The following is a 72089-nucleotide window of genomic DNA, read 5'->3' on the forward strand; positions in this document are numbered from 1 at the left end:
CTGAGATTACTACCCCAGAGGTCCTGCTTTTCAGCTCCCTGTCCAACTCCCTGAATTCTCTCTTCAGGGCCTCCTCCCTTTTTCTACCAGTGTCATTGGTACGAACGTGTACCAAGACTTCTGGCTGGTCACCCTCCCCCTTCAGAATACTCTGCACCCGATCCGAGACATCCCGTACCCTGGCACCTGGGAGGCAACACACCATGCAGGTATCTCTATCAGGCTGACAGAACCTCCTGTCTGTTCCCCTCACTATGGAATCCCCTCTGACTACTGCATTCCTCATCTTCTTCTCTCCCTTCCGCACCACAGAACCAGGCTCAGTGCCAGAGACCCGATCACTGTAGTCATCCTCTGTCACGGTCACCCCCCTCAACAGCATCCAAAACGGACCCAGTATATAACCAGGAAATGCTGGAAAAACACGGCAGGTTGGTCAGGATCTGTGGAGAGAGAAACAGGTTTCACGTTCCATGTCAGTGACCTCTCCCGGAATTGATTCAAACACTGCCTGCTCTGTTGTGGGTTTCAAGTAATTTCTGTTTTGTTTTAGTTCTTCCAGCATCTGATTGAAGAAAAAATGGGAGTGCAGTGTAATTTCCTCCGGAAGGGGGATAAAGGAGGAGGAATGTGATAGGAGAGGGGAGTGGACCATTAGAGAAATCAGGTTGGAGCTACCCGGAGAGGTATGGTGAAGGTTAGAGAGACGGGGACACGATATTTTGGAGCCGGAAGTGTGGCAACACATGCAGGCTGATCCCAGCAGAATCCTCGGGCAGACTGTGTTGGTCAGTGCTTATTAATAAAATTAAGGAAAATCAAAGAATCTGAATGTATTGCATCTCTGGATGCAGAGAAAGCCTTTGATAGGGTGGAGTTGCCTTATTTATTTCAGGTTTTGAAGAGGTTTAATTTTGGCCCGGGATTTATTTCCTGGACTAAATTGATTTACCATACCCCGGTGGCTGCGGTTACAACTAATAATCAAAAGTCTTCTTATTTTAGATTATATAGAGGAACCCGTCAGGGTTGTCCTCTCAGTCCTTTATTATTTAATTTGGTTTTAGAACCACTTGCTATCGCTCTTAGGGATTCTAATTCTGTGCAGGGTATTAAGAGAGGGGATAAATTACATAAGGTTTCGTTATACGCGGATGATTTATTAGATTACATTTCAAACCCTATGAAATCTATTCCTTTAATGCTATCTATATTTACGGAATTTACTATTACATAATAGTGAATTATTTCCTATTAATAATTATTCTGATTATTATGATCAAATACCTTTTAATATTGCTAAAAACCATTAAACTTACCGCAGTATCAAAATTATTAAAAATTTTAAGGACCTATATAAATATAATTTCTCCCTTCTAATTGAATATACTCAACAAGCGCTTTCTAAATGGTCGCCTATGTCAATGTCATTGAAGGGTCAAATTAATGCAATATGAATAATTATTTTATTTTATTTTATTATTGGGCAATCAATATTCATTATATTACTTTTTGGATTTATGATATAAATAACCAGGATCGCCCTCCATGGTTACATTTGGAGGAAAATTCGGTAACGGGGTTTTCTTTAACTTCTTTATTAGGAGCTCCCCTTCCTTTTTCGTTCTCCAGAATAGGTAGACAAGCTCTCAATCCTATCATTAAACATACTTCAAAAATCTGGTTTCAGTTTCGTAGATTTTTTGAATTAAATAATTTTTTTACTCTCTAGTAATATTTATTCTAATTTTTTTTAAACCATCAACTCTGGATAAGGCTTTTTTAATATGGAAAACTAAGGGAATAAAAACTTTTTTAGATTTGTTCTTACAGGATTGTTGAATGTCTTTTTCGCAGTTAATGGATAAATATGATATCTCAAACACACATTTTTTTTAGATACTTACAGGTTAGGAATTTTTTACGTGATTTTTTACCGAATTATCCCTTGGCCTATTCTTCAAATTTGGCTTATGCTACTTTTCAGCTTAAACCATTTCAAAAACGATTAATAGCTATTATTTATAAACAGTTAATGAATGCTCGCATGTCGCCTAATGATCAGGTTCAATGCATCTGGGAAGTAGAACTTCAACATTCTCTTTCAGGTGATCAATGGAGTGAAATTTATTATCTAGTTAATAATTCATCTATCTGTGCACGTCATTCCTTAATTCAGTTTTAGATAGTACATTGGGCCCACATGTCTAAAGATAAATTGGCGCATATATTTCCTAATATAAGCCCTATTTGTGACAGATGTAACGTAGAGGTGGCTACTCTAACTCACAAGTTTTGGTCCTGTGTAAGCTTAAATAGTTTTTGGAGGGATGTGTCTGGAAAACTATCTAAAGTTATAGATGTGGATGTTCAACCCAATTCACTTACGGCAATCTTTGGGATTATTCCAGAGGAAGTAGGTAGAGTATCTGCTTCCGCTCAACATGTGACAGCCTTTTCAACTTTACTGGCCAGGAGAGCTATCTTGTTATACTGGGAAGAATCTAACCTGCCTACTGTTTTCTATTGGCTCTCCTCCATTATGTCATGTCTAAGCTTGGAGAAAATTAGAAGCCGGATGTTCGACACATCTTCTAATTTTGTGCAAGTCTGGCGACCCTTTATTCGATATTTTCATGTGATTTACTTTATTTTTTATTTATTTTTCTTTATTCTCTTTGGGGAAAATCCTTATCCATGAAGGTTCGGAGGTGACTGGAAGGATATTTTTTCTTTCTTTTTTCTTCAACATTTATCCTCAAATGGACTGCCCAATCTTTCTTTTATTTTTTTTAAATTTCAATTTTGTTTAGTGGGCTTTTTCCTTTATATAAATAACATTTTCCAGTTTTTTTTAACGATTTGTGAAGAGGGTTTGTGGTTTTTTGATTATACTGTATATATAACAGTGCAATATTATACCTATTTGATTTTGACAATATATACTTTATTGCTGTTTATATGTCTTTTACATTACCTGTTTGCTAAACTTCTCCTCTGCTTTGTATATTTCTTTACTGAAAATCAACAAAAAGATTGAAGAATGAAGTGTTGGTCATTGACGCAATGGAGAAATGTAAATGGTGAAGCCCCTGTGTGTATTTGTGCATGGCGGAGACAGAGAGAGAGTCTGAGACTTGCTCTAGGCTCCCCAGGTAGATGCAGGGATGATGTTTCTGGTAACGGCGGTGTCAGGAGGAGGAGGCACAGGGAGGGGACAACCTTTCAGAGGTGAATAAATGTATTTACACAGCTCACAATCTAACAGGGCTCTGCACATTTACACAGTAACTATGTTGAGAGACGTGGAGAGAGTTTTGGATACAACGTGAATCAGTAGAAACAGCATGAGCACAGGGAAGTGGTATTGATCATGTCTAATGGGAGAGCAGGTGTGAGGGGCTGAATGGCCTCCTTGCTTCTGTTTCTGATGTTCTTCAGAGCAGTGTACAGACTGACCAGAGGGAGGGTAGAAGGGTCTGGGGAATAAATAGAGATGTAAAGCAGGAGGGTTCCTGACTTCCCCCCTGTACAGCCCTGCTCTGATGTGAGGTCCCACTCTTCCTAATGAGACTAATGGAGGTGACAGCACACACACCGGCCCTTCGACGTAACATGTCCCTGACAACCAAGGTGGCTTCCTCAGCACGTCCCATTTGACAGCACTTGGCCAGCATTCCTCTAAACGTTTTCAATCAAGAACTTGTCTAAATGTCTTAAAATGTTTCAGTTCTATCAGCGTCTACCATTTCCTCTGGCAGCTCATTCCATTTACCGACTGTTGTGAGTGAGGAAACAGACTCGATAGGTATCACAGACAAGGACTCTGGACACGCAGCCTTGGTAGTAAAGGATTTTACTTACAGAAGGCAAATGTGGGAAAATGGCTACAGGAAAGTACACACACACACACACACACAATATACAGTACGTACACAACGCTGGAAGAACTCAGCAGGTCAGGCAGCATCCGTGAGAAAAGAGTAGCCAACATTTTGGGCCGAAACCCTTCATCAGGAGTTGGATCGGCAAGCAGACAATTAATAACGAACATGGGAAAATCACTCACACACACACACACACACTCACACTCACACTCACTCAATACGATATCCGTCCCCCTTGACTTGTGCAGGCACGGCTCTTCTGCTCAGGGACAATACTCACACTCCAACCCTGTTCAATGCACAACTCACCGACAGCTGGGTGGTCCCTCGGAGACAGCAAAAATGACAGCGGCTCAAGCACACGTGGCTTCCTTTATAGTGCAGCAGGACTGGTGAGTCCAGCCCAGGTAGTTCACAGGGAAGCCAATGGCTCGGTGCCAGTCGAGTTAAGCTGATTACAAAGGCTAATTGCCCGAGGCCAAGTACAGGGCTAATTAAAGGAGCCAATGGCCAGGTGTGCATTGTTGGACGAGGAGGGGTCAAACTTTGATTGGCAAGTGGTGTGTCTTTCGACCAGGTAATCGGCAGGTGACAGTCACGACCCCTCCAATACACCAACCACCGTCTGTGTGGAAAATTTGCCCATCAGGTCCCCTGCTAATCTTTACCGTCTGAGTTTAAATCTGTATCCTCTAGTTTAGACTCCCCTCCCCTGGGGAAAGACTGTGACCATCGACCTCATCACTGTCCTGCAGGATTTCATCATTCACAATAATGTCAGCCCTCAGTCTCCTTTGCTTCAGGAAAACAGTCCAGGTCGATCCAGATTCTCCTGAAGCCCTTGAGCCCCGGTAACATTCCTGTGAATCTTGTCTGCACACATTCCAGCTGAATGTCATCCTTTCTACAGCTCGGTGACCAGAACTGCACCCAGTACTCTGAGTGTGGTCTCCCCAATGTCTTGTACAGCTGTAACACGACAAACCATCTCATGTACTTAATCCCCGATCGATGAAGGCCAGCGTACCAGACCCCTTCTTCACTACACTGTCTACCTGTGTCTCCTCTCCAGTAACTATGTACTTGTTCCCCTGGGTATCTCTATTCTACAACACTCCATACCCTCCATTCCCTGCCTGTTCATTTCCCTGTTTAAATGCCTGTTTGAACTGAAGAATTTCAGAGTTGTAAACTTTGATAATGGTCCTGGGACTGGCGTGAGGAGCGCAGCTCATCGGCTGTGGGACGGAAGCTGCGCTGAACAGGCTCCATTTAATCCCCAAAGACTGTACTGTGAGTCTGAAAAGGGTCCGAAGATGACTGGAAGAATTGGATCTGCCATGATTGAATGACTTAATTTATGCCGTAGCTCTGCTGATTTTAACGTGTTATCTGCATCCTTCGCACTTGGAAATAATCGCCACGTCCGCGAATTCCGCTATAGCTGCGTGCAGAGAGTCCCGTGATCCCCGACTCATAGAACCATAGAACATTACAGCACAGAAACTCGTCTTTTGGCCCTTCTTGGCTGTGCTGAACCATTTTTCTGCCTAGTCCCACTGACCTGCACCTGGACCATATCCCTCCATACCCCTCTCATCCATTTACCTGTCCAAGTTTTTCTTAAATGTTAAAAGTGAGCCCGCATTTACCACTTCATCTGGCAGCTCATTCCACACTCCCACCACTCTCTGTGTGAAGAAGCCCCCCAAAGTTCCCTTTAAACCTTCCCCCCTTCACCCTTAATCCATGACCTCTGTTTTATTTCTCCCCTAGCCTCAGTGGGAAAAGCCTTCTTTGCATTCACTCTATCTATACCCATCATAATTTTATACACCTCTATCAAGTCTCCCCTCATTCTTCTATGCTCCAGGGAATAAAGTCCTAACCTACTCAACCTTTCTCGGTAACTCAGTTTCTCAAGTCCCGTCAACATCCTTGTAAACCTTCTCTGCACTCTTTCAACCTTATTAATATCCTTCCCGTAATTCGGTGACCAAAACTGCACACAATACTCCAAATTCGGCCTCACCAATGCCTTATACAACCTCACCATAACATTCCAACTCTTATACTCAATACTTCGATTGATCAAGGCCAATGTACCAAAAGCTCTCTTTACTACCCTATCTACCTGCGACACCACTTTTAGGGAATTTTGTATCTGTATTCCTAGATCCCTCTGTTCTACTGCACTCCTCAGTGCCCTACCATTTACCTTGTATGTTCTGCCTTGGTTTTTCCTTCCAAAGTGCAATACCTCACACTTGTTTGCATTAAACTCCATCTGCCATGTGCAAAACCCAGTAGAGAATATGCAAATAAAAACAAAATAACACAATAATATTAAGTAACTAAGCTATAACTCTAGAGATCATGAGATAAAGAGACCCTGAAAGTGAGTCCATAGGTACTGGGAACATTTCAGTGACGGGGTAGTTCAAAAGCCTGATGGCTGAGGGTTAGTTAGATAGTGAAGGGGTACGGCAGAAATAGTGCATACGACATTGAGAACATGTTGGAACTGGAGAAGAAAGGGCGAGGAAATATGCTGCTCCTGTCAGAGGACAACATCAGCACAGGTATTGATGTATCCAGAATATGATTTGAGACCTGGGACCATTCATCATGAGCTTGATCCAATCTCCGGCCGTCCCGGTGGTGCGTCTCTGTAGCCAGTTCCAGATGAAAATATACTTTGTTCAAAGGAACAGGCTTGTCACTGCAAATTGAGAATAATGCTAATCGCTTACATCATTCACAGTAGGAAGCAGGGGTACCGTACAGTGAGTATAGGACTGTTGGTCAGGTCTGGCACTGCTTGGAGTAGGGTGAAAAACAGATGGGCAGGGGGCTATCACTGTATTCTACCATGCAGGCATCACTGGGCACAGGTCTGTCTCCCTATAAGAGTAGGGTACATTACATGTAACCTTCGTGCTGTCAGAGGGATGTGGGTCACAGAAAGAGGTACACACACTCCAAAAACTGCATCCTTGAACATAACTGAGAAGCTTAGCTTATTTTACGTGTAGTTATGCTGCCTGAAAAGGTTGCAGATCAAATTTGAATGGTTGCAGTAACTCAGGGTAGCATATGGTAACACAAGTATTGCGATAATAAATTTTATCTTGAGCTTTGAACCTTGACTTCTCTGCCTTTGAAGACTTTCACATCATCAGCGTCTTCATTTACAATATTAGACCATCAGAAATGGGAGAAGCAATTTTCCATTGGAGCTATATTAGTCATTTACTGTTCACAAGTGCCAATAAAACACTGATTTAGACAGTCTTTTCGAAGCTCTAAGGCACTCGTGAGACCACACGGAGTATTGTGTGCAGTTTTGGGCTCCTTATTTTAGAAAGGATATACTGACCGTGGAGAGGGTCCAGAAAATATTCACGAGAATGATTCCAGAAATGAAAGGGTTACCGTATGAGGAATGTCTGGCAGCTCTTGGGCTGTATTCCCTAGAGTTCAGGGGAATAAGGGGGGGATCGCACAGAAACATTCCAAATGTTAAAAGGCCTGAACAGATTAGATATGGCAAAGTTATTTCCCATGGTAGGGGATTCTAGGACAAGAGGGCACGACTTCAGGATTGAAGGACATCCTTTTAGAACTGAGATGCGGAGAAATTACTTTAATCAGAGTGTGGTAAATCTGTGGAAGTTGTTGCGGTGTAGAGGCCAAATCATTAGGTGTATTTAAGGCAGAGATAGATAGGTTCTTGATTATAACCATATAACAATTACAGCACAGAAACAGGCCATCTCGGCCCTTCTAGTCTGTGCCGAAAGCTTACTCTCACCTAATCCCACTGACCTGCACTCAGCCCATAACCCTCCATTCCTTTCCTGTCCATATAACTATCTAATTTCTTTTAAAAGACAATATCAAACCTGCCTCTACCGTTTCCACTGGAAGGTCGTTCCACACAGCTACCACTCTCTGAGTAAAGAAATTCCCCCTCATGTTACCCCTAAACTTTTGCCCCTTAACTCTCAACTCATGTCCTCTTGTTTGAATCTCCCCTACTCTCAATGGAAAAAGCCTATCCAAATCAACTCTATCTATCCCCCTCATAATTTTAAATACCTCTATCAAGACCCCCTCAGCCTTCTACGCTCCAAAGAATAAAGACCTAACTTGTTCAACCTTACTCTGTAACTTAGGTGCTGAAACCCAGATAACATTCTAGTAAACCTCCTCTGCACTCTCTCTATTTTGTTGACATCTTTCCTATAGTTCAGTGACCAGGACTGTACACAATACTCCAATTTGGCCTCACCATTGCCTTGTACAATTTTAACATTACATCCCAGCTCCTATACTCAATGCTCTGATTTATAAAGGTCAGCATACCAAAGGCTTTCTTCACAACCCTATCCACATGAGATTCCACATTTAGGGAACTATGCACCATTAGGCAGGGTATGGAGTGAAAACAGGGGAGTGGGGATGACTGTAAGAATTGGATCAGCACATGACTGAATGGCAGAGCAGACTTGATGGGCTGAATGGTCTACTTCTGCCCCTTTATCTTATGTTCTTATTGTGCATACATTTATCTAAATGTCTTTTAAATGGTGTAGTTACCTGCCGCTGTCACCTCCTGAGGCAGCTCGTTCGATACACCCACCACCTTCTCTGTGTAAACATTGCCCTCAGGGCCCCTTTCATTTTTTTCCCTCTTGCCTCACTTCCACAAACTTACTAACCACACACCTACACTCTCATCAAATTCATTAACATGAATAACAAACAGAATGGAGGCAGCAACGATGCCCGTGGTTCAGCACTGGTCACGGACATCCAGTGTGAAAAACAACCCTCCACTACCACCCTCTGCCTCCAACCACAAACCAGTTTTGTATCAGCTCACCCAGGACCTCATGCCACAGGGGCTGTTGGTGTGGGGTAAAGTTCAGTATTTGATATTCAAATTATCTCAGCAAAGCCCCAGCAACTTCTTCCTAGGCTTCCCCACAAGGTCTGAGGACGGACTTGATCAGCCCCCAGGAGTTCATCCAGCTTTATGTGTTTAAGGCTTCCAGCATCACCTCTTGTTTGTTGTGGTTCAGGACAATACTATTTATTCTCTTCCCAAAATTCACCAGCTTCCATTCCAGTAAACACAGACGAGGGGAACCAGACCTCACTCATCCCTCTTTGCTCCACACACAGACACTGAAGGGGAACTTTTTTCTCCCTATTTCTCTTCAGATCAATAGACAGACTGAACTGAGGGAGGATAGAAAGGGCCGGGGGTAAGAGGAGTGGAACAGGAGGGTGTTCCCAAGTAAACAGACATCTTGTGAGTGAGGATCCTGAACAGAGTTTGGAGGGGTTCGGGATCAGCATGTTCCTGTTGGAGTGAAGGTCAGCACTGATGGGATGAGGGAACCCTGGCTGACGAGGGTCATTCAGACTCTGATCAGGAAAATGATGGAGTTGTTTGTCAGGTGAAAGTAACTGGGATGGAGCGATTCCATTGTGAAAATGAAGGAATGTAGGAGTACACTGAAGAGAGGAATCGGGAGGGCAAAAAGAAGACACAAGATTATTTAGCAGATTCTGTAAATCTGTTGGAAGAAAAAGAGTAATTAGTGATGCGTCCCTTGACGGATCAGTTTGAAACTGGGGGTTTCAGTGAGGAGAATAGTAATGTCCTGAAACATAACACCCTGTTTCAACTTTGACCCTCTCACTTTAAAGCTTTATCCTCTACTAGTGTCCTCAGAGAGATTACACTGCTGGGCCTGTCTCAAAGTTAGAAGAATAAGAGGTGGTGTGACTGGGACAGACACAGTCTCTCAGGGTATTGACAGAGCAGAGGCAGGAATGATGTTTCACCTGGCTCAGCCAGAACACAGTGAATCTTTGGAATTCTCTCCACAAGGTTTCTCGATTTCTGGGGCTCCGTGATAATGGGGATGGCACAGGAAAGTGGCTCTGAGGTCAAAGGTCAGATGTTCAGAGTGAAGGACAGGACAGACACAAAGGGCCAAAAAGCCACATCTGCTGCTATTTCTTAATACACACATCTACATTTGCGCCATTTACTATTTTGGCCTTCGGTCTGTTGGATTACACAGGGGAACCAATGCACTCTGTACAGAGCATCCTCTGTATCCCATGTTTGCTGTATTCAGTCCAAAGTTCAAAGTAAATTTATTATCAAACTACATATGTCACCATATGCAAACCTGAGATTCATTTTCTTGTGGGCATACTCAATAAATCCAACAACCACAATAGAATCAATGAAAGATTGCACAAACAGGGCAGACAACCAGTGTGCAAAAGACAACAAACTGCCAATACAAGGAGAAAGAAAAACAAGAAATGGTAATAAATAAATAAATGAATAAGCAATAAATATCAAGATCATGAGATGAGGTGTACTTGAAAGTGAGTCCATAGGTTGTGGGAACAGTTCAGTGATGGGGCGAGTGAATCTGAAGTTATCTGAACTGGATCATGTGGGTCCTGATGGCAGCAGTGGGAAGAGAGCATGGGCCGGGTGGTGGGGGTTAGGGTTAGGGTGAATCTGAACTGGATCATGTGGGTCCTGATGGCAGCAGTGGGAAGAGAGCATGGGCCGGGTGGTGGGGGTTAGGGTTAGGGTGAATCTGAACTGGATCATGTGGGTCCTGATGGCAGCAGTGGGAAGAGAGCATGGGCCGGGTGGTGGGGGTGTGCAGCTTTCCTGCAACAATGGTCTGTGTAGATGTGCTCAGTGCTGGGGTATTGGTGATTCCAGACCAGACTGTGATGCAGCCAGTCAATATGCTCTCCACCACTTACCTATATAAGTTTGTCAAGGTTTTACATGTTGTGCTGAATCTTCGCTAACCCCAGAGGAAACAGTAGACACGCTGTCTGCTTTCTTCATAATTGTACTGAATCGTTCCGGGCCCCGGTCAGTTCCTCTGAAATGATAACACCGAGGAATTTAAACTGGCCAACCCTCTCCACCTCCGATCCTCCAGTGTGGACTGGTTCTTGGAGCTCTAGTTTCCTCTTCCCGGTCAATAATCAGCTCCTCAGTCTTGCTGACATTAAGAGGTTGTTGTTCTGGTGCCACTCAGCCAGATTTTCAATCTCCTGCGATATGCTGATTCATCACCACCTTTGACTGGCCTGAGATAGTGGTGTCACCAGCAAACTTAACCCTGGCATTGGAGCTGTGCTCAGCCACAGTCAGGAGTGTAAATCGAGTTGAGCAGGGTCCAAGAACACAGCCTCGTGGTGCATCTGTGCTGATGGAGATTGTGGAGGAGATGTTGCCAATCTGACCAGACAAGGGTGGGCAAGTGCAGAAATTGAGGATCCATTTGCACAAGAAGTTATTGAGGCCAAGATCTTGAAGTTTAGTGATTAGTTTTGAGAGGATGACAGTATTGAATGCTGAGCTGGCTTTGATAAAGAGCATCCTGATGTGTCCAGGTGTGGCCTGTATCTGGCCACAACCTGCCATTCCCTGTCTGTTCATGTGTCTGTCTGAATGCCACTGAAATGTTGTTGTTGTATCTGTTTCCACCACCTCCCGACAACATAGGCACCTACACCGACCATTCTCTGTGTAAAAAATAAACTTGCCTCATCAATCTGCTTTAAACCTTCTCCTCTCACCTTATATTCACTCCCTGTAGTATCTGACTTTCCCACGCTGAGGATAAAGAGACTCTGACTGTCTATAATGCCTGTGTCAGCTCTTGCTGACTTTTGCCTCGACAGCTGCTGAGTCACCGTGTTCCCAGACTTCTGTACCTTGTGTAACGCCCTGGGTCACGTTTTTCCTGTTCTGCGGTAGGTATTTCATTCAGCAGCTCTGTGAGATCAGTCTGTTCTGCTCTCAGCCTGTTCGGCTCATTGTTCAAGATAAGGGATGATGAGGAATGTGTGTCATCCAGTCAGGATGGTGGAACTAGGGGAGGTTTTTCTGGTGAGGGACACTGAAGTTGGGCTTGGGGCTTTTGTTCAGGGGTAGATGAAGAAAGAAGATGCTGGAGGGAACAGGTCGTGAGATTCGATCTGGTGCGGGACCGTGATTCGATGGTCCGGTGCCGAGACCGATTGAGGATCGGTGAATATGGTGAAACGTTGAGCTCCAACTTGTGAACATTTGACTGACATTTGGAAAACAAAAAGAGAAGGGCTATTTTAATTAGTTTTTCTTTACTAACCCTTTAGTTAAGATAAGGTTCATAAATATATTTCCTTTATTTGAATGCAGTGTACTGTCGGTTACTCCGTGGCACTAATATCTAACAGGGCAGCAAATTACACAGCATCCACACAAACCGGGGTTTGGGTGGGAGAGCCGACTCAATCTCACAAATTTGACGGGACTGGACAGTATCTTCCTGAGATTTACTGTTATGAGTGATGAATAGACCTGATGGACAATGGGGTACAGAGTTAACCATCCCCCTCCCTGAGAACCATGAACTATTTCTGTTGCTATGCTCACTCATAGGAGAGTGAGAGACGAAACACAGGCAAAAATATCTGCAACAGATAAGAGAGAGGGAGGCTGCTGATTTATTGTATTGTGACTCTTCCTGGATTGTTTACCTTTCCGTTACAAGGACATTATTTTGCTCGTTAACATTCCTCAGGAGACTGCAGGAGTGGCCTGATTTGATGGACACAGTCATTCAGAGTTGATGGATAGCTGGGACCCCGTTAGTAGGGATAAAAGACAGGTCTGGAGAGACACCCCTCAGACACACCAGTGGACCCTGACTGAGGGTTGTGAACCCACAGAAAGGTGGGGGCATCGGAGACCGAATCAGTAGATCGGTTAGTAAAGCTCTCAGTGTAACGGCAGGACCGGTGGGGACTTGTGTGTGTGTCCACTCATGCCAGAGTGATGAGTCCACCACAGAAGAACGGTCTAGCTGAAGGACAGAGGGGTCATAGCCGAACGACCACAACGGTACAACGGAATCAAAAAGCCACAGAAAGGTTTGCCTGCTGCAGCTGTTACATCTCTCTCTCTCTCTCTCTCTCTCTCTCTCTCTCTCTCTCTCTCTCTCTCTCTCTCTCTCTCTCTCTCTCTCTCTCTCTCTCTCTCTCTCTCTCTCTCTCTCCAACGATTACCACACCACAACTATACCTACCTCAGTGCATGAACTGAACTGAACTTTATACTTTTCTATGACAATTCATTTACCCCTAGACATCGATAGAGCTTGTTGATTATTACTTATTATTATTCCTACACTTTTAGGTTTATTATTGCTAACTTGTGTTATATGTATACTTGCATTATTGGTATTGTTTTGCTTACTTTACTAATAAACACTTTTGAATATAGTACCACCAGACTCCAAAGGATACTTCTATCTTTGCTGGTCTGACACCCAGTTACGGGTTACGTAACATTACACAGCCAAGGAAATAAGAGGGTTTCGATTGTGATACCCTCAGTCTGTGATGCTCACTCCCTGGTAAGGAGACGGGGGCATGGACCAGCGTAATTCCCCACAACCCCTGCTGGACAGTCGGGAGTGGCTAGTGTGCATTTGGCATCTGTTGACACACTCTGTCCCAACTGGGCGAAAGCAGAGAGTGAGAGCAAATAACTGGAGCAATTCCACCTCCTGCTGGCCGGACAGGGTATAAAGAAAATTATATTTAAGATTCAGTCTGTATTATTTTCTGATTCAGCTCAGGGTATTCACATATACATTCACAGATAAAGCGGATGCTGCACACGTGTTCAAGGCCACAAGAAAACACCTCATTAGAACCAACACAAATGCAATACGAATAGAAATATCAAAAGTCTGCAGTAGTTGCAGAACAGAAACAAAATAATTCTTATCATTCAACACACACAAAATTTAGGAAGAAGGCCCTGTTCAGAACAAGCGAGACTGGACGTTTAGAGTTTAGTGGTGAAGTCAAGAAGGGAAATGGAAATCAGGAGTTGAATGTTTTCCACACTGTGACGTACAATGTCCAGTCCTGTGGTGATTCCTGCAGACACATCTTTGTCATCGGCACAGCATCAGTCTCCTCACAGCAGATTAACTCCACATCCCGTGTCCCATACCATTAACTGATTTAATAGTTGCAATACATTTACCTTTCACCATCGTATTTACACCTCTGACTATCTTCAGTCCTCAAACTAAACAAAATGAGCTTTTGGAGGAACACCGAGGGTCAGGCAGCATCTGTGCAGAGAAATGGACAATCGACATTTCGGTTTGAGATCCGTCACCTGGACTGTCTCAACCCGGAATATCTTCTGTCCATTTTTCTCCACAAATGCTGTCTGACCCTCTGAGTTCCTCAGCTGCTCTATTCTCCGTCCAGATTCCTGCAACCACAGTCTCTGTGTCTCTCTCTTCATGAGAACATAAGGAATCGGAGCAGGAGGCCATTCAGCCCATCGAGTCTGCCCCACCATTCAATAAGATCATGGCTAATCTGTCCATAAACTCAGCTCCATCTACCTGCCTTTCCCCCATGACCCTTAATTCCTTTACTGTGTAAAAACCTACCTAACTCTATCCTAAATATATTTAGTGAAGAAGCCTCAACTGCTTCCCTGGGCAGAGAATTCCACAGGTTCACCACTCTCTGGGAAAAACAGTTTCTCCTCATCTCTGTCCTAAATCTTCTCTCCTGAATCTTGAGGCATTGTCCTCTAGTTCTAGTCTCACCTACCAATGGAAACAACTTTCCTACTTCTATCTTACCTATCCCTTTTGAAATTTGGCATGTTTCTATAAGATTTTCTCTTATTCTTCTGAACTCCAGAGAATATAGTTCCAGGCAACTCAATCTCTCCTCATAGGTTAACCCCTTCATCCCCAGAATCAACCTGGTGAACCTCCTCTGCATTGGTTCCGAAGCCAGTATATCCTTCCTCAAGTATGGTGACTAGAACTGCACACAGTACTCCAGCTGCGGACTCACCAGTACCCTGTATAGTTGCAGCATGACCTCCCTGCTCTTGAATTCAATCCCTCTAGCAATGAAGGCCGACATTCCGTTTGCCTTCTTAATAACCTGTTGTACCTGCAAGCCAACATTTTGCGATTCATGAACAAGCACTCCCAAGTCCCTCTGCACAACAGCATGCTGCAATCCTTCACCATTTAAATAATAATCTGCTCTTCTATTATTCTTTCCAAAGTGGATGATCTCGCATTTACCAACGTTGTATTCCATCTGCCAGACCTTGGCCCACTCACATGACCTATCTATATCCCTCTGCAGATTCTCCACGTCCTCTGTACAATGTGTTTTTCCACTCAGTTTAGTGTCATTGGCAAATTTTGCTACGCTACACTCAGTCCCTTTTTCCAAATCATCAATGTAAATGGTAAACAGCTGTGGGCCTGGCACCGACCCCTGCAGCACCCCACTCACCACTGACTGCCAACCCGAGAAACACCCATTTATACCAACTCTCTGCCTTCTATTTGTTAACCAATCCACTATTCACGCCAATACACTTCCTCCGACTCCACGCATCCGTATCTTATTTATCAGCCTCTTGTGCGGCACCTTATCGAACGCGTTCTGGAAATCCAAGTATATGACATCCACCTGTTCCCCTCTATCCACTGCATTCATTATGTCCTCAAAGAACTCCAGTAAGTTTGTCAAACAGGACCTGCCCTTTCTGAATCCATGCTGTGTCTGTCTAATGGAACCACTCCTTTCTAAATGTTTCGCTATTTCTTCCTTAATGACAGCTTCAAGCATTTTCTCGACTAATGATGTTAAGCTAACTGACCTACAGTTGCCCATCTTTTGCCTACATCCTTCTTTAAAAAGTGGCATGACATTTGCTGTCTTCCAGTCCGCCAGGACCTGCCCAGAGTCTAGAGAGTTTTGATAAATGATTGCCAACGCGTCTACTATAACCTCCGCCAATTCCTTAAGCACCCTGGGATGCATCCCATCAGGACCAGGGGACTTACCAACCTTCAGACCCTCTGAATCATTATCTCCTTAGTGACAGTGATCTTATCGAGGTCCTCACCACCCACTTCGTTAGTAACATCCGTCTTTGGCATATTAGATGTGTCCTCCACCATGAAGAGTGACACAAAATAGTCGTTCAATGCCTCAGCCGTTTCCTCATCACCCAATACCAATTTCCCCTTCTCATCTTCCAAGGGACGCATGAGCTTTAAATTTGATACTATCTTTTATTTCCTCAGTTATCCAAGGCTGGCTCTCCCCACACTTACTGTTCTTACTTTTGATTGGAATATACTTTTGTTGAGCACTGTGAAAAAATCTATTTGGAAGAATTCCACTGTTCCTTAGCTGTCCTACCAAATAGCCTGTGCTCCCAAACCACACGAGCCAACTCCTCCCTCATCCCGTTGTAGTCTCCCTTGTTAAAGCATAATGCACTAGCTTTAGATCTAACTATTTCATCCTCCATCTGAATGCGAAATTCAATCATACTATCATCACTCTTTCCAAGAGGATCCCTGCCTACAAGATCGTTAATCTTACCTGTCTCATTGCACAGGACTAGATTTAAGAAAACATTTACCCTTGTAGGTTCGCTAACATGCTGCTCAAGAAAGCCATCACGGACGAATTTTATGAAGTCCTCTTCAAGACTTCCTTGACCAACCTGTTTCACCCAATCTTTGTGAAAGTTAAAACCTCCCATGAGCCGTTCAGTTCTTACAAGCCTCAGTTACTTCCTGATTAATCACCTCTGCCACTGCCAATAGACAACACCATGATTTTTTCCCTTCAACAATCTGCTCCGTAGATCTTATATTGTCTCTCACAATCGCCCTGATCTCATCCCTAATCAAGAGCGCCACCCCACCTCCTCTGCCTTCCTGCCTATCTGTCCGTGTTACCTGATACCCTTGGATTTTTAATTCCCAGGCATCTCCACCTTGCAACCAGGTTTCTGTAGTGGCCACTAAAACATATTTTCAGGACTTGTCCCTTCATTTCTGCCATAGACTGAACCAAGCTCTTCTCTCCGGCTTTATCTATGTTAGACTTGTTTAATGTGTTTCTGATCGCTGCTGTGGAAATGAACACGATTCCTGCTTCACTGAAAAGGAACATTCATTTCCGAGACTGCAGCGCCCCTGGTGGGCAGTCGCGGTATCGCAGGCGTTCAGCAGCTCCCCGAAAGTGAAAGGATCCTGAACCCGGAAGTACCGGGAGTTAACATGGCTTCGAAAGGACAGGTCGAGAGTTTAACCGAGGAGGCAATTTGTCCCATCTGCCTGGATTTCTTCACCGATCCGGTGTCACTGGAGTGTGGACACAACTACTGCCGCTCCTGTATCACACAGTGTTGGGAAAGGGAGGAGAGAAACTCCTGCCCGGAATGTAGAGCGGAGTTTGCGGACCGCACCCTCAGGGCCAGTCGGGCCTTAGCAAATCTGTCTGAGAAAGCTCGAAAACTAAACCTGAATCCGAAAGAGAAGGAAAATAAACTTCACTGCGAGAAACATGAGGAAGAACTGAAGCTGTTTTGTGAGACGGACAAGACACTGATCTGCCTGATCTGTGCGACTGCGCGGGATCACAAGTCTCACAACTTCATGCCGGTTAGCGAAGCCGTTGAAATCTACAAGGTAAAACTAACCAGGTTTTGATCAGCTGTTTACTTAGTTGAATATTTTGGTCTTTCTTTTTCAATACTTTTATTAATATCTACATAAAAGAATACAGGGTACAGTAAGATATATGATATATATCGATTACAATATACTGAAATCACATATTATGTGTAATTGCTCTATATCCATATGGATTAAATTTAAACATAAAATTGAAAAGAAATAATTTCATTATACAAAAAATCTAAACCGACTACCAGAAAAAACAGCTGTTTGCTTAAAAAAAAGAAAAGGAAAAAAGCCTTAACATATAGTGAAACATATTATTAGCCAACATCTGTACTTATTAGCAAATCAAAGATTTTGAAAGTAATTTAAAAAAGGTCCCCACAGTGTTAAAAAATCTTGTCCAGGTTCAGAAATTGAACAACGAATCTTCTCTAAATTTAAGCAAGACATAACATCATGTAACCAATGAGTATGAGTAGGCAGAGTGGCATCCTTCCACATAAGCAACAATACCCTCCCGGCTATTAGAGAAATAAAGGCCAAAATATACAAATCATGTGTCTCCAAAATAATATAATTTCCTCCAACAATACCAAATAAGGCAGTCATAGGATTACGTTTAAAATTTACTTTAAAAAGCACCGAAAAAGTTTGAAATACTTCCTTCAATATTTTTTAAGACTCGGACAAGCCCAAAACATATTGATTAGTGAGGCGTCTCCATTATTACATCTATCACAATAGGGAGATATATCCGAATAAAAATGAGACAGCTAATCTTTAGACTTATGGGCTCTATGAACCAGTTTAAATTGTAGAAGAGAATAATGGGCATATAACGATGAGGTATTAACCAATTTAAAAAATTTCATTCCAAGTGTCCTCAGAAATTGAAATCTGTAAATCTTGTTCCCAAAGGTTTTTAATTTTATCTAAAGGAATATTTTGGTCTAATTTCTTTACTCTCTGATTCCCAGGGTCAGATTAAATCTTCTTTAGACTCTCTCACGAAAAAGAAATCAAACTTCGAGGAAATGGAGCAACAACAGAAAGAGAAGATTTCTGGAGTTCGGGTGAGGCTCCTGAGCAGAATTTACAAATTCGCTGTGTAGTTTTGTTCCATTTAATGCAGAATAGCAGAGTATCGCAGCTCCAGTAACCTGGGATCGATCCTGACCCCTGGAGCCGTCTGTGTGGAGTTTGCATGTTCTCCCCGTAACCAGTACCTTCCTTTAGCCGACATTGCATGGTTGAACGGTAAATTGGTGACTGTAATTAACCTTGCGACGTTGGGTGGTCTGTGATTCAGGTCAGAGTTAGCGAGTCAGAGACGGAGTATATGTTTCAGGGAGACGTGGGGGAATGTGATGGAGGGGATTGTTCTGAGAACCAGCATAGACTTTAATGGGCTGAATGGTTACCTTCCATGTCAGAAGGAAATACAAAAAATAGCCTCAAATAGTAAACTAGCCTCTCCTTTCATTGACAGGAACAGTCACACAGCCTTCAGTCCCAGATCACATCCCATTTTGCTGAACTGCGCCGGGTTCTCACTGAGAAAGAGCAGCACACACTCCGAGATCTCAGGGAAGAAGAGGAGAGGATTCTGAATCAAATGGAAAAAAATCTTCAAGAGATTCAAGAGAATTTAAATTCTATCCAGGAGGAAATCTCAAAGTTACAGGAACAGATGGATCAACAGGAAAATATCACATTCCTCATGGTGAGAGATTTCAGTTTGTTTCTGTAAAAGTGCCCAGTCACAAAATGATGTAATTTATCACAAATACTGTAGTTGGAAACTGATTTCCACCATGTCAACGTCTTGACTGTTTAGAATTGTCATTGTCCCAAACCGGCCTCCCACAACATCTGTACATCACAGGACAGTCTGCAACCTTCTCAGGAATGAGTTACTCTGATCAGAGCACTGAGCTGGTGTTCGTTTCTGTGATTCCCACGTATAATATCCCCTGAGACTCAGAGTAACATCCAGTTACAGTCACAGGCTGTGAGTGTGGTTCTGATACTCTCCTCACCACATTTTTGTGGTATTAACAACCAACTGATGTTTTGTCTTTGACTTTTGGGCTGACACAAGCAGAAATATTTTCTCCATTCCACCCCATCAAATCCATTTGGAATGTAAAATTCCCTCATCTGATCCTCCCTGACATTGTATCCAGATAAAAATACACAACCTGTCCAGTCTCTCCTGTAAGTTCCATCCTCTCAGTTATGGTATAAATTTCATAAACATTCCTAATACTTTCTCCCGTGGTTCAGTCTCCCTCTTTCTCCGTGTGTGTCAGTGGGAGTAAGTGGGAATTTTCAGCAGCTTGTAATAACTTGTCTCAGATTCCTGCTGTTCGGATGCCGACGGTCATCTCAGTCAATTGAGATCTGTGTTTTATTTATTTCAGGAGGAAGCTCGTCGGAAGAGGAGGTAGGACATGGTCTTGACTGAAACTCTGTATGGATTTGTAAAATAGTTCAAATATCACTTATGTTCAGTTTATAACCAGCTGTGTAATATTTACAGGAGCAGTGATGATGCCCAGACATTGTCAGTGACAGACGGTGCCCTACTGGCTGGAAAATTCTATCACCCCTATTTGGTCGACACAGCATTGGGAGAAGCGTTTAATGGCATTAAGCGAGGTAAAACATACAGATTCATTTGTTCTTGTTTCAGACACAATTAATTAATAATTGGACACAAAATTTGGCTGTAATAATAGGGAAGTGAAGTGTATTCTGGCCCTAACCCCACCTGCAGGGAGGTATCACTGTCACATGGTCATCTGGAGATGTCAGACCCCTGAACACACCAACACTGGGTCAAAATATAACCAATTCACGGGACTATCAGATGAACCACTGCATCCTGATCCCATTCATACTGGGAAAATATGTCAATGCATGCGCTTGAATCCTGCCACAGTAGCTCTGGAATTAACGTTTCATTAATTACATTAAAGGGGTTAAAATCTGGTATCACTGTGGTGACGGGGATTGTCAGAATAACACACCAGTCCTTCGAGCCACTCACCCTGTCTGACCTGTCCGTGACCGCAGTCTGATTGACTCAGCTCTGCCCCCTGCTGGACTCGCGAGTCTCACTGTTGTGATCAAACCACCACATTGAGACTGAGCCCGGACACACCAATCAGCATTAACACTGGTGGACACAGCATAACTGGTCTGGCAAATCTCCATCACACACATTCACAAGAAGGTTCAGCAGATTGTAGTCAGAGCCTCAACATTGCACATTGTTAGTCCCCTCAGTAACCTGGAAACTATTCTCTTCAGACACAGTGAATGGTTTCAATTTGAACAATTCACACATTGTCCTTCTAACATATCCTTCTAACCATTGCCTATTGTTGTACCTGCCTAAAGTGATTTTATAATATTTTAATTATACCTTTGGCAGCAAATTCCACATATACCCATTTCCGTCAAAGTGAGAAAGTCTGTTTTGGGCTGTGATCTTTCTTCAGGACTAAAATTGTTGAGGGGAGATGCTGGAATAAAAAGGTGGGGAGAGGGGAGAGAGGCTAGCTGGAAGGTGATAGGTGAAGCTGGGGGGGTGGGAAAGTTAAAGGGCTGGAGAAGGAGGAATCTGATTGGAGAGGGAGGTTTGCTAGTGCTATTGGGGAGGGTTTAAACTAGATTTGCAGGAGGATGGGAACCAGAGTTCCAGAGCAGATAGTGGGGCGGGGGTGAAAATAAGTTATATTAAAAGTTCATGCAAAGTCAGAAATAGAAGGGTTGTGTGTGGTGGTAATAATCTTCGGAGGTGTGTCTATTTCAATGCGAGGAGTGTTGTGGGGAAGGCAGACGAGCTGAGAACGTGGATTGACACATGGAATTATGACATTATAGCCATTAGGGGCAGGACTGGCAGCTTAATGTTCCAGGGTTCCCATGTTTCAGACGTGATAGAGGCAAAAGGATGAAGGGGGGGTGGCATTGCTAGTCAGGGAAAATATTAAAATGTTACAGCAGTGCTCAGGCAGGACAGATTAGAGGGCTTGTCTACCGAGGCCATATGGGTGGAGCTGAGAAACAGGAAAGGTATAACACCATTAATGGGGTTGTGTTAATAAGCTGATAAGGAAGGCGGGCTCTGTCGTGGGCAAAGTACTGGAGGGTTTAACATCGGTAGCTGAGCGAAGGGCGCTGAGTAGGCTACGGTCAATTATGGAAAACCCTGAACATCCTCTACATAGCACCATCCAGAGACAGAGAAGCAGTTTCAGCGACAGGTTACTGTCGATGCAATGCTCCTCAGACAGGATGAAGAGGTCAATACTCCCCAATGCCATTAGGCTTTACAATTCAACTGCCAGGACTTAAGAACTTTTTTTTTTTTAAAGCTATTATTAATGCTTTTTGAGTTAGTGATTTAGATGCATATCATATTATTACTGAGTTAAGTATTGTATGTAAGGAGTTTTTGCTACAACAAGTGTATGGGACATTGGAAAAAATGTTGAATTTCCCCATGGGGATGAATAAAGTATCTATCTATCTATCTATCTATCTATAGACCACCCAATAGTCAGGGAGAATTGGAGGAGAAAATCTGCAGAGAGATAGCAGACAACTGCAGGAAACATAAAGTTGTAATAGTAGGGGATTTTAATTTTCCACATATTGATTGGGACTCCCATACTGTTAAAGGTCTAGATGAGTTAGAGTTTGTAAAATATATTCAGGAAAGTTTTATAAATCAATAAATAGAGGTACCAACTAGAGAGGATGCAATATTAGATCTCCTATTAGGGTACGAGTTAGGACAAGTGACGGAAGTGTGTGTAGGGGAACACTTTGAGTCTAGTGATCATAACGCCATTAGTTTCAACTTGGTCATGGATAAAGATAGATCTGGTCCTCGGGTTGAGGTGCTAAACTGGAAAAAGGCCAAATTTGAAGAAATGAGAAAGGATCTAAAAAGCGTGGATTGGGACAGGTTGTTCTTTGGCAAGGATGTGATAGAAAAGTGAGAGGCCTTCAAAGGAGACATTTTGAGAGTTCAGAGTTTGTATGTTCCTGTCAGGATTAAAGGCAAAGTGAATAAGAATAAGGAACCTTGGTTTTTGAGGGATATTGAAATCTGATAAAGAAGAGAGAGTTTTATGACAGGTATAGGCAACAAGCAGCAAATAAGGTGCTTGAGGAGTATAAAACGTGCAAGAAAATACTTTTCTCTTTTTACAATATTTTTATTCAGAAGAAAAAAACCAAGATTTACAGAGTTCAACACATAGATACATCTCAACATAACTTGTGTACATTCATATATTGTAATAAAATTGATCAAAATGTTATAGCATAACACATAAAGGTATACCACACTGTAATCAAAAACATCATAAAATAAATTTTTTATATAAAAAAAAGTCAACCCCCGACCAACTACCAAAGAAAAAAGCTGATGGATGACAATGGATAATTAGGCGGAAAAAAAGACATATTCACTTAAGAAGAGAAGATAAAAATATACATAAAAGTCTGTGCACTGTTAAACTTTATAAATTGGAAAAGTAATTTAGGAAAGGTCCACAGGAAAATGCTCAAGAAAGAAATCAGGAGGGCTAAAAGAAGACATGAGGTTGCTTTGGCAGTCAGGGTGAAAGATAATCCTAAGAGTTTCTACAGGTATGTTAAGAGCAAAAGGATAGTAAGGGATAACATTGGTCCTCTTGAAGATCAGAGTGGTATGGAGCCAAAAGAAATGGTGGAGATCTTAAATGGGTTTTTTTGTATCTGTATTTATTAAGTGTAGCCCCCTGGGTCGCCTCAGGCTCGCTCAGCTCATTTCCGTCTAGAGGGAGCAGCCTTCGGCCCCGCCAAACTGGGTAATCAGCTGGTGTAGATGTTGTGTGATGTCCCCACCCCGCCAAGTAACAGACAGAACACCATATGCAACTAAATGATTACACTTTATAGACCTTACTGGAGCTATGTACTTAATAGAGACACAATATGAAAGGGAAAAAAAGGCGCCAAAGTTATCAAAGTCCAACCACTTCGTGCACAACCCGTTGGAGCTCAGTTAACAAAGCCTTCTTGCCACCATTCGATCCCCTCCGACCTCCTCGACCCGCCGCCTGGGACCAACAACAGTGGTTGACCAGACGCTCCACATGAATCTGTCCTCGTCTCCTCTCCTCGCCGAAAACCCTGGGCCTCAGACCCCCTCTTGGGGCTGTTCCGTTGCCCAGTTTACAAAATCGCTTCTTCTCCTTCTAACCCCCTCGCGCCATCTCCTTAAAAGCCCACTCTACACTAGCTTACAAACCCACAAGAAAGTATAACCTCTATCCCAATTGGTAAACAAACGAATACAATTCTCGTTATCAGTAATTATAACCCAAACAAGCTTCAAGAGAAAGCACTCTCTCACCAGCTCTCTCAAAAGTACAAAGAAGCATTTGTACTTTTAACAAACAAGAAGCCATTTTGATTAACACACGCAGTAACATAAAGAAAGAAGAAACCCCCTTACATAAGGAAACTGGCAATGAGTCTATGGAACTAAGGCAAACAAGTAGTCAGCTCATGGAACCTATACAGATTGAAGAGGAGGAGGTGCTTGCTGTCTTGAGGCAAATCAGAGAAGACAAATCCCCAGGACCTGACAGGGTATTCCCTCGGACCTTGAAGGAGACTAGCGTTGAAATTGCAGGGGGCCTTGGCAGATATATTTAAAATGTCAGTATCCATGGGTGTGGTGCCGGAGGATTGGAGGATAGCTCATGTTGTTCATTGTTTAAAAAAGGCTCTAAAAGTAATCTGGGAAATTATACGCCAGTAAGTTTGACATCAGTAGTAGGTAATTTATTGGAAGGAGTTAGGATCTACAAGTATTTGGATAGACAGGGACTTACTAGGGAGAGTCAACATGGCTTTGTGCGTGGTAGGTCATGTTTAACTAATCTATTAGAGTTTTTCAAAGAGGTTACCAGGAAAGTGGATGAAGAGAAGGCAGTGGATGTTGTCTACATGGACTTCAGTAAGGCCTTTGACAAGGTCCCGCATGGGAGGTTAGTTAGGAAGATTCTGTCGCTCGGTATACATGGTGAGGTAGTAAACTGGATTAAACATTGGCTCAATGGGAGAAGTCAGAGAGTGGTAGTGGAGAATTGCTTCTCTGAGTGGAGGCCTGTGACCAGTGGTGTGCCACAGGGATCAGTGCTGGGTCCATTGTTATTTGTCATCTATATCAATGATCTGGATGATAATGTGGTAAATTGGATCAGCAAATTTGCTGATGATACAAAGATTGGAGGTGTAGTGGACAGTGAGGAAGGTTTTCAAATCTTGCAGAGGGACTTTGACCAGCTGGAAAAATGGGCTGACAAATGGCAGATGGAGTTTAATGCAGCCAAGTGTGAAGTATTGCAATTTGGAAGGACAAACCAAGGTAGAACATACAAGGTAAATGGTTGGACACTGAGAAGTGCAGTAGAACAGAGGAATCTGGAAATACAGATACATAATTCCCTAACAGTGGCGTCACAGGTAGATAGGGTTGTAACGAAAGCTTTTGGCACATTGCCTTTATAAATCAAAGTATTGAGAATAAGAGTTGGAATGTTATGGTGAGGTTGTATAAGACATTGGTGAAGCCGAATTTGGAGTATTGTGTGCAGTTTTGGTCACCGAATTACAGGATTCAAGATTACAGGGATTACAAGGTTGAAAGAGTGCAGACACGAGGAAATCTGCAGATGCTGGAAATTCAAGCAACGCACACAAAATGCTGGTGGAACGCAGCAGGCCAGGCAGCATCTATAGGAAGAAGTACAGTCGACGTTTCGGGCCGAGACCCTTTGTTTCAGTTAGTCCTGACAAAGGGTTTCGGCCCAAAACGTCAACTGTACTTTTTCCTATAGATGCTGCCTAGCCTGCTGCGTTTCACCAGCATTTTGTGTGTGTTGTTTGAAAGAGTGCAGAGAAGGTTTATAAGGATGTTGCCGGGACTTGAAAAACTGAGTTACAGAGAAAGGTTGAATAGGTTAGGACTTTATTCCCTGGAGCGTAGAAGAATGAGGGGTGATTTGATAGAGGTGTATAAAATTATGATGGGTATAGATAGAATGAGTGCAAGCAGGCTTTTTCCACTGAGGCTAGTGGAGGAAACAAAAACAGGGCATGGGTTAAGGGTGGAGGGGGAAAAGTTTAAAGGGAACATTGGGGGGGGGGGTGCTTCTTCACACAGAGAGTGGTGGGAGTGTGGAATGAGCTGCCAGATGAAGTGGTAAATGCGGGCTCACTTTTAACATTTAAGAGAAACTTGGACAGGTATATGGATGAGAGGTGTATGGAGGGATATTATCCAGGTGCAGCTCAGTGGGACTAGGCAGAAAAATGGTTTGGCCAGCCAAGAAGGGCCAAAAGGCCTGTTTCTGTGCTGTAATGTTCTATGGAGAGTGGACCATAAGAGAAAGGGAAGGAGGAGGGGACCCAGAGTAGTGATTGGGAGGTAAGAAGAGGTTAAAGGCCAGAGTGGGGAATAGAAGAAGAGGGGAGGGGATGAGAAAAAGAAGAAATCAATATTCATGCCATCAGGTCAGAGGCCACTGGGAAGTTCCCCTTTGGGTGGATAGAGTGGAATCCCCTTTACTGATAAGATTCCAGCGCAGGTTGGCCTTTGTGCTCCTGTTTTTCACCCTCCCACAGCTGTCTCCCACCTTCCCATCTCCCAACTATCCCCGCAACCCCGCTCCGACTAGCGATCAAAACTTTCACTGTGTTGGTGTTGGTTTCACTTCCCAGTGTCTCCCAACTCCACAGTCCACACTCCCCACCCTTCCGCTACCTGGAACAAGCTGCCTGCCATCTTTCACCAATCTTCAGTCCACAGTCACTTCAGACTCCTGTCTCATCACTCCCCTTCTCCTCTGCTCAATCTAACCCATCATAACCTTATATATTTCTGTCAGATCACCTCCCAGTCCATTTACCTGCATTTGGCCCGTATCTTTCTAAACCTGCCTGTAATCATTTCTCAGTCCCAGGGCTCAGCTCCTCTTCTGTGCCAGTTCCACAGGGCCCTCAATTCCCCCGTGTTACAGAAGATGATCGACCTCATTTTCTAACACATTACAGAAGCAAATGTGCTGCAGGTCCTAAAATGCAGAAAGGTCGATAAATCCCCAGGTCCTGATCAAGTGTATCCCAGGACTTTGTGGGAAGCTCAGGAGGAGAGTGTGGGGCCCATTTTGGAGATATGTGTGTCATCGATAGCTGTGAGTGAGAGGCCAGAAGACTGGAGGGAGACTAATGTTGAACATTTATAGAAGATCGGCTGTTGGGAAAAGCCTGGGAAGTACAGACCAGTGAGCCTAATGTCAGTGGAGGGTTCATTAATGGAGGGGACTCTGAGAGACAGGGTCTACATTCATTCGGAAGGGTGAGGACTAATCAGGGATACCCAGCTTGTCTTTATGATTTGGATCACTCTGTACAGTGCTGGTGATCTTTCTACAGGAAGGATGTTATTAAACTGCGAGGGTATAAAACAGATTTACAAGGATGTTACTGGGACTGGAGGGTTTGGGTTATAAGGAGAGGCTGGATATTCTGGGATTTTTTCCTGGAGCTCAGGAGGCTGCCAAAGCAAACCGTAGAGGTGGATACAGTTACAGTGATTGAAAAGACATCGGGACAGGAAAGGCCTCAAAGCTCTCCGTTTTTTTCTGGTCACCAGAACTAACCAGTTCCCCTCCACCACCACTCTCCTCCGCTCAGCGGAACGTCCTCAATCTCAACAGTTTCTCCTTTGGATCCTCCCGCTTCACTTAGACAGAAGGTGTAGCCATGGACACTCACGTGGGCCCCAGTGATGCCCACCTGTTTGTTGGCTACATGGAACAGTCTATGTTGCAGTCCTACACTGGTGACTTTTCCTATGCTACATCAATAACTGTATTGGTGTTGCTTCGCACTTGTGCTGAACATGTTGATTTCATCCACTTTGCCTCCAATTTCCACCCTGCCCTCAAATTCGCCTGGTCCATTTCCAATACATCCCTTCCCTTTCTTGATCTCATTGTCTCTATCTCTGGTGACAGCTTATCCACAAATGTCTAATATAAATGGACTCTCACAGCTACCTGGACCATACCTCATCCCGCCCTGCTACTTGTAAAAATGCGAATCCAATCTCTCAATTCCTCTGTCGCCTCCGATTCTGCTCTCAGGATGAGGCTTTTCATTCTACAACAAAGGACATGTCCTCCTTTTTCAAAGAAAGGGGCTTCCCTTCCTCCACCGTCAACACTACCCTCAACCGCATCTCTTCCATTTCACGCACGTCTGCTCTTACTCCATCCTTCACCACCCTACCAGGGATAGGGTTCCTCTTGTCCTCATCTACCATCCCACCAGACTCTGCATCCACCAAATAATTCTCTGAAACTCTGCCACCTCCAATGAGATTCCACCACCAAGCATTTTTTTTTCCCTCCTGCCCCACGCAACTCCCTTCTCTGTTCGTCCCTCCCCACAGATCTCCATCCTGGCACTGATCCTTGCAAGGGTAACGTGCTACACTTGCCTCTACACATTCTCTCGCACTACCATCCAGGGCCCTAAACAGTCCTTCCATCTGAGGGGACACTTGATCTGTGAGTCTGTTGGGGTCAGACACTGTGTCCAGTGTGGCCTCCTTTGTATCGGTGAGACCTGACGTAGTTTGGGAGACCGCTTCACCGAGCATCTACGCTCCATCCGCTAGAACAAGATCTCCCAGTGTCCACTCCCGATTCCCATTCTGATATATCCTCTACTGTCAGAATAAGGCCACACTTGGGTTGGAGGAACAACACCTTATATTCCATTTGGGGAGTCTCCAACCTGATGACAAGAACATCATTCTTAAACTTCCGGTAATTCCCCCAAACCGTACCTCCCCCTTCTCCATTTCCCATCCCCTTTTCCCTCTCTCAGCTCATCTTGCCAATTAACTTACCAGCTTGTTACTTCATCCCTCCTCCTCCAGGTTTCACCCACATCTCCTCCATTTCCCGCACTTCGGCCCTCACCCCATCCTCCCGTCACCACAACAGGGACCGTGTCCCCCTTGTCCTCACCTACCACCCCACCAGCCTCCGGATCCAGCATATTATCCTCCGCAACTTCTGCCACCTTCAACAGGACCCCACCACTAAGCACATCTTTCCCTCTCTACCCCTCTCTGCTTTTTGCAGGGATCGTTCCCTCCGCGACTGCCTGGTCCACACGTCCCTCCCCACAGATCTCCCACCTGGTACTTACCCTGCAAGCGTAAGTGCTACACCTGTCCCTACACCTCCTCTCTTACCACCATTCAGGGCCCCAAACAGTCCTTCCAGGTGAGGCAACACTTCACTCGTGAGTCTGTTGGAGTCATCTATTGCAGCCGGTGCTCCCGGTCTGGCCTCCTCTACATCGATGAGACCAGACGCAGATTGGGGGACCGCTTCGTCGAGCACCTCCGCTCCGTCCGCCACAACAGACAGGATCTCCCGGTTTCCACCCACTTCAACTCTGCTTCACATTCCCATTCGGATATGTCCATACATGGCCTCCTCTACTGCCATGATGAGGCCAAACTCAGGGTGGAGGAGCAACACCTCATATACCGTCTGGGTAGTCTCCAGCCCCTGATATGAACATCGAATTCTCCAACTGCCTATCACCTCTCTCCTGATTCTGTCTTCTTCTACTACCCATAGTGCTTTCCCCTTACATTCCTTCTTCACCTCTCCGGCCTATCCCCTCCCTGCTTCCCCTGCCCCCCCCCTTGATCTTTCCCCTTACTGGTTTTTCACCTGGCACCTACCAGCCTTCTCCTTCCCACCCTCCCCCTTCCTCTTCAGTCCTGATAAAGGGTCTCAGCCCAAAACGTTGACTTTACTTTTTTCCGTGGATGTTGGCCTGGACTGCTGGGTTCCTCCAGCATTTTGTATTTGTTGCTTGGACAGGTACGTGGGTAGGAAAGCTTTAAAGGAATAATGGCAAATGTAGGCAAGTGGAACTAGATCAATAGAATAAGTTGGTCAGCACGAATGAATTCGGCCTCAGCTCCATTTTAAATGTTCATTCACCTCATCCAGCTGTTGCTCCATCCATTCCTCACATCTATCTACTGTTATCCCCCTTTCTTTCCATTTTTGAGGAAATACCTTGAAACCTTGAAACACTTAACACATGCTGCTTGACCCACTGAGCTCCTCCAGAATTCTGTGTGTGTTGATCGGGAAAAATCCGCTCTCCATGTCGAGTAAATTCTTGGGAAGATGCTCGTTGTTCATCCGTTGTGTTTGGGTAAAACCCCGGGAAAGGTTTCTGTCGGCCACCCGACTGTGCCTGAGGCCCAGCGGGGCCCCGGGGCCGCGCTGCCCGAGTCTCCCCCCGATCCCGGGGCCGCGCTGCCCGAGTCTCCCCCCGATCCCGGGGGCCGCGCTGCCCGAGTCTCCCCCCGATCCCCGGGGACGCGCTGCCCGAGTCTCCCCCCGATCCCCGGGGCCGCGCTGCCCGAGTCTCCCCCCGATCCCCGGGGCCGCGCTGCCCGAGTCTCCCCCCGATCCCGGGGCCGCGCTGCCCGAGTCTCCCCCCGATCCCCGGGGCCGCGCTGCCCGAGTCTCCCCCCCGATCCCGGGCACTCTCTAATTCTCTGCTTCTCCCCCCAGTCTCTGTCACCCTGGATGTGGAAGCGGCGAATCCGGGGCTCGAGGTGTCTGAGGATCGGAAGAGTGTGAGATACACCGGGACCTGGAGGGATCTCCCTGACACCGGGAAGAGGTTCACATACTGGGCTTGTGTGCTGGGATCGGAGGGATTCACATCGGGGAGACATTACTGGGAGGTGGAGGTGACGGGGAATCGGGGCTGGTATCTGGGAGTCGCCGCAGAGTCTGTGGAGAGGAAGGGATGGGTCAGACCGAGTCCGGAGACCAGATTCTGGATCATCGCGCGGGTTGATGACGTGATGCGGGTTTTCACCTCCCCTGAGCCCCGTCTCCTTGCCGGTCCCATCCCCGGGAGGGTGGGAGTTTATCTCAGTTACGAGTCCGGGACAGTTTCATTTTACAACGCGGAGACCAAGTCCCATCTCCACACCTTCACTGGGAATAAATTCACGGAGAAACTTTATCCTTTCTTCTGGACTTGGGATACAAACCAGTGGCTGAGAATCTGCTCCGGTTCCGCTCCGGGTCTGTAAACGGGTCGGGTCCGGGACCGGAGTCAGGAGTAAGTCAGTGTAAATATAAATGTGCGGAGAGTGAAATAAACACGATGTGAGAATTATCGATCCATTAATTTTAACTCGTTCACCGCATCCGTCAACGGAACAGAAACACTGCGGATTCAGCAGCAGCCGTGGTCCTGAGTTCCCCCGGGTCCTAAAGTCCACCCGCACTAGTACAGGGCAACTGAGACAAGTGGTGGTAACATGCAAACCACCGGTGTCTCCCAGCGTGTCAGTTAACATCTATGGAGGGAAATGGGCAGGTGACGGGTGGATCCAGGTGAGGGGTAATAGATGAGGGAGGGGCAGAAATGTGTCAGATACTGGGAGGTGAGAGGTGTCAGTGACAAAGGGCTGAAGATTTTGGAATCTGACAGGAGGGGAAATTGGAGCCTGGAATAAAGGGAGGGAGGTGGGGAGGAGTGTGTGGGTGATGGGCAGATGGAGGGTGGGGAGCAGTGTGTGGGTGATGGGCAATGGAGAGGGTGGGAAAGGAGGGAAAAGAGATAGGGTGATGGGGTTGGTGAATCAGGAGGAGAGAGACAATTAAATAGGAAAAGTGACAGAGAGGGAGCGACTACCGGAAGTTTGAGAATTCAGTGTTCATGCCACCAGGTTGCAGGCTGCCCAGGCAGAACTTGGGAAGCTGTTATGAGACAAATAGAGCCAGTATCTCTGCTTTGAATCAGATAGACCATGACATAGGAGCAGAATTAGGCCATCTAGCCCATTGAGTCCGCTCCGCCATTCAATTATGGCTGATCATTTTCTTTCTCCTACTCAACCCCAGTTCCTGGCCTTCACCCCGTAACCTTTGATGCCGTGTCCAATCAAGAACCTATCAATCTCTGCCTTAAATACACCCAATGATCTGGCCTCCATAGCTGCATGGGGCAACAAATTCCACAAATTCAGCACCCTGTAGCTAAAGAGATTTCTTAACATTTCTGTTTTGAAAAGGCGCCCTTCTATCCTGAGGCTGTGCCCTCTTGTCCTAGACTCTCCCACCATGGGAAACATCCTTTCCACATCTACTCTGTCTAGGCCTTTCAACATTCAAAATGTTTCAATGAAATCACCACCCCCCCCCCCCCACCCATCTTTATGAATTCCAATGAGTACAGACCCAGAGCCATCAAACGTTCCTCGTATGATAACCCTTTCATTCCTGGAATCATCCTTGTGAACCTCCTCTCCTCTGCTGGATCCTTCCAATACCACCGCATCTTTTCTAAGATGAGGGGCCCAAAACTGTTCACAGCATTCAAGGTGAAGCCTCACCACTGCCTTATAAAGCCTCAGCATCACATCCTTGCTCTTGTATTCTAGACCTCTTGAAATGAATGCTAACGTGGCATTTGCCTTCCTCACCACAGACTCAACCTGCAAGGAAACCTTCAGGGTGTTCTGCACAAGGACTTCCAAGTCCCTTTGCATCTCAGATTTTATGATTTTTTTTCCCATTTACAACTCATTTATTTCTACTACCAAAGTGCATGAGCATGCATTTTCCAACATTGTGTTTCATTTGCCACTTTCTTGCCCATTCTCCTAATCTGTCTGTCCTTCTGCATCCTACCTGTTTCCTCAACGCTACCTGCCCCTCCACCAATCTTCATTTCATCTGCAAACTTGGCAACAAAGCCATCTATTCCATCATCTAAATCATTTATATACAGCATAAAAGAAGTGGTCTCAACACCGACCCCTGCAGAACACCACTAGTCACTGGCAGCCAACCAGAAAAGGATCCTTTTATTCCCACTTGCTGCCCCCTACTAATCAGCCAATGCTCTAACCATGTTAGTAACTTTCCTTTAATACCATGGGCTGTAATTTGGTAAGCAGCCTCTTGTGTAGCACCTTGTCAAAGGCTTTCTGAAAGTCCAACATCCACTGCATCCCTTTATCTGTCCTACTTGTAATCTCCTCAAAGAATTCCAACAAGTTTGTCAGGCAGGATTTTCCCTGAAGGAAACCATGCTGACTTTGTCCTATCTTGTCCTGTGTCACTAAGTACTCCATCACTTCATCCTTAACAATTGGCTGTAACATCTACCCAACCACTGAGGTCAGGCTAACTGGTCTATAATTTCCCTTCTGCTGCCTTCCTTCTTTCTTCAAAAGTGGAGTAACATTTGCAATTTTCCAGTCCTCCGGCACCATGCCAGAATCTAATGATTTTTGAAAGGTCATTTCTAATGCCACCACAATCTCTAACCTACCTCTTTTAGAATCCTAGGGTGCAGTTCCTCTGGTCTGGGTGACTCATGTACCTTTAGGTCTTTCAGCTTTTAGGTCTCTTCAGCTTTCACCTTTTCTCTCATTTCATTCATCAGCCATCTCCTTGACCCCCATCATTATTTTTCCTGCCTCACTTTCTAGTGGTCCTATATCCACTCTTACTTTTTCTTTTATTTTCAACATACTTGAAAAAACTTTTACTATCTACTTTGACATTATTTGCTAGCTTGCTTTCATATTTAATCTTTTCCCTTCCAATGATTTTTTCAGTTGCTCTTTGTAGGTTTTGAAAACTTCCCAATCCTCTACATTCCCACTTATTTTGCCTTCTTGTGTGCCCTTTCTTTTGCTTTTACAATAGCGTTGACTTCCCTTGTCAGCCATGGTTGTACTATTTTACCATTTGAGTGGAAGGGAACCAGAGTGTTAGAGCAGATGGTGAGGTGGAGGAGGATAAAGGTCATACAAGGACTTCTTGTGTGGACAGAAATCCAGGGTTTGTATGTGATAGAAATATTCTCAGGTGCCAAATAGAGGAGACTGGGGAAGAGGCATCTGGCTCTCAAATAGAGAAAGATAGGAGACAGCGTGTGAGGGAGGATAGGCAGGTGATAGAGAAGGGAGGCGCTCAGACCGAAGGCATGAGATGTGTCTATTTTAACACAAGGAGTGTTGTGAACAAAGCAGATGAGCTTAGAGCGTGGATCAGTACTTGGAGATATGATGTGGTGGCCATAACAGAGACTTGGATGGCTCAGCAACAGGAATGGTTACTTCAAGTGCCGGGTTTTAGATGTTTCAGAAAGGACAGGGAGGGAGGTAAAAGAGGTGGGGGCGTGGCACTGTTGATCAGAGATAGTGTCACGGCTGCAGGAAAGGTGGATGTCAAGGAGACATTGTCTACAGAGTCTCTGTGGGTAGAGGTTAGGGACAGGAAAGGGTCAATAACTTTACTGGCTGTTTTTATAGGCCGCCCATAGTAATAGGGATATCGAGGAGCAGATAGGGAAACAGATCCTGGAAAGGTGTAATAATAACAGAGTTGTCATGATGGGAGATTTTAATTTCCCAAATATAGATTGGCATCTCCCTCGAGCAAGGGATTTAGATGGGGTGGAGTCTGTTAGGTGTGTTCAGTAAGGTTTCCTGACACAATATGTAGATAAGCCGACAAGTGGAGAGGCTGTACTTGATCTGGTATTGGGAAATGAATCTGGTCAGGTGTCAGATCTCTCAGTGGGAGAGCATTTTGGACATAGTGATCATAATTCTCTCTTCTTTACCATAGCATTGGAGAGAGATAGGAACAGACAAGTTAGAAAAGCATTTAATTGGATTAAGAGGAATTATGAGGCTATCAGGCGGAAAATTGGAATCTTAAATTGGAAACAGATGTTCTCAAGGACAAGCACAGAAGAAATGTGGCAAACGTTCAGGGAATATTTGTGTGAAGTTCTGCATAGGTACATTCCAATGAGACCAGGAAGTTATGGTAGGATGCAGGAACCGTGATGTACAAAGGCTGTAATAAATCTGGTCAAGAAGAAAAGAAAAGCTTACAAAAGGTTCAGAGAGCTAGGTAATGTTAGAGATCTAGAAGATTATAAGGTTATTAGGAAGGAGCTTAAGAAGGAAATTAGGAGAGCCAGAAGGGGCCATGAGAAGGCCTGGATGAGATGTAACCCAGGCTACTTTGGGAGGTGAGGGAGGAGATTGGTGAGCCTTTGGCGATGATGTTTGCATCATCAATAGGGACGGGACAGGTTCCAGAGGACTGGAGGGTTGTGAATGTTGTTCCTTTATTCAAGAAAGGGAGTAGAGATAGACCAGGAAATTATAGACCAGTGAGTCTTACCTCAGTGGTTGGTAAGTTGATGAGAAGATCCTGAGAGGAAGGATTTATGAACATTTGGAGAGGTATAATGTGATTAGGAATAGTCAGCATGGCTTTGTCAAAGGCAGGTCATGCCTTACGAGCCTGATTGAATTTTTTGAGGATGTGACTAAACATATTGATGAAGGAAGATCCGTAGATGTAGTGTATATGGCATTTGACAAGGCATTTGATAAGGTACCCCATGCAAGGCTTATTGAGAAAGTAAGGAGGCATGGGATCCAAGGGGACATTGCTTTGTGAATCGAGAACTGGCTTGCCGAAAGAAGGCAACGAGTGTTTCTAGATGGGTCATATTCTGCATGGAGATCGGTGACCAGTGGTGTGCTTCAGGAATCTGTTCTGGGACCCTTACTCTTCCTGATTTTTAAAAATGACCGGGATGAGGAAGTGGAGGGATGGGTTCGTAAGTTTGCTGATGACACTAAGGTTGGAGGTGTTGTGGATAGTGTGGAGGGCTGTCAGACGTTACAGCGGGACATTGATAGGATGCAAAACTGGGCTGAGAAGTGGCAGATGGAGTTCAACCCAGATAAGTGTGAAGTGGTTCATTTTGGCAGAATATATTATTAATGGTAAGACTTTTGGCAGTGTAGAGGATCAGAGGGATCTTGGGGTCCGAGTCCATAGGACACTCAAAGCAGCTGTGCAGGTTGACTCTGTTGTTAAGAAGGTGTACAGTGTATTAGCCTTCATCAATCTTGGAATTGAATTTAGGAGTCGAGAGGTGATATTGCAGCTATATAGGAGCCTGGTCAGACCCCACTTGGAGTACTGTGCTCAGTTCTGGTCGCCTCACTACAGGAAGGATGTGGATGCCACAGAACATGTGCAGAGGAAATTTACAAGAATGTTGCCTGGATTGGGGAGCATGTCTTATGAGGATAGGTTGAGTGAACTCAACCTTTTCTCCTTGGAGAGACGAAGAATGAGAGGTGACCTGATAGGGGTGTATAAGTTGTTGAGGGGCATTGATTGTGTGGATAGTCAGAGGCTTTTTCCCAGGGCTGAAATGGTTGCCACAAGAGGACACAGGTTTAAGGTGCTGGGGAGTAGGTACAGAGGAGATGTCAGGGGTAGGTTTTTTACACAGAGAGTGGTGAGTGCGTGGAATGGGCTGCCGGCAAAGGTGGTGGAGGCGGATACGATAGGGTCTTGAAGAGACTTTTAGATAGATACATGGAGCTTAGTAAAACAGAGGCTATAGGTAAGCCTAGTCATTTCTAGGGTTGGGACATGTTCGGCGCAACTTTGTGCTGTAGGTTTTCTATGTTTCTATTTGAGTATTTCTTCTTTTTTGGAATATACATGCCCTGCACCTTCTTAATTTTTCCCAGAAACACACACCACTGCTGCTCTGCTGACATCCCTGCCAGCAGCTCTTTCCAATCTACTTTGGCCAACTCCTCTCTCATACCACTGTAATTTCCCTTACTCCACTGAAATACTGCTACATCAGACTTTACTTTATCCCTATCAATTTTCAAGTTGAACTCAATCATACTGTGATCACTGCCAGTAGGTGGATTAGATTCTTTCCAGTATAGCAAGATACTAGTCAATAATTCATCTATCTGCACACGCCATACCTTAATTCAATTTAAGTTAGAACCATATCTTTGGCCCATATGTCCAAAGATAAATTGGCGCATATTTTTCCTAATATTATCCCTATTTGTGACAGATGTAACGCAGAAGTGGCTACTCTAACTCATATATTTTGGTCATGTGTAAGCTTAAACTATTTTTGGAGGGATGTGTTTGGAATATTATCTAAAGTTATAGATGTGGATGTTCAACCCAATTCACTTACAGCAATTTTTGGGATTATTCCAGAGGAAGCAAGCAAAGTGTCTGCTTCCGCTCAACATGCGATAGCGTTTTCAACTTTACTGGCTAGGAGAGCTTGCTGTTTCTTAACTCCACCCACAAGGATTCAACATCTTCTGATCCTATGTCACATCTTTCTACTGATTTGATGCCATTCTTTACCAGCAGAGCCACACCACCCCCTCTGCCTACCTTCCTATCACTCCGATATAATGTGTAACATTGGACATTCAGCTCCCAGCTACAACCATCCTTCAGCCACAATTCAGTGATGGCCACAACATCATACCTGGCAATCTGTAATATGCAACAAGATCATCCACTTTATTTCTTGTGCTACGCGTATTTAGATACAACACCTTGCTTACCATATTTGCTGTCCTTTCTGATTCTGCATCCCTAAAGTTTTGATACTCAGCCTGTTGGCTGCAACTGAGTCCCATCACCTGCCTGCCCTTCCTGACAGTCTGACTGCACACTATCTTTACTTCTTTACCATCTGTGCTATCCGGAGTCCCTTCACTTTGGTTCCCAACCCCCTGCCAAATTAGTTTAAACCCTCCCCAATAGCTCTAACAAACCTGCCCGCAAGAATATTGGTCCGCCTCGGGTTCAGGTGCAACCCGTCACTTTAAAACAGGTCATACCTCCCCCAGGGGGATCCCAATGATCCAAGAACCTGAAGCCTGCCCCCTGCACCAACTTCTCAGCCACACATTTACCTGCCAGATCATCGTGTTTCTACCCTCACTGGCACGTGGCACAGGCAGCAATCCAGAAATTACTACCTGGGCAGTCTTGTTTCTCAGCTTTCTACCCAGCTCTCTAAATTTTCTTTTCAGGACTCTCTCCAAAATGTTGACAGGATATGTGACATCCCTGACCCTGTGTCCCGGAGGCAACCCACCATCCGGGTGTCCTGTTCACATCCACAGGATCTCCTGCCTGTTCCCCTCACTATCGAGTCCCCTATCACTTCCGCACCCTTCTTCTCTGTCTTTCCCTTCTGCACCACAGACCCATGCTCAGTGCCTGTAACCCGGTCGCTGTGGCATTCTCCCAGGAGGTCATCCCCACAAAAGTATCAAAAGCGGTATTCTTGTTTTTGAGGGGGTGCTCACTCTAACTGCCTATTCCATAACTGCATATTCAGTTTTGGACCCACTTTTGGATGCATGAGAATCACAACAGGTCAGTCAGGATCTGTGGAGAGATGAACAGAGTTTGCGTTCCACGTTGATGTCCAGGAATTGATTCAAACGTTGCCAATTCTGCTGCAGATTTCAAGTATTTTCAGTCTTGTTTTGGTTCTTCCAGCATCTGATTCAAAATGGAATGGGAGTGCAGTCTAATTTCCTCCTGACGGGGGATTAAGAAGAAGGAATCTGATAGGAAAGGAGAGTGGGCCATTAGAGAAATCAATGTTCTGTTTGGACATGCTATTTTGGTGTCAGAGTGAGACAACACATGCAGGCTGATCCCAGCACAATCCTCAGACAGACTGTGTTGGTCATTGATACAAAACAACACCTTTCAGTGACATGTGCAGTTGACAAATAGAGCTAAGCCTTTTACATTTTTTCTTTCTCTTTTTCACTGTTATTAATGCCCTGAATCCAAGTGTTGAAGGCAAGGTTGAGAACGGAGTCTGTGGCCTAATGACAGAGCGAGTTATTTGCTGATGTGGCTGATAAAACTATCAAGCAAGATTGAAATTGTCAAGGACAAGAGCGGAAGGCGAGTGGGTGTTCAGCGCTGTCTGCCTGCACTTGACTGATCTCCCTCTCCCTCTCGCTGGCTGATGACAGATATTGATCGTGTGGATAGCCAGAGGCTTTTCCCCAGGGCTGAAATGGCTAACACAAGCGGACATAGTTTTAAGGTGCTTGTAAGTGGGTACTGAGAGAATGTTAGGGGTAAGTTTTTTCACACGAGAGTGGTGGGTGCGTGGAATGCAGTGCTGGTGGTGGTGGTGGAAGTGGATACAATAGGGTCTTTTAAGAGCCTCTTAGACAGGTACATAGAGCTCAGAAAAATAGAGGGCTATGCTCCAGGGAAATTCTAGGCAGTCTCGAGAGTAATTCTTGGCATTCTCTCAAGTAGGTTACACGGTCAACACAGCATTTTGGGCCATAGGGCCTGGAATGTGCTGTAAATTTCTATGTTTTATGAAGCTGCAGAATCTTGTGTCTTAGGCATTGTTTGATTGATGTAGCTTGTTGATTGGTCTCATTTATAGAGGACTCTAGCATTCATGTTCCATGTGTTTCTGGTTTATAGTTCCTCTTTTTTAAAAAATTGATATTTTGAGCAATTTAGTCCAGGGCATTTTGATGTGGACTGTCTCTGTGGCCTGCAGTCAGTGATGGCACTGTGCTAAATTGAACGGCACGGAATTACACCGAACATTCCTAGACCATTTGAAGGACTCTGCAGTTTGATGCTTAATATTCTGTGTGTTATTTGATCATTTTTTGCTGTTTCTACAATTTCTTTGTTTCGCACTTTGGTTGTTTGTTTTCTTTGAACATGTTTCATGTTGTTGTTTAGTTTCCTGGCTGCCTGCGGGAAGTTGGACCCCAGGGTCGTACACTGCAACATACTTTGAGAAGAAATGTACTTTGATGCTGGAATCCAGCAATGCAGCCTAATTTCTTCCCGAATCATGATCTTGGCCACCTCCTTGTCTCCACTGCTACTGCCTGACCCACTGAGATGTCCCAGAAATTTAATTTTTGCTCCTGAAGAAGATTCCACTAACTGCTGTGTGACACCGAGCATTTCCAACTGAGACAGGAATACTGTCCGGGAGTGTGCTGAAAACCAACCTTCTGTCCCACCCAATCGGGAAGTTACCGAATACTCAGTTACAGTCCCCAGCCTGTTCCCCACATCCCTTTTATTTGCCCACAGCCCAAGAGTTACCTGATTAGATCCCATTGACAGAGTTCCATCTGACCAAGAATTACAGATGCAGAAACCATTTGTTTTGCTACCACCGTCATCACCTCATTAAACCGTTTACTGCCTGATTTTCTGCTGGAAACTATCCTCCATTAAACCGTTCATGATGTGAAACTCCTCTGTTCACTCTCCCCTCATCCTTTCGAGAACACTTTCTTCACTGCCATGTATAATTTTTGTAGGATTTAAGTTTTCTGCCGTTGTCTGCATCTGTGATGCTGCTGCAGGTAAGTTTTCCATTGCAACACCTGAGCTGCTGGAGAGGAGTTGGTGGGCGACAGCATTTGGGTTCTCACCAGCGGACTGGTCAGGCAGCATCTATGGAGGGAGATGGACAATCAACATTTCCCCTCAAGGCCCTTCCTCTGAACAGAACTGGACTGTCTGTTTCCCTCCACAGATACTGCCTGACCCGCAGACTTTCCTCCAGCATTTTGTGTGTTGCTCTGTATTCCTGCATTTGCAGTCTCTCGTGTCTCCAGACTGTAATGGCGCCTTGTACACACGACAATAAATTCGGTACAACTTCACTTGAACTTTCTTCGCTTGGAGCACAGCGCTCTTCCCTCCCGTCTTTATACACAATCACAATCCCTCACTCATGCCACCTTCTACAGATGTACCACAGACAGCATTCATAATCGTTGCATCACTGTCTGGTTTGGATGTGTCAATGTATGTGTTGTCAGATTTCTGAATGAACCATCAACAGTCCCACACTATCCTGTACCACCTATTTATTTTCTTACTGTAATGTAAAATTACTTACTGTACTGTCCTGCTGCCGCAGAACAATAAATTTCACAACAAATATCAGTGATAATAAATCTGATTCTGATTGTAATTCTTGACCCACACTGGGAAATCCTGTCTTCCTAAAGTGTGGTCCCTAGAATTGGAGCCAAGTCTCTGTCGCTCAACTGCAGAGATGTTCCTGTAGTTTGTGATCTCCCCTCCAGGGGGCGACCTGCCATAGGTTCTGTTTTTCTCTCAGCTGCGCTTCCTTATTCGCTAGTAGTCTCTTTCAGAAGAGATATGACTCACCAGTCTCCCCCACCCCCACGCATAGTGCTAATCGATTTTTCTCTTGTCCTCTGTCTCACCAAATAACTTGGCATTCTAGTTGTTAATCATTACACCTTTTTGTGTGGGTTAAGTCTGGTAACACACGACTGTAATTCTATCCCGTTGCCTTCTCATTCTGAAACTTGACTTCCTTCAAAACCTGTTGACCTAAATTTGCAAGTACATGTATATATTTTAAGGCTATATATACGTGACATTTGAAGTCAGCTGTGATTGTGTTCGAACCCTTGCATCTGGATTAATTGACCAGACCTGTTTTTCCTAAGGAGTGGGGACTAAAGAACTGATCGGTATAAAGTTGGAGGGGAGAGATCTAACAGGAATCTGAGGGATAAATAGTTCGCACTGAGGGTGGTCAGCATAATCCATAGGAAGAATTTCCCAGGGCAGCAATCTCTAATACGAGGCGGCATCATTTTAAGGAGATTGTTGAAAAGTCTAGGGGGGGATGTCAGATGTAGATTTTTACACAGAGATTGGTGGGGGCATGAAATATTCTGTAAGGGTGGTGGTAGAGATATATACATTTGGGACATTTAATACACTCAGACAAGAACGGGGATGGAAAAAATGGAGAGCAATGTGAAAGGGAAGGGTTATATTTATCGTAGAGCAGGTTAAAAGGTCAGCACTGCATCATTGGCTGATATGTTTGACCATAAGATATAGGAGCAGCAGTAGGCCATTTGGCCATCGAGTGTGCTCTGCCATTCAGTCATGGGCTGATCCACCTCATCCAGTCATCCCCCTCCCCTGCCTTCTCCCCGTACCCTTTGATGCCCTGACTAATCAAGAACCCATCTATCTCTGCCTCAAATACACCAATGACTTGGCCTCCACAGCCACTCGTGGCAACAAATTCCACAGATTTACCATCCTCTGACTAAAGTAATTTCTCTGCATCTCAGTTCCAAAAGAACATCTGTCAATCCTGAAGTCCTGCCCTCTCATCATAGAATCCCCTACCATGGGAAATAACTTTGCCATATCTAATCTGTTTAGGCCTTTTAACATTTGCAATGTTTCTATGAGATCCCCCCTCATTCTGCTGAACTCCGGGGAATACAGCCCAAGAGCTGCCAGACTTTCCTCATTCCTGGAATCATTCTCGTGAATCTTCTCTGAACACTTTCCAATGTCAGTATATCCTTTCTAAAATAAGGAGCCCAAATCTGCACACAGTATTCCAAGTGTGGTCTCACGAGTGCCTTATAGAGGCTAAAAATCACATCCCTGCTCTTATATTCTATACCTCTAGAAATGAATGCCAACGTTGCATTCGCCTTCTTTGCAAATGGCTCAACCTGAAGGTTAACCTTTAGGGTATCTTGTACAAGTACTCTCAAGTCTCTTTGCATCTTTTAGATCTCCCCATCTAAATAATAGTCTGCCTGCTTATTTCTTCCACCAAAGTGCATGACCATACACTTTCTAACATTGTATTTCATTTGCCACTTCTTTGCCCATTCTCCTAAACCATCTAAGTCACTCTGCAGGCTCTCTGTTTCCTCAACACAACACACTCCATCACCTATCTTAGTATCATCGGCAGATTTAGTCACAAATTCATTAATAGTCCAAATCATTGACATAGATCGTAAAAAGCAATGGTCCAGACATCGACTCCTGTGGAACTCCACTGGTTACCAGCAGCCAGCCAGAATAGGATCCCTTTATTCCCACTCTCTGTTTTCTGCTGTCCAGCCTATTCTCCACTCACGCTAGTAACTTCCCTGTAATTCCATGTGCTCTTATCTTGCTAAGCAGCCTCATGTGCGGCACCTTGTCAAAGGCCTTCTGAAAATCCAAGTGCACCACGTCTACTGCATCTCCTTTGTCTACCCTGCTTGTAATTTCCTCAAAGAATTGCAGGTTTGTCAGGCAGGATTTTCCTTTCAGGAAACCATGCTGGCTTTGGCCTATCTTGTCATGTGCCTCCAGGTACTCTGTAATCTCATCCCTAATAATCAATTCCAACAACTTCCCAACCACTGATGTCAGGCTAACAGGTCTATAGTTTCCTTTCAGCTGCCCTCCACGCTTCTTAAATAGCGGAGTAACATTTGCAATTTTCCAGTCATCTGGTACAATACCAGAATCTATCGATTCTTGAAAGATCATCGTTAATGCCTCTGCAATCTTTCCAACTGCTTCCTTCAGAACCTGAGGGTGCATTCCATCAGATCCAACATTTTTTCACCCTCAGACCATTAAGCTTCCTGAGCACCTTCTCAGTCTTAATTTTCACTCACAAACTTCACTTCCCTGACACTCTTGAATATCCGGTATACTGCAGACATCTCCCACTGTGAAGACTGATGCAAAATACGCATTCAGTTCCTCTGCCATCTCTGCATCTCTCATTACAATATCTCCAGCATTATTTTGTATTGGTCCTATATCTACCCTCGACTCTGCTTTACCCTTTATATACTTAAAAAAGCTTTGATATTAATTGCCAGCTTCCTCTCATCATTCATCTTTTCCTTCCGAATGACCTTCTGCAAGTTTTTAAAGCTCCCCAATCCTCCATCTTCCTTCTAGCTCTGGCTTCCGTGTATGCCCTCTCTTTTGCTTTTACTTTGGCTCTGACTTCACTTGTCAGCCGCGGTAGTGTCATGGATGGTCTGGTCCGTGAAATCCGCATTCCGGTTCACAGTCCGGTCCATGTTCCTTATTCCAGGTTTTCCAGTTTTCCCCAGTTTCTGTTGAGGCAGCTGATTTCTGTTTGGGCTGGTCTCATAAATAGCTTCAGGGTTCAGCCTCTGGCTGCTGGATTGTTCCTGTCCAAACCTCCTGTCTGTATCCCTTCCCTTCGCCTTCCTCCTGGAGCCTTGCCTTCACCGCTATCAAGTTCAACCACCGGAGCAAGATAAGGAACTGTCTTTCGCTGTTTTGAACTGTCTCTGTGTCCACACCTTCGCTAGGTAGGTCTGGCCATCTGCCACTACCTTGTGTTGGGAACAGTCTCATCGTATTCTGCATTCTGTGTAATGAGTCCTGGCCCTACGTCCTGTACCTAAGGAAGGGTCCCGGCTCTATGTTCTGTGTAACGAGTCCCGGCCCTTTGTCCTGTTTCCAAGGAGGGGTCCTGGCTCTGTGTTCTGTGTTCCTGTCTCTCCCTCGACCAAGGCTCTGCGTTCTTGTCTCTTCCTCGACCAAGTCAAGGCTTCGGGCTCACGTTCAGTCATCGCCACGTCCAAGATCCTTGTCCGGTCCAAGCCATGCCTTTGTGTTTATATTTTGTGCTAATTTACTTTCATACTCTATCTTCCCTTTCTTTATATCTTGTTTAGTAATTCTCTGTTGCTTTTAAAAGTTTTCCCAGTCCTCCAGTCTCCCACTACTCTGTGACTTTGTACACATGAGCTTTTAATTTGATACTATCTTTTATTTCCTTAGTTATCGAAGGCTGGCTCTCCCCACACTTACTGTCCTTACTTTTGACTGGAATATACTTCTGTTGAGCACTGTGAAAAGTTGCTGTAAGTATTCCACTGTTCCTCAACTGTCCGACCAAATAGACTGTGCCCCCATCCACATTAGCCAACTCCTCCCTCATCCATTGTAGTCTCCTTTGTTCAAGCCTAATACACTAGCTTTAGATCTAACTATTTCATCCTCCATCTGAATGTGAAATTCAATCACACTATGATCACTCTTTCCAAGAGGATCCCTGCCTACAAGATTGTTAATCTTACCTGTCTCATCATACAGGACTAGATTTAAGAAAACATTTACCCTTGTAGGTTCACTAACATGCTGCTCAAGAAAGCCATCATGGATGCATTTTATGAAGTCCTCTTCAAGACTTCCTTGAACAACCTGATTCACCCAATCTTTGTGGAAGTTAAAATCCCCCATGACAACTGCCGTTCCGTTCATACAAGCCTCAGTTATTTCTTGGTTCATCTCTTCTGCCACTGTGATATATTTATTAGTTGGCCTATAGACAGCTCCCACCAGTGATGTTTTCCCTTTACTATTCTTAAACTCTACCCAGACTAAGGCTGATGTTAATGGGATCAGACAGGAACTTGGTGATTGATGGGTCGAGGCTGGTTTATGGTAGGAGGTAGAGGGTGCTGCCCGGGCCGACTGCCTGTCCCTTTTCTGATGATACGTTTATGCCCGGCCGTCCTTGGAGAGTGAGCACACGGGTGTGATGGGTACAGTGGGGGGACTTCTGAGAGTGGTGGGCCCTCCAGGGTATTGACTGTTTTATAGACAGTAGTAACCATATTTTAATCTGAGTATACTTTCTGTCTTGTAAATATTGAATATCTGTACCTTCTGTATATGTGCTGTAGATAAACTTTTACAGTTTTTTAAAAAAAAAGCATGGAGGGTTGTTTTGCTGATTGAAGGCTGCGACCAGTGCTGAGCCGTGACTTCAGCACTGTGATGTCCATCGTTGTTTGTGATTTCTATTAATGATTTGGATGACAATGTAGGTGGCATTGTTAGTCAGTGTGCAAGAGATTATTTAATAGGGAACTGAAGGGCAACACTCTCACACAAAGGCAGTGGATGTGTATCAAACGAGGTGTCAGAGGAGGAGGTAGTGGCAGGTACAATGACAACATTTAATAGATCTATCGACAGTACATGGATAGGAAAGGTTTAGAGCAGGGGTTCACAGCCATTTTAATGCCACAGACCTCAGGCTGGGAACCCCTGGTTTCCAGGCATCAAGCGAAATACAGACCAATGCCCAGAACAGCATCTTGGTTAGTTTGAGGAAGTGGGGCCGAAGGGCCTGTTCCCATGCTGTACATCTCAGACACAAACAAAACAGAATCAATCTGTCAGTCTCCATCAGACACTTGGGAAACTGGGACATCAGTCACCTCAATAAGGACAGCAAGGTCCCCGAGCCTATTTCTTTGGCAAGAACACCCCACCCTGCAACGATGACTCTTTCTCCAATCTTCAGTCCTCCTCCTCTTCCTGGACACCCCGCCCTGGTCTCTGCCTGCTCTGGAACTTTTCATTGCCAACTCTGGAACTTTTCATTGCCAACTCTGGAACTTTTCATTGCCAACTGCCGACAGGACATGAACTGTCTGGACTTCAACACTCCTCTCTCCTGTTCCAACCTCACTCCTTCCAAACGCTGAGCTGTCCACTCCCTCCACATTAAACCTAACCTCACCATCAAACCTGCAGATAAGGGAGCTGCTGTAGTGTTCTGGCATACTGAACTCTATCTTGCTGAGTCTCAGCACCAACTGTCAGACAACTCCTCTTACTTACCCCTTGAACAGGACCCCTCCAGGCCATTGTCTCCCACACCATAGAACATAGAATAGTACAGCACATTACAGGCCCTTTGGCCCACAATGTTGTGCTGACCCTCAAACCCTGCCTCCCATATAACCCCCCACCTTAAATTCCTCCATATACCTGTCTAGTGGTCTCTTAAACTTCACTAGTGTATCTGCCTCCACCACTGACTCAGACAGTGCATTCCACGCACCAACCACTCTCTGAGTGAAAAAACTTCCTCTAATATCCCCCTTGAACTTCCCTCCCCTTACCTTAAAGCCATGTCCTCTTGTACTGAGCAGTGGTGCCCTGGGGAAGAGGCACTGGCTGTCCACTCTGTCTATTCCTCTTACTATCTTGTACACCTCTATCATGTCTCTTCTCATCCTCCTTCTCTCCAAAGAGTAAAGCCCCAGCTCCCTTAATCTCTGATCATAATCCATACTCTCTAAACCAGGCAGCATCCTGGTAAATCTCCTCTGTACCCTTTCCAATGCTTTCACATCGTTCTGATAGTGAGGCGACCAGAACTGGACACAGTACTCCAAGTGTGGCCTAACTAGAGTTTTATAGAGCTGCATCATTACATTGCGACTCTTAAACTCTATCCCTCGACTTATGAAAACTAACACCCCATAAGCTTTCTTAACTACCCTATCTACCTGTGAGGCAACTTTCAGGGATCTGTGGACATGTATACTTTGTCCAGTGGCAGGATACTTTGCCTTGGAGTTTGTCCTTCCAAAGTGTACCACCTCACACTTCTCCAGGTTGAACTCCATCTGCCACTTCTCAGCCCACTTCTGCATCCTATCAATGTCTTTCTGCAATCTTCGACAATCCTCTACACTATCTACAACACCACCAACCTTTGTGTCATCTGCAAACTTGCCAACCCACCCTTCTACCTCCACATCCAGGTCGTTAATAAAAATCATGAAAAGTAGAAGGCCCAGAACAGAACCTTGTGGGACACCACTAGTCACAACCCTCCAATCAGAATGTACTCCCTCCACCACAACCCTCTGCCTTCTTCAGGCAAGCCAATTCTGAATCCACCTGGCCAAACTTCCCTGGATCCCATGCCTTCTGACTTTCTGAATAAGCCTACTGTGTGGAACCTTGTCAAATGCCTTACTAAAATCCATGTAGACCACATCCACTGCACTACCCTCATCTGGTCACCTCCTCAAAGAACTCTATCAGGCTTGTTAGACACGATATGCCCTTCACAAAGCAGACTGTTCCTGCTCAGGAACTTCAGACTGTTCCTGATCAGGCCATGATTCTGTAAATTCCCATAGATTTGATCTCTAAGAATCTTTCCCAACAGCTTTCCCACCACAGATGTAAGGCTCACTGGTTTATAATTACCCGGACTATCCCTACTACCTTTTTTGAACAAGGGGACAACTTTCGCCTCCCTCCAATCCTCCAGTACCATTCCCGTGGACAATGAGGACATAAAGATCCTAGCCAGTGGCTCAGCAATCTCTTCCCTCGCCTCGTGGAGCAGCCTGGGGAATATTCCATCAGGCCCCGGGGCTTATCCGTCCTAATGTACTTTAACAACTCCAACACCTCCTCTCCCTTAATATCAACATGCTCCTCACTTAACATCAACCTCACTCATATCATCCTCACCGTCATCAAGTTCCCTCTCATTGGTGAATACCGAAGATAAGTATTCATTGAGGACCTCGCTCACTTCCACAGCCTCCAGGCACATCTTCCCACTTTTATCTCTAATCGGTCCTACCTTCACTCCTGTCATACTTTTGTTCTTCACATAGTTGAAGAATTCCTTGGGGTTTTCCTTTACCCTAATTGCTAAGGCCTTCTCATGCCCTCTTCTTGCTCTTCTCAGCCCCTTCTTTAGCTCCTTTCTTGCTGCCCTATATTCCTCAATAGACCCAGCTGATCCTTGCTTCCTAAACCTCATGTATGCTGCCTTCTTCCACCTGACTAGATTTTCCACTTCACTTGTCACCCATGGTTCCTTCACCCTACCGTTCTTTATCTTCCTCACCGGGACAAATTTATCCCTAACATCCTGCAAGAATCCCTAAACATCGACCACATGTCCATAGTACATTTCCCTGCAAAAACATCATCCCAATTCACACCCGCAAGTTCTAGCCTTATAGCCTCATAATCTGCCCTTCCCCAATTAAAAATTTTCCTGTCCTCTCTGATTCTATCCTTTTCCATGATAATACTAAAAGCCAGGGAGTGGTGATCACTGTCTCCCAGATGCTCAGCCACTGACAGATCTGTGACCTGACCCGGTTCATTACCTAATACTAGATCTAGTATGGCATTCCCCCTAGTCGGTCTGTCAACATACTGTGACAGGAATCCATCCTGGACACACTTAACAAACTCTGCCCTATCTAAACCCTTGGAACTAATCAGATGCCAATCAATATTAGGGAAGTTAAAGTCACCCATGATAACAACCCTGTTATTTTTGCACCTTTCCAAAATCTGCCTCCCAATCTGCTCTTCTGCTGCTACCAGGGGGCCTATAGAATACCCCCAGTAGAGTAACTGCTCCCTTCCTGTTCCTGACTTCCACCCATACTGACTCAAAAGAGGATCCTGCTACATTACCCACCCTTTCTGTAGCTGTAATAGTATCCCCGACCAGTAATGCCACCCCTCCTCCCCTTCCCCCCTCTCTATCCCTTTTAAAGCACTGAAATGCAGGAATATTGAGAATCCATTCCTGCCCTGGTGCCAGCCAAGTCTCCGTAATGGCCACTACATCATAATTCCATGTATGTATCCAAGCTCTCAGTTCATCACCTTTGTTCCTGATGCTTCTTGCATTGAAATACACACACTTTAGCCCTTCTACCTTACTACCTTTACACCCTTTATTCTGCTTCTCTTTCCTCAAAGCCTCTCTATATGTTAGATCTGGCTTTACTCCATGCACTTCTTTCACTGCTCTATCGCTCCGGGTCCCATCCCCCTTGCAAATTAGTTTAAATCCTCCTGAACCATGCTAGCAAACCTACCAGCAAGGATATTGCTCCCCCTCGAGTTCAGGTGCAACCCATCCAATCTGTACAGGTCCCACCTTCCCCAGAAGAGATCCCAAAGGTCCAAAAATCTAAAACCCTGCCCCTTGCAGCAACTCCTCAGCCACTCATTCAACTGCCATCTCCTCCAATTCTTACCATCACTATCATGTAGTACTGGCAGCAATCCTGAGAACGCCACCCTTGAGGTCCTGTTCTTCAGCCTTCTGCCTAGTTCCTGAAACTCACACTTCAGGACCTCATCCCTCTTCCTGCCTGTGTCGGTGGGGGTGTTATGTGTGAAGCCAAGCAGAGCTGCAGAACGGTTGCTGCTAATAAGAGAGAGGTAAAGGAGAGCCATCCAAAATGCTAATAAGAGGGAGATAACGAGAGAGAGACACACATAATTCAGTATTTTGGCATCTGCAGTGATACTGCCACGGACATTTGCTTTGAACATGAACTGCTCGTTAACATTCCTGCTGAGACAACAGGAAGTGGTGAAGTTTGATGGACAGGTGATACCCCATCGGGGGGGATAAAATAACGGGTTTGCTAAGACACAGGAGACACGCCACGAGACCCTGGAGAGAGCATTGTGCCCCCACAAGTTGGTGGGAGTTTGGAGGACCGATTCGCGGGAATCGGTCAGAGGCTCACAGGGTGTAAAGGTACGACTGGTGGGGACCTGTTGTGTGTCCACCCTTGGCTGCGTGACGAGTTCACCACGGAAGAACGGTCGCATCTGGAACGGAGGGGTCACAGTCGGTGACCACAACGGGAGGTTTGCCTGAAATTTCAGCTGTATCTCTCAATCTCTCTCTCTCTCTCTCTCCAATGGTACCACCTCAACTACCTCGAACTACACAAAACTGATCTGAACTCTTCACGTGAAGACTGATCATTTACCCCTAGACTTCAATAGAGCTTGGCGGATTCCTATTCCCATATTTCTGTGTATATGTGTATATTATCATTGCTAACCTGTTACATTTATATCCTTGCATTTAGTGTACTATATTATTTAATTTACTAATAAACTTTATTAGTTTCTGGTAATTACAGACTCCAACAAGTGTTTCTGTTTCTGCGGTTTTGACAATTCAGTTACAGGGTACGTAACAGTACCAACATGTATCACGACTTCTGATTGCTTTCCCTCTTGTACCAGGATGTCATCTCTGTCCTTATTGACTTCGGGGATCTCCCATCCACCACCACGAACCTCACAGTTCCTGCAGCCCACGCCTCCCGCTTCTATCTCCTACCCAAACTTTGCAAACCCGCTTCTGCATAGTATCAGCTTATTTCTGCTCCACTGAACACATATCTGAAAACCTTGACTCCGTTTTATCCCCCGGTTCAGTCCCTTCCCACGTACATCCGCAACACCTCACATGCGCTGGATCTTTCAGGTTCCCTGGCTCCCATCATCTTATTTTTACTATGGATGTCCAGTTCCTATACACCTCCATCCCCCAACAGGAAGGCCTCAAAGTGCTCCACGTCTTTCTGGACACCAGACCTCCATCATCACTCTCCTCTGCCTAGCAGAACTTGTCCTCACTCTTAATAATTTCTTGTTTGGCTCCCCTCACTTCCTTCAAAGAAAAATGGTAGCCATGCCTGCCTGTTTGTCAGTTACGTGGAACAGTATATGTTCCAAGCTTACACTGGTGACCGTCCTGCACTTTTCCTGCTTCCTGTACCCGTGCTCAGCTCGTCAATCTCATCCACTTTACATCCAACTTCCACCCTGCCCTCAAATTCACTGGTCCACTTCCAACATCTCTCTTCCCTTTCTCAACCTCACTGTGGATAAGCTATCTTTGGAGACAGCTTATCCACCAATGTCTATTATAAACCAACACACTCTCACTGCTACCTGGACAAAACCTCATCCCACCGTGCTACTTGTAAAAACGCCATCCCCTTCTCTCAATTCCTCTGCCTCCTCCACATCTGCTCTCATCATGATGCTTTCCACTCTATAATGGTGATGTCCTCCCTTTCACCATCAACGCCACCCTCAACCGCATCTCTTTCATTTCATGCACGGCTGCTCTTACCCCATCCTTCCACCACCCTACCAGGGATAGTGTTCCTCTTGTCCTCACCTACAACCCCACCAGCCTCCGCGTCCAGCACATAATCCTCCAAACCTCCACCACCTCCAACTGGATCCCACCACCAAACACATGTACCCTCTCCCCCACTTCCTCCTTTCCACAGGGATCGCTTCCTACGCAACTCCCTTGTCTGTTCGTTCCTCCCCACTGATCTCCCTCCTGGCACTTATCCTTGCAAGCAGAACAAGTGCTACCACTCAGGGCCTCAAACAGTCCTTCCAGGTGAGGCAACACTTCACCTGTGAATTTGTTGGGGGTCATATACTGTGTTTGATCTCCCAGTGTGGCCTCCTGTGTATCGATGAGACTCGACGTAGATGGGAGACCGCTTTGCCAAGCTTCTATGCTCCATCCACCAGAACAAGTGAGATCTCGCAGTGCCACCCATTTTAATTCCACTTGCCATTCCCATACCAAAATGTCTATCCATGGCCTCCTCCACTGTCACGATAAGGCCACACTTTGGCTGGATGAACAACACCTTATATTCCGTTTGGGTAGCCTCCAACCTGATGGCATGAACATCGATTTCTCAAACTTCCAGTAATGCCTCCTCCCCCCTTCACCATTTCCCATCCCCTTTCCCTCTCTCATGTTGCTTCCTTGCCCACCCATCGCATCCCTCTGGTGCTCCTCCCTCCCGTCTTTCTTCATGGCCTTCTGTTTCTTTTACCAACTTCCCAGTTCTTTGCTTCATCCCCCCCCTCCAAATTTCACCTGTTGCCTGGTGTCTCTCTCTCCCCTCCCCCCACCTTTCAATTCTACTCATCAGCCTTTTTCTCCAGTCCTGCCGAGGGATTTCAACCTGAAACATCGACTGTTTATTTCCACACAGATCCTGCCTAGCCTGCTGAGTTCCTCCATCACTGTGTGTGTAGCATGGGCTGCCAAGTGTGATAGTTCGTGTTTTGTGTGCAAGGCACGATCTGGACCCGGGGATGGAAACTAAAATATTGCAACACCAGCTGGTTTAACTATTGGGATAGGGCTGAGTTTTACATGTAAACAGTCTGAGTTTTCTACTGAAATAACATCAATGAAGATTAAGAAAATTAGGCAAAAATCAGTCTGCTAACTTTAACGCAGTTGAATTTAATCCAAGGAAAATCATCTCATACATGGATGTCCCGATGAGATAACGCACAGAACAACTAAAACAGTGAATGAATGTAATTCAGGCATTCAGAATGAGATTTCAAACTGAAACTCAGAGTAATAATTGGGAAGTTTGAGAGTCTGTGGGTAGTTTTTGCAAGTGGAATTGATAGATACCTTACTGAAATTATATTCAGCCAGTAATAAATCACATAATTGTATCTTTGTGTCTTTTTCACTGAGAATTCTGGTGACATGAGGAGTAAACTGCGAATGACACTGAAATTGGTGATGTGGTGGATAGTGAAGATTGTCTAAAGTTACAACAGGTCTTCAATCAACTAGGAATGTGGGCAAATGAATGGCAGAATAACTTTAACTCAGTCATGTGCGAAGAGTTGTACTTTGCGAAGTTAAAACCATGGCCGAATATACACAGGGAATGTCAGGACCCTGGGATGTGTTGTAAAATTGAAATACCCAGGGGAACAAGTACATAGTTCCTGAGGGTAGAGACACAGGTAGACAGTGTAGTGAAGAAGGGGTCTGGTACGCTGGCCTTCATCGATCAGGGATTAAGTACATGAGATGGTTTGTCGTGTTACAGCTGTACAAGAGATTGGGGAGACCACACTCAGAGTACTGGGTGCAGTTCTGGTCACCGAGCTGTAGAAAGGATGACGTTCAGCTGGAATGTGTGCAGACAAGATTCACAGGAATGTTACCAGGGCTCAAGGGCTTCAGGAGAATCTGGATCGACCTGGACTGTTTCCCTGAAGCAAAGGAGACTGAAGGTTGACATTATTATGATTTATGAAATCCTGCAGGGCAGTGATGAGGTCGATGGTCACAGTCTTTCCCCAGGGGAGGGGAGTCTAAAATTAGAGGATATAGACTTAAGCGCAGAGGGTAAAGATTAGCAGGGGACCTAAGTGGCAAATTTTCCACAGAAACAGTGGTCAGTAAATGGGATGATCTGCCAGAAGAAATGGTAGAGGCAGATAGAAATGAAATATTTTTTTAAGACATTTAGACAAGTTCTTGATTGAAAACGTTTAGAGGAATGCTGGCCAAATGCTGTCAAATGGGACGTACTGAGGAAGCCACCTTGGTTGTCAGGGACATGTTACGTCGAAGGGCCGGTGTGTGTACTGTCACCTCCATTAGTCTAATTCGGAAGAGTTGGACCTTACATCAGAGCAGGGCTGTACAGGGGGGAAGTCAGGAAGTTTTCCTGCATCCGTGTTTGAGTAATCCCAGTGTATCCAACACCTCACAATCTTCTGCTGCATCAAGATCCCACATTTCAGTGTCAAAGACATTTGACTGACAATTTAAATAATTGATATTTAATCACCTTTTCACCCTCCTGCTTTACACCTCTATTTATTCCCCAGACCCTTCTATCCTCCCTCTGTTTGGTCTGTACACTGCTCTGAAGAACATCAGAAACAGAAGCAAGGAGGCCATTCAGCTCCTCACACCTGCTTTCCCATTAGACATGATCAATACCACTTCCCTGTGCTCATGCTGTTTCTACTGATTCACTTTGTATCCAAAACTCTATCCACGTCTCTCCTCAACATAGTTAATGTGTAAATGTGCAGAGCCCTATTAGATTATGAGCTGGTAAGTACATTTATTCACCTCTGAATGGTTGTCCCCTCACTGAGCCTCCTTATCCTGACACTCCCGTTACCAGAAACATCATCCCTGCATCTACCTGGGGAGCCTGGAGCAAGTCTCAGACTCTCTCTCTGTCTCCACCATACACAAATACACACGGAGAACTCAGACATTTGCCTCTTCTTCACTTCCACTCAGCCTCACCTGGAACTCTCTCCTCATCCGTGTGTTTCCTATCCTTCGGGATTTCCCCTGTTGCTTATCCTCAGTCTATCCTTCCTCGGACATCTCACCTCCAACACTTCCACACCCCTCTATTTACTGGACCCTGCTTGCACTACTTGGCACTCTCCAGCCGAGACTTTTCCTTCCCATCACTGGCCTCTCTGCCTCCGCACTACTCCTTCCCTCTCTCTATATCCTATGGTCTAAGGTAGGTGGAGCTAAGTCGTGAGTGAGTTGAGAACCAGAGGGCACAGCCTCAGAGCAGAGGGATGTCCCTTTAGAACAGAGGTGAGGAGGAATTAATTAACCAGAAGATGGTGAATCTGTGGAACTCATGTCCACAGACAGCTGTGGGGCCGAGTCATCCAACAGTAGAATATCCCAGTTCTGCTATCCTGTATCTTATCGTGTTGTTGTCCACTGGCAGATCAGACATGATCATATTGAATGGCGAAGTAGATTTGACGGCCAGAAGCCCGACTCCTGCTGTTATTTCTTATGTTTGCTCTGACTCTCATCTGTGTTGTGCCTCCGCTGGGAATCTTTATGAGACAGTGTGAAGAGTGTTTGCTGAGTTCCTGACGACATCAATGATGTTGCTGTTGAAAGGGTTGAGAGCTCCCAGTTACCGGGAAAGAACATCAAAATAGCCTCTCTTGTTCCTACCACCTGGGCATCATGACCATGAAAGCCTCCACTTTCTCAGGAGGGTAAAGTAACTGGGCATGTTCCCTTTGCCCCTCATCAATTTTGAAGATTCACAAGAGAAAGCATTCTGCCCAGATGCATCACGTCTTGGCCGTATTTTGCCTGAAATCACAAGAACCCGCAGAGATTTTTTGGAAACAGCCCAATACATCACAGAAACCAACATCCTCTCCTGGACGCTTTCTACACTTCTCACTGCCTCAGTAAAGCAGCCAACATAATCAAAGAGATTTCAGACATTTTCTCATCTCCCCCTCCCATCAGACAGTGGATACAAACACCGAAAGCACGTACCTCCAGGCTCAGGAAGTTTCTATCCCACTGTTACAAGACTATTGAACAGTGCCCAAGTACATTAAGCTAGACGTTTGACTTCATAAGCTACCCGATTATGGTCTTGCACCTTATTGTCAGCCTGCACTTTCTCTGTAACTGGAACATTGCTTTCTGCATTCTGTAATAGTTTTCCCTCAAACCACCTGAATGTTCTCTTTTAAAGAAATGATCTTCTATATAGATGGCATGCAAGTTAGTGAGAGAGAGGGCCTGAGGGATGTCGAACTGTTGAAGTGAACAATTAGTTTTTGATCTACTGTAGACCATGGTCTGTCTTTGGGGGCTTTGCTGTTGCTCGCATGGTGGGAGGTGAGTATGCGGATGTGCTAGAGTGTGGGGCAGGGGAGAGTAGAGAGTAAATGCTGCTTGCTGCCGCTTATGCAAGGGAGGGGGAGGAGCTTTTGAGTTCTTACTTTTTTTCTTTCAATCACTCTTTAGGTTTTTTATGTTTTGAGGATGTCTGTGGAGAGTAAGAAATTCAGGTTGTATATTGTATACATTCTCTGATATTAAATGAAACCATTAAACCAATGAAGAGGTCATTCAAGAGTCTGATCGAAGCTGTTGGTTTGTGCTTTCAGGCTTCTGATAAGAGAGGGGAGGAGACGAGTGTTTGATGGCTCCAGGCCTGTAAGCACTGAAATTTAGAAGAAGAATGGGGAATCTCATTGATGCCTATCAAATGTTGAAAAGCCTTGATAGAGTGGATTGGAGAGGATGTTTTCTATAATGGGGGAATCGAAAACCAGAGTGCAGAACATCAGAATAGAGGGATGTCCATTTAGAATTGGGTTGAGAGGGAAATGAATCAACAATAATCAAATGGTAGAGCAGACTAGCTAGGATGAATGGCTTAAGTCTGCTCCAAAGTCTTGTGGAAGAAGAGGGAATACCTGGGGTGAGTAGGGTCTTTGATTATTCTGGCTGCTTTACTGAAGCAGCAAGAAGTAAGGACAGAGACTGTAGAGGGGAGGCTGTTTTCTGTGATGTGCTGAACTGTGTCTACAGCTCTCTGCGGTTTCTTGCTGTCACATACAGAGCAGTTGCCATACGAAGCTGTTGTGTATCCAGACAGAATGCTTCCTATGGTGCACTGATAAAAACAGGTAGGAATCGATCAGGCCGTGCCCAATTTTGCTGCCCTCCTGAGGAAGTAGAGATGTTGGTGAGCTTTCTTGTCGATGACATCAATGTAGATGAATCAGGACAGGCTGGTGATGTTCACACTCGGACCATAAAGCTCTCAACCCCCATAAAACAGATCATTTCCTCTTTTTATTTCAGGATTAACCTTAATGCATTAAAAGCTATGACAGAAATAAAACAGTGCATGATTCTATATTAATGATATCACCCTGTCTGTACATTCAGAATGCTGTCAGGTCTGTGGTTTCATCACTAATACAGCCCATGTACAAAGTACCAATATCACTCATGTTTCCTCTTTCAACAATATACCCTTCAAATGTTTGCCCACCAGCAGTGAGACCTCAGTGGCTCGGCACAGCTCAAACACAAATTTGCCGATTACAGATCTTTACTGTCAGATCCTTAGATGGTGAAGAGGAGGCGTACAGGAGTGAGATGGATCAGCTGTTTGAGTGGGGTCACAACAACAATCTTACACCGAATGTCAGTATGACCAAGGAATTGATTGTGGGCTTCAGGAAGGGAAAGTCATGGAAACACACACCAGTACTCATTGAGAGATCAGTAGGCAGGGTGAGCAGTTTCCAGTTCCTGGGTATCAACATCTCGGAAGATCTATCTTGGCCCAACATATTGATGAAATTATGATGAGCATGCCATAATTATATTTCATCAGGAGTTGGAGGTGATTTGCTTTGTCATCAGAGACCTGTCAAATTTCGACGGATATCTGACTGGTTGCACCACCACCTGGTATGGAGGCTCCAGTGTGTAGGATCAGAAAACTCTGCAGCGGGTTGTGAACTCAGCCAGTTCCATCAAAGACACGAGTTTCCCCACCAGAGAATACATCTTCAACAGGTGATGCCACAAGAAGGCGGCGTCCATCTTGAAAGACCCTCATCATCCAGAACATGCCACCTTCTCATTACTACCATCAGAGAGGAGGTACAGGAGCCTGAAGACACACACTCAAATTTTAGCAACCACTTCTTCTCTGCCATGAGATTCTTGAACAGTCTATGAACTCATGAACACTACCTCACTGATTTTCTTGCTTTTTGCAATACTTATTGACTTTTATTGTACAAACGTATTTCATATCCCTCAGTGATTTCTCTGTATTACACTGTACAGCAGCAGCAAAGAAACAAAATTCACAACATGTTCACCATAATAAACTCGATTCTAACTCCTGCATACCCTGCGCCTGGAAACATATCCCTTTTGATCAAGGCTCCTCCACCAGTGAACACATGCCCACATCTTCTGGAGAAAAACCTATGGAAGGGAAATGTTCCTCCCACCACACCCCCACTCCCTGATGCTGCTCGACCCCATGACTATAGTACAACATATAAAAATTACTATAAATTGTTCTAATTGTCTTGGCAAAGTCCCAGCAATTTCTTCAACCAACACACACACAAAATGCTGGTGGTACACAGCAGGCCAGGCAGCATGTATAGGAAAAAACACTGTCGTCAGTCCTGACAAAGGGTCTCAGCCCGAAATGTCGACAGTGCCTGGCCTTCCTGCTCTGTTTGACAGAACAGCAATGGCAGCTAGCCACAGCAGAACCACATTTCCTTCGAGGTTCCGTGTGTTCGTTGTAAACTGATAGATGCTCATGTTCAAGGGTTGGTTCATTGCCATGGTTCCATTTCATTGACTTGGACAGTTACTCATATTGCTGATTTGTCATGTACAATAACGTCCATGTAAGCTACACCATGGTACTTGGTGTACTGTGACTGGGTATCTCGCAGAAGAGTTATTATCAAAGTTGCTGGTTCTCCATCTATCCAACAATGACAGGAAACCCGTGCAGGAGAGATTTTAAAGTGGAAAGCTGTTGCACTGAGGTTGTTCCGTTCTCTCACCCTTGGAAGTCTGGGTCCAGTGGTACGAGTATTTGTTGCAGACTGGAGTCTTCCTTGGTTCCAGTGGATGACCGTGACTTCTTTCATGCCTTGTCAAACCCTTCGCTCTCCACGGAGCATTGCAGAACCATCTTCAAAGTTCTGAGTACAAAGTTCAGATTAAAATTTATTATCAGTGTACACATATGTCACCACTTACAACCCTGAGATTATTTCTTGTGTGGACAGACTCAGCGAATCCATAGAAGAGTAACTAGAAACAGGATCAATGAAAGATCAACAAACAATGAAAGAGCATATCAGACAACAAACTGTGCAAATGCAAATATCAATAAATAGTGTTACGTACCCCGTAACTGGGTCACTTACCAGCAAAGATAGAGAGGTCCGTTGAAGTCTGATGGTACTATTTTTAAAAGTCTTTATTTATAAAGGGGCACAAAAATAAGGTTAATACAAACATTCAGATAATATACGTCGTCAATACTCAATCTAAAGCACGGGTATAGTAATAATCATCAATAAGAAATGGCTCTATCGTTTGTCTAGGGTATAATATATTGCCCGATGGAAATATAAAAGTCTCTCAGTTCGTGCAGGCTTTAGCCTTTGGGGACCGCTGGGTTTTCACTTGTTGGAGAGAGAGAGATTTGTGAGAAGAGAAACTTGCCCGGGTCTTTTGATGAGGCCGATCCGATGTGTCGGGGGAGTTGGTTCCCCGTTGTTAGTTCAAGAAAATCGTCTCTGTGGTATCAGCCACCAGCTCCCAGGCACGGGAACCGAACACACGTGGCTTCCTTCAAATGGCTGCCCGTTATTACGGGATTGCTAGCGTTTCTTCTGGTGCGTCTGAGGGGCTGTCTCTACAGCCCCTCTTTTTATCTGGACTCGCCAGGTAGCAGATGTCAATCAGGTTGGGATGATGCAATCTCTCTCTCAACCAGCCCACTTTGCCCAAGGGCTGCAGGTAGCATAGTCCCCCAATCCACAAATGTGTCTCCAAGAGACAATGGCCGGTATCAATGGGTCCGCCTTTCGGAGGCCAGGACACATTCCAACCCTTTTGTGGATTCTGCCTGTCTCTCTCTCATTTCCTGTGTCTCCTGAATTGACTCAATAGTGATCTTGCGATTCTCACAAAGGAGGGGGCTACCCCCGCACCCTTCGGCCCCTCAGAGCTGTGGTACATACATAACACCCCCTTTCTTCAAAGCGTTTTCACCAGCGGTGAAAACGAAATAGTACAGAGTCTTACAGGATTTTAGAATCTAACACAATACAAAAGCTTTTCTTTTCACTACAGAGCAATACAGTTATACATTTAATTCAGCATCTAAACAGTTAACGATTACAGTGTCACTTCCTTTACTAGCTTAACATCTTGTACCTTACTAAAGTCTTATAGCAGCAGGCTTCAACGTAATAACCACCTGTATTTTTTTTTCAGCAACCAAAACTAACGAGTTGTGATCTTAAGCTTACGTGTATGCTACCACAGGTCATGCAAATATCAATTGTTATGTTGCTTTCAACTTAACAGGCAGGCTTCCAAGGGGTTTGTCTTTATTATTCACAGGCTTTGCTGAAATCCCGTACAACCGGCTGGGCTATTTAAAAATGGCGCCCTTCATTAACCATCGTCTCTTTTCTGGTGAGTTCCTACGGGAGGAACTCGGGTAGTTTGGCGAGGTAAACTTCCGCCCGCCTCGTTCACAGGGGTTATTTTATCAACACCGTGTCCCAAACTTAGACCATTTCCACCCAATTCTTTAATTTTACACAGGTGGCTATCCCTCTCGTCAGGACCCTTCAGGCTATGGGTTTTTAATTCGAACTCTTTGTTCAAGCAGCGTTTCAGATTCTGCCTCGTCACACCCCATTCTGGAATAACAATAGGGTGGGGGGCCCCGGCATCTCCCGGCTTAATCTGTAAGCGATCTGCAGGGTTTTAAATTTCTTCATTCGATTTGGGAACTACAGATTTCCCGTTTCCTTCACTAATAATATTTATCTCCCCAGTCTGGAGCTCCGCATTAAGTTTCACCACCCCTTCGAGCACAAACCTCGGGGAACTCTCACTTCCCACGATTACCAGGGTTAACCCCTTTTCCACTGAACCAAGTCTATCCGACCCAAAAGGACGGCCATCTCGTTCAGCTGAATCAAATACCTCAGACTTTTTCTGAGCTCCGTGACTAGGTTCAGAACCACGTGCATCCCCATCTTGGACACACTCAAACGGGGCATTGGCCTCTTCCAGGCTTTCAATACCCATACCTTTTTCAAATTCTAAATTCCCCTGATCCTCCCAGGTACTCTCTGGGCGACTCCCTTCCGGAGTAAACTCAACCCCACGGGCTGAAGCAACCTCATCTGCCAACCCAGCAGACTTCTTCAAGGCTAGGGCACCCTTTTCATCTAGGACTGCCCTCATTTCATTATCGGGAACACCTTTAGAATTTTCAACTTCGTCAAACAGGTCTGCCACACCAGACAGATCATCCATGTCCAACTCTGGACCTCTTAACCGCTCTAACGGTTCCTCATCTTTATTTTCTGCCTCTAGAACCTTGCCCCTCTTTAAGGGCAGATCTACCTCTTCTCCCTTACCCTCTTGCACTTTACCACTCTTCGCTTTACCACCCTCTAAACCCTCGTGGCACAGCGTCGGTAAAAACGTCTCGGCCAAATCAAAACTGGCCAGATTTAAACTGCTCTCGGTCTCAGCTGCCGCTCTCGACAGGCTGCGAGTGACCGCGCATGCGGGATAGCTCTTGGGAGCTAGGGGCGGAGCCTCAACACGCATAGGGGGTTTGATCAGCGTCATGGCGGCCCAAACCTTACCCCCGGCTAAATCGTTACCAAGGAGGACGTCCACGTCAGTTCTCGGGAATTCTGATGGCACCCCTATTTCAACTGGTCCATACACCAGCTCACAATCCATAATGACCTTATGTAAGGACACCATTTCTATCCTTTTATTTATCCCCTTCACCACTACCATGCCTTTTTTTTGACCAAACTCGAGTACCTTACGGCTGATAAACGACAGCTCAGCCCCCGTGTCTCTCCAGATTCGTATGGGAATTGGTGGGTCCCCCTTCCTCAAAGACACGGTCCCGTGTGACAGACAAGTCTCAGACCCCTCTTGTACTCTGTCTACCCGGGGCTCTCTTGTCGATTTACTGATTACCATGGCACATCCGATAGGGACTGCTGCTTTCCCTTTTCCCGTCTCCCTCCTCGGAGCAAAGCACCGAGATGCAACATGCCCGCTCTTCCCACAATTAAAAAATTAAAAAAAGCCCGGAAATCTCTGGCCGCCTGGCCTTTTCCCCTCAACCTTACCACTAGCTCCCGGCGGGACCTCTGCCTCAGCCGGCGGACTTTCTCGATCGTTCCCACAGTCCCTCGGGTAACTTTTTGTCGAGGAAAACTTTGTCTTGTGGGTTAGGGCATATTCATCTGCGAACCTAGCAAATTCTGAGATGGACTTATTCGGCATCTCATTCAAATACATCCGGATCTCCTCTGGAACACACCCTTTAAATTCCTCAATCAAAATTAACTCCCTGAGACGCCCATAATCCTCGTCCACTATTTCTGCGGTGCACCAACGGTCCAAGAGCACCCCCTTCTCATGGGCAAACTCGGTATACGTCTGATTCCACCCTTTCCGTAAATTTCTGAACTTTTGTCTATAGGCTTCAGGTACTAGCTCGTAACCCCGGAGAATAGCCGCCTTTACTTGGTCATAATTCTCTTCCCCTTCCGTGGACAATGCCACATATGCCCGCTGTGCCTTCCCTCTTAACACACTTTGTAACAACGCCACCCACTGTGCTCTGGGCCACTTCTGATTCACTGCCACCTTTTCAAAAAGCAAGAAATAACTATCAACATCCATCTCCTCGAACGGGGGTACCAACCTCAACGCCCGACTAACATCAAACCACTCATCTCTGTCCGACCCCTGACTTCGTGGCTCTTGCTTTAACTTCTCCATCTCCAAGGCATGTTTCCTCTCTCTCTCTGCCTCCCTCTCCTTCTCAGCCCTTTCCTTCTCCTTCTCAGCTCTTTCCTTCTCCTTCTCAGCTGCGTCCAGCTCCTTTAGCTTAATTTCATGTTCCCACCTTAATTTCTCCAACTCTAACTGAGTCGTCCCACTAGCTGGTACCTTTTCAGGGATATTTTCCAATACCTCAGCTGCAAACACATTCTTCCCAATGTAATACTGAGTTATGGCCCTTCGCACCTCCTGCTTTTTCATTGACGAACTCACCTCTGTGAGGCTTAACCCCTTTGCCAAATTTACCAAGTCTGATTTTGTAGCCGCCTCTAGCGCCCCCAGAGTCGGGTTTTCCATAAATTCATCCACGTCCATCTTTGCTGGTTTCCCGTCTGGCTACCCGCGTACCAGATCCAAGTTTGGGCTTACAATCCCGATTCACTGGCCCTCCAATTTGGTTTCAAATCCCGGACGAGCCCCCAAGTTGTTACGTACCCCGTAACTGGGTCACTTACCAGCAAAGATAGAGAGGTCCATTGAAATCTGATGGTACTATTTTTAAAAGTCTTTATTTATAAAGGGGCACAAAAATAAAGTTAATACAAACATTCAGATAATATACATCGTCAATACTCAATCTAAAGCACGGGTATAGTAATAATCATCAATAAGAAATGGCTCTATCGTTTGTCTAGGGTATAATGTATTGCCCGATGGAAATATAAAAGTCTCTCAGTTCATGCAGGCTTTAGCCTTTGGGGACCGCTGGGTTTTCACTTGTTGGAGAGAGAGAGATTTGTGAGAAGAGAAACTTGCCCGGGTCTTTTGATGAGGCCGATCCGATGTGTCGGGGGAGTTGGTTCCCCGTTGTTAGTTCAAGAAAATCGTCTCTGTGGTATCAGCCACCGGCTCCCAGGCACGGGAACCGAACACACGTGGCTTCCTTCAAATGGCTGCCCGTTATTACGGGATCGCTAGCGTCTCTTCTGGTGTGTCTGAGGGGCCGTCTCTACAGTCCCTCTTTTTATCTGGACTCTCCGGGTAGCAGATGTCAATCAGGTTGGGATGATGCAATCTCTCTCTCAGCCAGCCCACTTTGCCCGAGGGCTGCAGGTAGCATAGTCCCCCAATCCACAAATTTGTCTCCAAGAGACAATGGCCGGTATCAATGGGTCTGCCAGGAGGCAGGACACATTCCAACCCTTTTGTGGATTCTGCCTGTCTCTCTCTCATTTCCTGTGTCTCCTGAATTGACTCAATAGTGATCTTGCAATTCTCACAAAGGAGGGGGCTACCCCCGCACCCTTCGGCCCCTCAGAGCTGTGGTACATACATAACAACAGCAATAAATATTGAGAGCATGAAATATAAGATAAGGAGTCCTTAAAATGAGATCATTGGTTGTGGGAACATCTCAATTGATGAGTGCAGCCATCCTCTTTTGTTCAAGAGCCTGATTCTTGAGCGGCAGAAACTGTTCTTGATCCTGGTGGTGCGGGTCCTGAGGCACTTGTTCCTTCTACCAGATGGCAGCACGAGAAAAGGGCATGGCCCGGGTGCTGAGGATATTTGATGAAGGCTGCTGCTTTCCTAGGAGAGTGTTTCATGCAGATGCGTTCAATGGTTGTGATGTATCGGGCTGAATTCACTACTTTTGTAGGATTTTCTGTTCTAAGCCATTAGTGTTCATGGCCATTGGATCTCACCGTTGATCTCATTCACCAAGCTAGCCAGAGTTGATTTCACAAGCATGTCCCTCTCTCACTGGGGTATGAGGTCCACCAGCTACCCTGGTTTAGCCTGGCTGTTGATGTTTTACACCAGGGTGTAGCTGCTGTCACATGCAAACACCAACTTGGAGCCATAGTTGAGAGCAAAGTGTCTAGTGAGGTCCCGAAGGTGAGCGAGCTGCCCCAGAATAAATAGAGCAAGCCCTTTACCAGAGGTGCTACCCCTCACTGGACACCCCACGCATTCCATTTTCAAAATTACCTGATGGGGAAATACATTCTTTCTTCCCCCAAGCCATCAGACTCCTCAATACCCAGAGCCTGGACTGACACCAATTTACTGCCCTATTGCCTTGTTGATTATTTATTGTAATGCCTGCACTGTTTTGTGAACTTTATACAGTCCTGGATAGGTCTGTAGTCTAGTGTAGTTTGTTTTCTGTGTTGTTTTTACGTAGTTCAGTGTAGTTTTTGTACTGTTTCTTGTAGCACAATGGTCTGGAAAAACGTTGTCTCATTTTTACTGTGTACTGTACCGGCAGTTATGGTCGAAGTGACAATAAAAAGTGACTTGACTTGACTTTATGAAAATACCAGGGCAGAAGACTCTTAGTTGGATATTATAATGAAACTGGAAATAAGTGGTCTAAATGAAGAGCGAAGATTTGATGGCAAGATTGTAAACACACAAAGAAGCGAGAGGGATGTCCTGAGTTCAGTAACACCAAGTATTTGATTGTGGACTTCAGGAAGGGGAATTCCAGGAAACACACATCAGCCATCATTGAGGAATCAGCAGAAGAAAGGGTGAGCAGTTTTCAAGTCACTGGGTGTCAACATCTCTGATCATCTACCCTAGGACCAACCTATTGATGCAAATACAAAGAAGGCACAACTGTGGCTGTATTTCGTTAGGAGTTGGGGAAACTTGGTCTATCACTAAATTTCTACAGATGTACTGTGGAGAGCATTCTAACTGGATACATCACTGTCTGGTATGGAGGGGCCGCTGCACAGGATCAGAGTCAGCCAGCTCCATCATGGGCACAGATCTCCCACCACCGAGGACATTTCCAAAAGGTGATGCCTCAACAAGGTGACATTAAGGACCACCATCCCCCAGGACATCACACACAAAATGCTGGAGGAACTCAGCAGGCCAGGCAGCGTCTATGGGAAAAAAGTCGATGTTTTGGGCTGAAGCCCTTTGGCAGGATTTGAGAAAAAAGCTGAGGAGTAAATTTAAAAGGTGTGGCGAGGGGAGAGAAAACCACAAGGTGACAGACGAAACCTGGAGGGGGAGGGATGAAGTAAGGAGCTGGGACGTTGATTGGTGAAAGAGACAGAAGGTCATGGAAGAAAGAAAAGGGGGGGGAGGAGCACCAGAGGGAGGCTTCTAATCTTCCCAATCAACTACCCAGCTCTTTGCTTCATCCCTCCCCCTCCAGGTTTCACCTATCACCTGGAGGTTCTCTCTCCCCTCCGGCTCCAGGTTTCACCCATCACCTGGAGGTTCTCTCTCCCCTCCCCCTCCAGGTTTCACCTATCACCTGGAGGTTCTCTCTCCCCTCCCCCTCCAGGTTTCACCTATCACCTGGAGGTTCTCTCTCCCCTCCCCCTCCAGGTTTCACCTATCACCTGGAGGTTCTCTCTCCCATCCCCCTCCAGGTTTCACCCATCACCTGGAGGTTCTCTCTCCCCTCCCCCTCCAGGTTTCACCCATCACCTGGAGGTTCTCTCTCCCCTCCCCTTCCAGGTTTCACCTATCACCTGGAGGTTCTCTCTCCACTCCCCCTCCAGGTTTCACCTATCACCTGGAGGTTCTCTCTCCCCTCCCCCTCCAGGTTTCACCTATCACCTGGAGGTTCTCTCTCCCCTCCCCCTCCAGGTTTCACCCATCACCTGAAGGTTCTCTCTCCCCTCCCGCTCCAGGTTTCACCCATCACCTGGAGGTTCTCTCTCCCCTCCCCCTCCAGGTTTCACCCATCACCTGGAGGTTCTCTCTCCCCTCCCCCTCCAGGTTTCACCCATCACCTGGAGGTTCTCTCTCCACTCCCCCTCCAGGTTTCACCTATCACCTGGAGGTTCTCTCTCCCCTCCCCCTCCAGGTTTCACCTATCACTTGGAGGTTCTCTCTCCACTCCCCCTCCAGGTTTCACCTATCACCTGGAGGTTCTCTCTCCCCTCCCCCTCCAGGTTTCACCTATCACCTGGAGGTTCTCTCTCCCCTCCCCCTCCAGGTTTCACCTATCACCTGGAGGTTCTCTCTCCCCTCGCCCTCCAGGTTTCACCTATCACCTGGAGGTTCTCTCTCCCCTCCCCCTCCAGGTTTCACCAAACACCTGGAGGATCTCTCTCCCCTCCCCCTCCAGGTTTCACCCATCACCTGGAGGTTCTCTCTCCCCTCCCCCTCCAGGTTTCACCCATCACCTGGAGGTTCTCTCTCCACTCCCCCTCCAGGTTTCACCCATCACCTGGAGGTTCTCACTCCCCTCCCCCTCCAGGTTTCACCTATCACCTGGAGGTTCTCACTCCCCTCCCCCACCTTCTTACTCTGACTCCTCAGCTTCTTTTCTCCAGTCCTGCCGAAGGGTCTCGACCCGAAACGTTGACAGTGCTTTTTCCTATAGATGCTGCCTGGCCTGCTGCGTTCCTCCAGCATTTTGTGTGTGTTCCCAGCAATTTATTTCCTGTTTCCCCACGAAGTCCGAGGAAGGACTTGATCAGACCCGAGGAGTTTATCCAGCTTTACGTGTTTCAGACTTTGAGCACTTCGTCACTTGTCATTCTTTAGGACAATACCATTCATTCTCTTCCTGACATACACCAGCTTCCATTCCCTTCTCCACGGTAAACAGAGATGACGGGAACCAGACCTCACTCAGGATCACACAATCACAGATCCAGAAGGGGACCTTTTCTCTCCCTATTTCTCTTCAGATCAATGGACAGACTGAACTGAGGAAGGACAGAAAAGGCCAGGGAGTAAATGGAGGTGTAGAACAGGAGGGTGTTCCCAAGTAAAGGACATCTAGTGAGTGAGGATCCTTATCAGAGTTTGGAAGGGTTCAGTATCTGCATGTTCTGTTAGAGTGAAGGGCAACACTGGTGGGATGAGGGAACCCTGGCTGATGAGGGTTATTGAGGATCTGGTCAGGAACATGACGGAGTTGTTTGTCAGGTGAAAGTAACAGGGATGAAGCGATTCCCTTGAGGAATAGAAGGAATGTAGGAGTACACTGAAGAGGGAAATCAGAAGGGCAAAAAGATGAGATGAGATAGCTTTAACAGATTCTGTGAATCTGTCGGGAAAAATGAGTAACTAGTGAGGGAATATGTCCCTTGAAGGATCAGTGTGGTCATCTGTGTGTGGAGATACAGCAGATGGGTGAGGTCTGAAATAAATACTTCTATGGAGAAGGACATTTAAAATGAGGAATTCAGTGAGGAGAACAGTAATGTCCTGAAACATAACATCCTGATTCAACTTTGACCCTCTCACTTTCAAGTCTTATCCTCTATGCAGTGTCCTCAGGGAGCTTACACTGACTGGGCCTGTCTCAGATTTAGAAGAATAAGATGTGGACTGACTGAGACAGACACAATCTCACAGGCTATTGACAGAGCAGAGGCAGGAATAATGTTTCACCTGGCTGATGTGTGGAACAAGAGATCACAGACTCAGAGGTTGCCTCTGCAGGACCGAGATGAGAAATTCCCTCACCCAGAATGCAGTGACACTTTGGAATTCGCTCCACAAGGTTTCTGGATTTCTGGGGCCCCGTGATGATGGGGATGGTGCAGGAAAGTGGCTTTGAGGTCAAAGGTCAGCCACGTTCTGAGTGAAGGACAAGGTAGGCACAAGGGGCCAAATGACCTCATCTGCTGCTATTTCTCAACTTCTTAATACAGATATCTACATTTGTGCCATTTAATATTTTGGCCTTCGGTCTGTTCGATTACACAGGGGTAACCAATGCACTCTGTGTAGAACATCCTCTGTCCCCCATGTTCACTGTATTCAGTACAAAGTTCAAAGTAAATTTATTGTCAAACTACATATGTCACCATATACAAACCTGTGATTCATTTTCTTGTGGGCATACTCAATAAATCCAACAATCACAATAGAATCAATGAAAGATTGCACAAACAGGGCAGACAACCAGTGTGCAAAAGACAACAAACTGCCAATACAAGGAGAACGAAAAACAAGAAATGGTAATAAATAAATAAATAAACAAGCAATAAATATCAAGAACATGAGATGAGGTGTACTTGAAAGTGAGTCCACAGGTTGTGGGAACAGTTCAGTGATGGGGCGAGTGAATTTGAAGTGATCTGAACTGGATCATGTGGGTCCTGATGGCAGCAGTGGGAAGAGAGCATGGGCCGGGTGGTGGGGGTTAGGGTTAGGGTGAATCTGAACTGGATCATGTGGGTCCTGATGGCAGCAGTGGGAAGAGAGCATGGGCCGGGTGGTGGGGGTTAGGGTGAATCTGAACTGGATCATGTGGGTCCTGATGGCAGCAGTGGGAAGAGAGCATGGGCCGGGTGGTGGGGGTTAGGGTTAGGGTGAATCTGAACTGGATCATGTGGGTCCTGATGGCAGCAGTGGGAAGAGAGCATGGGCCGGGTGGTGGGGGTTAGGGTGAATCTGAACTGGATCATGTGGGTCCTGATGGCAGCAGTGGGAAGAGAGCATGGGCCGGGTGGTGGGGGTGTGCAGCTTTCCTGCAACAATGGTCTGTGTAGATGTGCTCAGTGCTGGGGTATTGGTGATTCCAGACCAGACTGTGATGCAGCCAGTCAATATGCTCTCCACCACTCACCTATCTAAGTTTGTCAAGGTTTTAGATGTTGGGCTGAATCTTCGCTAACCCTAGAGGAAACAGTAGTTACAGTACAGAATCAAAATAATACTTATCATTCACAGAGCCGATCTCTGCTGTGTTGGAACGGCGTCACTGATCCAACAATTTTTCTCACAGCTCCCCATCCCTAGTCCTTCTCCCCTTGTCCCTATCTTCTCTAAATCTCAACATGAACAACGGTAGTGATCTCGCCTAAAAAAAAAACTCTCCCACAGCACATTTTCTCCCACAGAAAATGCCCCTTTTTATACCATTTATACCATTATTCCATCAAAGCACAACATAATCAGCGCTGCAGTATTTTTCCATAGATTGGTGGTTCCAGCTGAACCCTCTCATCTCTTACAACCTTCAGCCCAGACACAGAATTTCAGAAGAAGGAGACAACCTGTCTGTAAGGAGGAACACATTCTTCATCGGCATTTCATCTTCGTGATGGGCGCTCAAAAGAGACAAGACATTGGTGAATCAGAGGGAAAACAGGCCATTACCACATTCCAACCTGACTCCATTGTGTCTTTGAACTTCCATTTTATTTTGGCATGTGCCAAGGAGGAATCACAATTAACTCTTTCCTCACACAGGGAAATGTACCTTCTCCAGTGTCTCCCGGAGTTGAGGATGACTCATTTCCACTCCAGAACTGAGGTGACCCATGAGACCAATGTGGGATCTGCAGTGTGGGATTAGTGTAAGAGAGTGGATAATGGTTGATGAGATTCGGCCTGTATCTGAGCTGCATTTTGCATTTCAAACATGCATTTTATTCATAATAAAAAATATACGAAATATGAAACACAGTGTGAACAATATTTTACATTCTGAGTGCCATTTGGTCAATCCAGTCGGTCATGTTCACATTGTTTAAACCATTGCCACTCAGGTTGTCTCAGAGGTGATGGAACTTTTCAATGTCAGCAGCATTCCCTGACGGACATCTTGCTGTGCTGGGAGACCAACAGGTTTCGGGCCGACCAAAGAGCATCTCTCACTGAGTTGATGATCTTCCAGCAGCAGTTTCCGTGCTGAATGACTCAATGACACCGAGATCACCGGAAACAGGAACATCAGCACTGAGGTCGGCAGGTCAAATGTCTCTTGTTTACAGAGGGACGATGAAATATTGCAACCTGCAGGAGCCCTGGCCTGACTTGAGGGTCCTGCCTTCTGTAAGATCTCACTGTTGTGGAGGGAAGGAGTTGTGTTTACAGTTGTGTGTGCGTGGAGGGGTGATCCGATGGATGAATAGAGAAATTATGGGATGTTGGGAGGGTTTACACACAGGATATGAAGAGGTCGGATCAGACAGGTCACTGGGCCTGACTAATCTGCGGAAACAGAATCAGAATCGGGTTTATTATCTCTGTTATATATGATGTGAAATATGTTGCTTTGAGCAGCAGTGCAGTGCAGAGACATAACATCACTATGAATTATAAAATAAATAGTGCAAGTGAAGGAATAATGGGGGAATCAGTGGGAATCTTTGTGTCATCCCCGGCACAAAGAAGATGGTTGTGGTGTTTGGAGCCGATCATCTCAGCCACAGGACATCTCTGCAGGAACTCCTCAGGACAGAGTCCTCGGCCCAAACACCCTCAGCTGCTTCCTCAACGACCTTCTGTCCATCGTAAGGTCAGAGGTCGGGATGGTCACTGATGACGACACAATGTTCAGCACCATCTGCCACCCCTCAGGTAATGAAGCAGCCCACAACACAAATGCAGCAAGACCTGGACAATATCCAGGCCTGGGCTGATAGGTGGCAAGTGACAATCACACCACACAGTGTCAGGCAGTGATGTCTGAGGAAGGGATCTCTGCGAATCATGAGAATTGGGAAAGCTGATAAAATATTTAAACTAGGTGCCTTACAATCTGGGGAATGATGGTAAAATTAATTAGACCAAGGGAGAAGGTGACTGAGAGGTGACGATATGACAGTCAGGTCAGTGATTAGACTGTGGACGTGTTCAGTCAGCAAGGTGAAGCTCACTGGATCAAAGGTAAACAGGTGGAGGTCGGATTGCAGACCACGGCAGGAGAGTTTATCATCAGATAAGGAGAGTCACGGCAGGAAAACAGGGTCAGAAATGAAGACAATGAATTACAGAGAGCATTGGGAAATGACTGTCAGTGAGATAGAGAGAGACCACAGACAAATAATTTGAGATCAAAATACTACAGAGAAATATAGATTCCTCATGATTTTTTATGAAATCGGCATGTCACCATTGTATAACAGGAACCCGTAAGATCATTGACTCAGTGGAGTATCTTTGAGATCACACTCGAAGTGTTCCCCGATGTTCACTGTAACAGGGTCTGAATAAACTGACTTGTTCCTGAAACTCACCACCGCTGTCTGGCAGGTTCTTTCTGTGCTGTTCCATCTGAACTGTATTTAAGTGGGAGACGGGTCCCCACACCCACAACCCAACCCCCAGTCCCTCTGTCCCTCGAGCTGCTGTTGTGGACGCTGCCTGATGAAGACTGTCAGACTCAGCGACGTGGAGATTGCAGAGCAACACACTCAAACTACTGGAGGAACTCAGGGGGTCAGGCAGCAGCTGTGGAGAGGATAACAGTCCTCGTTTCAGACCGAGACCCTTCAACGCTGTTTATTCCTCTCCATATGCTGCCTGACCGGCTGAGTTCCTCCAGGATATTGTGTGTGTTGCTCTGGAATTCCAGCATCTGCAGAATCTCCTGTGTTTGTGAGTGGAGATTCCAGCCCAGTGCCCCTGCTCTCTGGGGCTGACGGGGTTTAGAAGACAGGCGGGGAAATCATTTCCACACGTTGACCCTGTTCCGAACAAGTGAGACCAGATCTTTGGAGCCGGGCCGGGTCAAGCAGGGAAATGGAAATCAGGAGTTGAATGTTTTCCACACTGTGACGTGCAATGTCCAGTCCTGTGGTGATTCCTGCAGACACATCTTTGTCATCGGCACAGCATCAGTCTCCTCACAGCAGATTCTCTCCACATCCCGTGTTTCATACTATTAACTGATTTAACAGTTGTTATAAATTTACATTAATCACCGTTTTACACCTCAGTCTGACTCCCTTTAGTGCTCGATATAAAAAACCCGAGCCAATTGAGGAACACCGAGGATTAGGCAGCATCTGTGTAGAAAAATGGACAATCGGCAATTCGGTTCGAGAACCTTCAGCTGGACTGTCTCAACCCGGAATATCTTCTGTCTATTTGCCTCCACAAATGCTGTCTGACTCGCTGAGTTTCCCCAGCAGCTCTCTTTTCCTTCCAGATTCTTGCA

The 72089-nt window shown here is 45.5% G+C and overlaps 1 protein-coding gene across 1 annotated transcript; it reads left to right on the forward strand.

Annotated features, from left to right (window-relative positions):
- The first annotated feature begins 17077 nt into the window (after positions 1-17077).
- Positions 17078-30793, forward strand: LOC140719167 (zinc-binding protein A33-like). Its single transcript, XM_073033588.1, has 6 exons — positions 17078-17488; positions 18460-18555; positions 18972-19205; positions 19906-19928; positions 20025-20143; positions 30175-30793. Exons 1-6 carry the CDS (start codon positions 17078-17080, stop codon positions 30705-30707), a joined length of 1416 nt encoding a protein of 471 aa, XP_072889689.1. The 3' UTR covers positions 30708-30793.
- Positions 30794-72089: the final 41296 nt, after the last annotated feature.

This window comes from Hemitrygon akajei, chromosome 2 (assembly GCF_048418815.1).
Source record: "Hemitrygon akajei chromosome 2, sHemAka1.3, whole genome shotgun sequence".
NCBI lineage: Eukaryota > Metazoa > Chordata > Chondrichthyes > Myliobatiformes > Dasyatidae > Hemitrygon > Hemitrygon akajei.

What these genes read in the sequence shown, in the direction of transcription:
- LOC140719167 (XM_073033588.1), top strand. Translation starts at nt 17,078, where the DNA reads ATGGCTTCGAAAGGACAGGTCGAGAGTTTAACCGAGGAGGCAATTTGT. An exon ending in AGAAGATTTCTGGAGTTCGG is followed by an intron (nt 18,556 to 18,971) that starts GTGAGGCTCCTG and finishes TTTCATTGACAG; the next exon opens with GAACAGTCACACAGCCTTCA. An exon ending in GTTTAATGGCATTAAGCGAG is followed by an intron (nt 20,144 to 30,174) that starts GTAAAACATACA and finishes TTCTCCCCCCAG; the next exon opens with TCTCTGTCACCCTGGATGTG.